At 41.7% G+C, this 64,847-nt stretch overlaps 1 protein-coding gene and 1 long non-coding RNA gene across 2 annotated transcripts; one reads left to right on the top strand and one right to left on the bottom strand.

The window, feature by feature from the left end:
• Nucleotides 1-11,697: 11,697 nt before the first annotated feature.
• LOC106605032 (NADP-dependent malic enzyme) lies at nt 11,698-59,387 on the top strand. Its single transcript, XM_045718316.1, has 10 exons — nt 11,698-11,878; nt 22,795-22,898; nt 52,484-52,593; nt 53,414-53,511; nt 54,200-54,313; nt 55,143-55,248; nt 55,932-56,074; nt 56,725-56,898; nt 58,578-58,676; nt 59,012-59,387. The coding sequence occupies exons 1-10, from the start codon at nt 11,777-11,779 to the stop codon at nt 59,177-59,179; spliced, it is 1,218 nt and encodes a 405-aa protein (XP_045574272.1). The 5' UTR covers nt 11,698-11,776; the 3' UTR covers nt 59,180-59,387.
• Nucleotides 43,566-46,741, bottom strand: LOC123743116 (uncharacterized). Its single transcript, XR_006769899.1, has 2 exons — nt 46,654-46,741; nt 43,566-43,825 (listed from the first exon to the last, which is right to left on the bottom strand). It is a non-coding gene; the product is annotated as an uncharacterized lncRNA (long non-coding RNA).
• Nucleotides 59,388-64,847: the final 5,460 nt, after the last annotated feature.

The raw sequence follows: 64,847 nt of genomic DNA, 5'->3' as shown, positions 1-64,847 counted from the left end.
TTTCTCCTTTCTCTCCGAGTCAGGCTAAAAACCCATGTTGCCAATCTGAGGAATTATCTATATATCAGGAGCATGAAATGTCATATGTAACACAATTTACTGGATATAAAGAGCTGTTACACCAAATGAGCCTGACGCCAGCTACAGTAGCAGGATTCAATGCATTTCAATCTCAATACAGCTGTAGTGTTGTATGTATATCCCTAGCTACAGTACATCGTTTTTGAGTTACTTTCCCAAACTATCCATTTCGTGATGATTAATAAAATCCATGCTGAGGGATTGGTTGTTTGGGCCGTGTTCTTTACTGAACCTGACGCTCCATGGCAGTCTGGCCACGTAGTCTACAGCCCCCATGGTTAACTTTAGACACTGTTTTTCCAGCTGTAGCACTTCAGGCTTCAGCTCTAGATGCACACTTTTTCCCCAAACAAAGAAGTCGAGTTTAGTAGGTCGAGTAGGCAAATAGTATTCAATTTAGAATTTGTCCGTGTTCTCTCTTCTGATGTTGCATTTCTGGCCAATACACAAAATAATAATCTCATACAGCTAATGTCCAAGGGTTTAATGGTTTCAAGGTTAAGCCAAGTCTGATTGTACCATGGTCAGACAAGGCAACAGTAAACATGTCGTCCCACACGAATGATGCAGCGCCCCCTTTGGGCCAATCAGTGTAAATGATGGATCTCTGTGGCAAGATGCATCATTCACCCAAGTTTAGTCAATCGGGCCAGTGGTGTCTGAGATAGCTAGACTCATATCCCTGAGCATGTGTACCAAATTTCATCACTCTGGGTCAAACAGATCAAGTGATATAAACGTGTGGCCATTACAGAACCATTGTGTTATCGATATTTTAGGCAGTCATTTAGCATATGAATGTTCTTGCATATGTTGAGTCTTGAGTGTTTGCAACATCTGTACCAAATGATGTTACAATACGAATATTCTTGACTGATTTTTATATGCATTTATGTGCTAGACCACGCTCACGTGAATGTTAATTGGTCAATTCCATACTTTGAATCAGGTAGCATTTGTGTTAAAAAAAGGTGACCCATTTTTCCCGTGTCCAAGGGCATTGAAATATTTGATATTGATTTATACACTTTGTTCTGTTGGAATTTAGAATTCCCAAATCAAAGCTTTTGAGATACTGGTCTGGAAAGTATTGCTTTGAGAGACCATTGACAAACAGGATTAGGGGCGTGATCTTTCAAAATTAGCATTTTCAATTGTTTGTTATAGCGCCACCATCTGGCCAACCTTAAGTGGAGGATCTCTATGGCAAGACGCATCATTCACCCAAGTTTCATCAAAATCGGGCCGGTGCTGTCTGAGATATCGCATGTGACAAACATCATGGGGGACAACTAATGAATGACAATCATAATGTGGTTGAGGCAAGTCAACAGATATGAGAGAAAATGACTGCTATGCTCCCAGAGGAGCACTTGTTCTCTGTGACAAGAATGGCAGGTGTTAGAGAGGCATAATTAACTTTTATTTAACTAGGAAGTTAACTTTATTTATGTTTTATTTAACCAAGAATGATCAGTTTAAGGGAAATCTGGTCAAGACAGCAGCTTACAGATGCACTTGACTGTGATGACATTGATGATTAGGATGAATCTCAGATCCACAAAACTTCCTATTTGATGGCTGAAGAGCTGCATACAGTAATTCATTCTAAACGTGTTTTGATATGACAAACCCCATCAGCTCACAGTTATGGTTTGCCTATAAACAGGTAGAAACCAGGGGTTGGAACCGGTTCAGGGAACAGAACCCAAAACCGTGTCCTCCTTTTTCAAGGAACAGAAACGGAACCTGGAACGAAAGTGATCCATACTGTTCCGTTATTTTAAAATCATGGGAACCGGTTAATAATGTTATTTTACATTCCAGGCATTTTTTTCTAGTTCCACAACGTGACAAAGTGCCTATGCAAAGCCCCCTCACTCTGTCACTCAGAAACGTATTCCAGTGTCTGCCTGTGTTTACGCTACTTGCCCCCACCCCCTTCCAAAGCATAGGCTACTGTACTGACATTACAGGTTTGATTCAGAAGATGGGGAGGGATACTTTTAATTTGCTGGAAAAGAATGGCTAAAGGTCTATAGGTCTAGTTATCACGTTTCACATTGGATTTATTAAATACAAAAGGGTAAAATGTGTTTTTAACTCTGGTGCTGCTCTGCACACCCAAGCTTGTTAGCTAGCTAGATGAAGCTTGCTAGTTAGCTAGCTAGCTCAAAGGATATTCAAAGTTCCTCCATAGAAGCCGCTCCTCCTATAATTCTGTGGACGTAATTCAGATAATGCATGTCATAACAAGATGCCCACGCGTCAAGCCTCCTCCTCAACCCTCTCTCCCCACCTGCAGATTTCAGTCACATCTTGCGCCATAGACTAAACGTATCTGTCCATCACGCATGTAAACAAATAGCTTGCCTGCTCTATCAAAACTGATTTGGTGATGTAATTTAATGAACTAAATGTTTAAAAAAAACTGTTGATTTCACAGATTAAAAAAGTAACTGAAAGGAATCATAAACTGTACTTTTTGGGGGGTTCAAACTGGTTCAGAACTTTATTTTGCTGGTTGGAACAGGGGAACGAAAATAGAAAAATAGTGGTTCTGTTCAGAACATAATGATTGGCAAATAATTTCTGTTCCATTCCCTGCTAGAAAACCTCTTGTATATTTGTCAGAACTGGAAATAAAACTCCCTGATGTGGTTTGTGAACGTATGGACATATGCCTTGAACCTTATTACATGCTCTATTTAAAGGGAGGAATCAACCATAAGATGTAAACGTTAGTAACACTGATAAGTCACATACTATATGGCTCCAATGCACACGCAGGCTCATTGTCTTGCTCATACACAGCTACACCAAAGGTCTATTGTACATCAAATGTATTTTTATGTTAAGTTATAAACCCTGCCAGTTCCTCTATTCCCAGTCTCTAAATATTTTTTATAATGAGAGAAGAGTAGGGGATCACATGCATTTACTGTAGGCTCTGTCACTTCCTGGCATGTCATCAAATTGTGCCTGGTTGCCACCGTACTTCTCCACCACCACAAATTTTGCTGGCAGTATATTTGTTTGGCAATATAGGCGAACATGCAGTGTTTGGACACTTATTAAAATCCAATTTATTTGTTTGGGAATAGATTAACGATGCCAGAGTTAGTTCACTAACCGCCTGTAAAATCCATACTTAAATGTTTTTAAATTTGGTTCTCAACGGCAGTCTATATATCTACTTTACCCTACTTCCCATGGTATCACAGTTAAATGTGTCCCCTCTTAGTGGTCAATGTATCTGAGTTTACTCTCCCTGATGACCTGTCCATTCATATTGGTTCTTTTGGACATTTTAGGCTGATGTTATACTATCATCAGCAATAATTCCTGTGTGTCTCTTATTTAGTAAAAAGTCCGTTTCAATAACTTGGTTTGTGGGCAGTTTGATCTCAGTTCCCACCATCTCTTAAGCTGTGGGAAAATATGATTAAAAGAGAAGTTAGGTTTATAGTGCCTCTAATTTTTATTTGCCAACCCTTTTTATTTGAACCCCCAAACACGAACACACACACAAAGTACACTACCGGTCAAAAGTTTTAGAACACCTACTCATTCAAGGGTTTTATGTAATTTTCACTATTTTCTACATTGTAGAATAATAGTGAAGACATCAAAACTATGAAATAACACATATGGAATCATGTAGTATCCAAAAAAGTGTTAAACAAATCCAAATATATTTGAGATTCTTCAAATAGCCACCCTTTGCCTTGATGACAGCTTTGCACACTCTTGGCAAAGCATGCCATTCCATGAGCGCAGCATTTATTTTTTAACTCAAATCAATGAGCCGAATCAGTCCTCCATGACAACAAAATCATAAACAACAAGGTAGGGCTGGCTAATAAGTCCTCAGTTTTGGGGTCATGCTCAGGTAAAACAATTTGGCTAATCTATACTTCCATATTTCCAAGTCCTATTCTTGAAAATCAAGGGCTATAGCATTTATTGGAATGACTGGAATTCTGAATGACTTTGGTTTTTAATAAATTAATAAATTAATTTAATAAAGATATAATTTTGTCGCATTATTATATGTAGTAGAAAGCGATGGGTTAGAAGAAGCCTACATAACCAACCCATAAAGTAAAACGTAACATCCATATATGGCCAGCTATGTAAACTTTAACATTGAATAATCGTGCAATAGATGTCGTCCAATTGGTAACATAGATTTTTGTCTTCTAATACCTCTTAAAAGTAATGAAATGTAATCAGAGTACGTTACTGAGTTTGGTAATCCAAAAGTTACATTACTGATGACATTTTTGGACAGGTAATTTGTAACTAACGGATTACATTTTGAAAGTAAGCTACCCAAGCCTGCTTAAAATAATGGACTGTCATTTCTCTTTGGTTATTTTAGCTGTTCTTGCCATAGTATGGGCTTGGTCTTTTACCAAATATGGCTATCTTGTCACACCACAACTGATTGGCTCAAACGCATCAAGAAGAAAATAATTTGTGGAATTTAACTTTTAAGACGACACACCTGTTAATTGAAAATCATTCCAGGAGACAACCTCATGAAGCTGGTTGAGAGAATGCCAAGAGTGTGCAAAGCTGTCATCAAGGCAAAGGGTGGCTATTTGAAAAATCTCAAATATAAAATATATTTAGATTTGCTTAACATTTTTTTTGTTTACAACATGATTCCATATGTGTTATTTCATAGTTTTGATGTCTTCACTATTATTCTACAATGTAGAAAATAGTCTATAGGATTGAGGTCAGGGCTTTGTGATGGCCACTCCAATATCTTGACTTTGTTGTCCTTAAGCCATTTTGCCACAACTTTGGAAGTATGCTTGGGGTCATTGTCCATTTGGAAGACCCATTTGTGACTAAGCTTTAACTTCCTGACTGGTGTCTTGAGATGTTGCTTCAAAATATCCACATAATCCCATCTATTTTGTGAAGTGCACCAGTCCGTCCTGCAGCAAAGCACCCCCACAACATGATGCTGCCACCCCCGTGCTTCACGGTTGGGATGGTGTTCTTCGGCTTGCAAGCCTCCCCCTTTTTCCTCCAAACATAACTATGGTCCATTCTATTTTTGTTTCATCAGACCAAAGGACATTTCTCCAAAAAGTACGATCTTTGTCCTCATGTGCAGTTGCAAACCGTAGTCTGGCTTTTTTTATGTCGGTTTTGGAGCAGGGCGTCTTCCTTGCTGAGCGGCCCTTCAGGTTATGTTGAAATAGGACTCGTTTTACTGGATATAGATACTTTTGTACCTGTTTCCTCCAGCATCTTCACAGGGTCCTTTGCTGTTGTTCTGGGATTGATTTGCACTATTCACACCAAGTACGTTCATCTCTAGGAGACAGAACACGTATCCTTCCTGAGTGGTATGACGGCTACTTGGTCCCATGGTGTTTATACTTGCATACTGTTGTTTGTACAGATGAACGTGGTACCTTCAGGCGTTTGGAAATTGCTCCCAAGGATGAACCAGACTTGTGGAGGTCTACAATTATTTTCCTGAGGTCTTGGCTGATTTATTTTGATTTTCCCATGATGTCAAGCAAAGAGGCACTGAGTTTGAAGGTAGGCCTTGAAATACATCCACAGGTACACCTCCAATTGACTCAAATGATGTCAATTAGCCTATCAGAAGCTTCTAAAGCCAGAACATCATTTTCTGGAATTTTCCAAGCGGTTTAAAGGCACAGTCAACTTAGTGTATGTAAACTTCTGACCCACTGGAATTGTGATACAGTGAATTATCAGTGAAATAATCTGTCTGTAAACAATTGTTGGAAAAATTACTTGTGTCATGCACAAAGTAGATGTCCTAACCGATTTGCCAAAACTATAGTTTGTTAACAATACATTTCTGGAGTGGTTGAAAAACGAGTTTTAATGATTCCAACCTAAGTGTATGTAAACTTTTGACTTCAACTGTAGAGTCAGTATGACAAGTCGTCCAGGTATTCCTGGCATGTAAAGATATGCCTGCTGCAGCCTCTAGCCGGTCTACCACCTGTTCACAGCTGTCAACACAATGGCATTTCCCTCTGAAACCCTGAGCTCACAGGACCTCATATAAAACTATTCATCACGATCCGATGCCCTACTTACATAGTTCCAATAATAAAAGCTACAAATCCAGAAATAAATCAGTAAGCCCCAAATGTATGGGACTATTAATGACATTTAATGACATTTAATAATAAGTGGTTTTGCTGTTAGAATGTCATAAACCCCTAATCATGTGTTCATTAGGCATTAAAAACGTGATTAGGTGGATGACATCATCCCTTGAGGTGGTGTCAGGGTGCTGTGGAACCAGTGTGGAACAAGGTTGTAAAAGTAATGTGCCAGAGTGGCCTGCGTCATAGACTAATCATGAAAAAACACACATGCATGTTGGGTTTTGGGTTCGAACATATTGTGAAGTTGACTGAATTGTTATTGATGATGAAGTGCTCCTGATGATGATTTTTTTATTTATTTACATTTTTTGCAAGATTTAATTTTTTCAAACAATATACAGACAAAATACAACAGACAGACGCACACAAACATTAATGTCATCACACCTGCCCAGACCCACATGTTCCCACCGCATCTCTTTCCAGTGCATGTAAGATTCTATACCCGTTGCAAGACCCACTGGTTGATGCTTATTTATAAAACCCTTTTAGGCATCACTCCCCCCTATCTGAGATATCTACTGCAGCACTCATTCTCCACATACAACACCCGTTCTGCCAGTCACATTCTGTTAAAGGTGCCTTTTGCCTTTTGGTAGGCCGTCATTGTTAAAGTGACTTGCCTAGTTAAATAAAGGTTCAATAAAATAAATAAATAAATAAATAAATATTTCCTCAAATTGCACTATTCTGTTTTTCTCTGTCACCACACCTTTTCAATATTTAAATATAAATGGTTTAGATTTTTCCATTGTCTTAAACCTCTACAGGATTGGTGTGTCCCCCGCGGGACGGTGAGCTAATGTGCGCTAATGTGATTAGCATGATGTTGTAAGTAACAAGAACATTTCTCAGGACATAGACATGTCTTATATGGGCAGAAAGCTTAAGTTCTTGTTAATCTAACTGCACTGTCCAATTTACAGTAGCTGTTACAGTGAACAAATACCATGATATTGTTTGAGGAGAGTGCACAACAACAAAACACTTATCACGGCAACTGGTTTGATACATTCACCTCTGAAGGTAAATAATGTACTTACATTCAGTAAGCTTGCTCTGATTTGTCATGCTGAGGGTAAAATGTAGCATAGTTTTGTTTGTTAAAATCTATTTTTATATTAAAATGTAGGAACTGGGTTCTACAGTTTGAACCCCTGCTGTGTCTGGCACCGCCCCCCTCGCCCCATCTAGATGTGTGAAGGTTAGTGTCTTTTCTGTAGGGAAGCTAATTGTCCATCATTTATGACATTCCCAGGAGTGTGTAAACTTACATTTTGTATTACCATATAATTTTTGTATGTTCTCTATAGTTATGTACTTGAAAATGTATTAATTGACCAATTCGGCACATTTGGGCAGACGCGATACAACATTTTGAACAGTAATGCAATGGTTCATTGAATCAGTCTAAAAATGTTGCACATACACTGCTGCCATCTAGTGGCCAAAATTGCGCCTGGACTCCTAAGTGATATAATGGCCTTTCTTTTGCATTTCAAAGATGATGGAGAGAAAAAAGAAAACACATATTTTTTTCTTTGTATTATCTTTTACCAGATCTAATGTGTTATATTCTCCTACATTAATTTTCCACAAACGTCAAAGTGTTTCCTTTCAAATGGTATCAATAATATGCATATTCTTGCTTCAGGTCCTGAGCTACAGGCAGTTAGATTTGGGTATGTCATTTGATTTCCAGATTTTAAGAAAAACATTTTTCAAAATGATTGATGAGAAAAGTATGGTGCAACCCATTGGGTATCTCATCGCACCCTCATATGCTAAGTTTTGAAATATGCAGATAGATGGATTAAAAGTACATTTGCATTGTAAAACAGCCAACTTTCTATCTCCGCGCATAACATTTGGACTTTATAACACTCACAGAAGGCATGAATTATTGAGTCATTGTTAATTTTACACTTAAGGCATGACTGCAATTGTGCTGTCGAATTTGTGAATTTTGCCTCTTATATAATAATTCTATACATTAGTTTATAACGGATTAAGCATTCATTAACTGTAATTTCGTTAGTTATGTTCGAACGCTCCCTCCATTTTTGTGCCAATATCAGTTATTTTCATGTCTTGCTTCCAATAGTTTATATTTATAAGAGATTGTTTGTTGGATAGACTCTCTGCAAGGTTTTGTATATCTTACCTATCATATGAATTTCCTTTTCTGACTCAAATAGGATTCCCTCAACATTATTCTGATGTCCAAAAGATTTCAGATCGTATTTGAAAATGTCTACATTGGTCAGTCCAAAATGGCTTTTTAATTCTGTCATGGAAATAATTGTATTTCCTATTACCAAGTCATTTACGATTTCTATGCCTTTAGTTTTCCATGTGGGACAATTTATCGGTGAATTCTGAAAAGCTATCCAAGGATTGTTCCATAAGGCTGTGTTTTGGGGAGTGATTTTAGTTCTTGTAGAATCCATTTCATTTTCTTCCATATAGATGAGGAAAATGTTTGTATTTAATTCATTTTAGAATAAGGCTGTAACATAACAAAAGGTGGAAAAAGTCAAGGGGTCTGAATACTTTCTGAATGCTCTGTATGTCGCAGGTGAAAGCCTTGGGTGGCGAGTTGATATAATTCCAGGTCTGGAAGGTTAAACCACCTTCAGACTTAGGGAGATGTAAAACTTTTGTTTTTATTCTGAGTTTTATTTGCCCATATAAAGCCGTATGACAGGGGATACTTTTTTTAAAGAGTGTCTTCGGTGGGGTAATTGGTATTACCGAAAATAAATATAGAAACTTTGGGAGTCATGCTATTCTAAAGAGGTTTATTCTACCTGTACGATTCATGGGAAGATTGTTCCTTTTAATTATATATGCTTTCATGTTGTTGAGAAATGCAATAAGCAATAAGGCCAGAGGAGGTGTGGTATATGGTAAATATACCACAGCCAAGTTCTTAAGCACGACGCAATGCTGAGTGCCTGCACACAGCCCTTAGATGCGGTATATTGACCATATACCTCAAACCCCAGAGGTGTCTTATTGCTATTTTATACAACGGATGGGTCTAATCCTGGATGCTGATTGGTTAAAACCGCATTCCAGCCTGTGTCTATTCCACAAGTTACCACTGGCTAAAGCTATGACATTGAAATGCCTATTTATTCTGTTCCATCTCGTTGCGCAATCCACTGTCTAAACAGCCCAGCCAGCCAATTTATAAACTTGATCTCCACTGTAAAAAGCATCTAGACATTATCTCCAATTTCTTTTAGACTAGCAATTGGTTTCAATAGTGGAGATGTGTATAAACCTGGTCTCTCTGACATTTGCAACATTGTTTCAATATTGAAGTTCGATCTCCAGCTATCCCATAATAATGAATGTGTAGGGGTCAGAAGTTGGGGTGAGAGAGACAGGCAGGCAGCTTTTCTCAGCCAGTCAAAATCATGAATCAGCATAATTTTTATGGGTATATACACTACCGTTCAAAAAGTTTGGGGTCACTTAGAAATGTCCTTCTTTTTGAAAGAAAATAACATTTTTTTTGTCCATTTAAAATAACATCAAATTGATCAGAAATACAGTGTAGACATTAATGTTGTAAATGACTATTGTAGCTGGAAACGGCTTATTTTATAAAAAAATGTTTAATGGAATATCTACATAGGCGAACAGAGGCCCATTATCAGCAACCATCACTTCTGTGTTCCAATGGCATATTGTGTTAGCTAATCCAAGTTTATCATTTTAAAAGGCTAATTGATCATTAGAAAACCCTTTTGCAATTATGTTAGCACAGCTGAAAACTGTTGTCCTGATTTAAAGAAGCAATAAAACTGGCCTTTAGACTAGTTAAGTATCTGGAGCATCAGCATTTGTGGGTTCGATTACAGTCTCAAAATGGCCAGAAACAAAGAACTTCCTTCTGAAACTCGTCAGCCTATTCTTGTTCTGAGGAATGAAGGCTATTTCATGCGAAAAATTGCAAAGAAACTGAAGATCTCGTACAACGCTGTGAACTACTCCCTTCACAGAACAGCGCAAACTGTCTCTAACCAGAATGCACAACTGAGCAAGAGGGCAAGTACATTAGAGTGTCTAGTTTGAGAAACAGACGCCTCACAAGTCCTCAACTGGCAGCTTCATTAAATAGTACCCGCAAAACACCAGTCTAAACATCAACAGTGAAGAGGCGACTCCGGGATGCTGGCCTTCTAGGCAGGGTTGCAAAGGAAAAGCCATATCTCAGACTGGCCAATAAAAAGAAAAGATTAAGATGGGCAAAATAACACAGACACTGGACAGAGGAACTCTGCATAGAAGGCCAACATCCCGGAGTCGCCTCTTCACTGTTCACATTGAGACTGGTGTTTTGGATATTTCTAAGTGACCACAAACTATTGAACAGTAGCGTATAGAAAGACATTTCAATAGAAAACAGGTCAAACGAAACGAAATGCAGCTAATTTGCAGTCTTTCCAACTTCAGTTTGAAGTGATTGTGTTATCTGTGTTGTTGCCTAGCTCCTCTGAACAACAGTTTCCTGACGAGAGAGCACATTTTCTATGCCAGGTGAAATTGCGCATCATTAGCTCATTGTTATGGATGTATCCAAATAAATGTCACTAAAAAACAGCTTAAACAAATGCAAACGCAGCTGTTTTCTGTTATTCTGGCTGCACTGTTTGACGTGACTGTAAGTTAGTCGTAGTTGGCTAGCTATCAAGCAAGGGATAAGAATGTTGCCATAGATATAAATCCATCAAAATAATGTTTTTAATGAAAATATGTCAATCATTATTTGAATATGTTGCTAACCCGTTGTATAAAAGTGATAATGCCCCCAAAGCAGGTGTTTGGAGGATATATTGGCATGGTTTGCCGCCACTCGTCTTAGTCTCAGGCCTAATAACAGCCATGCCATATCATCCAAACACCGGCTTCTCGGCCATTATCACTTAAATACCAATGTAATTAGAGCAGTAAAAAAAAGAAAATGTTACCCGTGGTATACGGTCTGATATAACACGTCTTTCAGACAATCAGCATTCAGAGCTCGAACCACCCAGTTTATAATTATCTTTATATATTTGTTGTTGGTCATTTATTCAGCATGATGATGTTTTAATGTCAATCAAGTTATTGTGAAGCCAAAGCCACATTTCCTGGACAATAGAGGGTTTTTTTCAAAACACCCCTGGTGATCAGGTTGTGTTACACAATCGTTCATTTGTAAATTCCACATTGAGAACGTCAGGCAATTCGTTTGTTGTTTTTTGTTTAATAAGAGTGCATGATTAGGTTGTGTGAAGCAAGACCGGGCCAGACCTAGAGGGGAGATGGAGTAGAGAAGCAGGATTGGTGAGGGGTTTGCTTGGAAGGGTAGTATGGGATGACTGTTATCTAGAGCCATAGACAGTGTGCTCTGACTGATAATGTATTTGATTGACATAGACTCACAGGTGTGATGTGATTGACAGGCGGTGTGTGTGACAGACGGAGAGAGGATCCTGGGCCTGGGGGACCTGGGCTGCTACGGCATGGGCATCCCTGTGGGCAAACTGGCACTCTACACGGCCTGTGGAGGCATGCCACCCCAGCAGTGTCTGCCAGTCATGCTGGATGTGGGCACAGACAATGAGGTAAGAAGAGACACGCCTAACAACCAAGTGAATACATGCATAGCTACATGCAAACAAGATGATACACTTCACTTTATCCTACACTTGACACCCGTCAACTACGTAACAAAGAAAACTGTCAACTTCGTAACATATTATATGCTAGACGTAATATGCCAACTAAGAAAACACCCTCCAGTCAATACGTTATATTCAGGTAAGCCCCTCAGTCTCCAAACTCCAAATTTCCAAACACTAACAGCCAAGAAACGAGAAATTCTCACACTTTACAACGAGGAAACACCCTGAACGCAACTGAGGAAAGCCGCACTGTTCACCCATGCGAGATAGAAAAGCACCTATCCATCCTGCCAGCCCGCCAGCACTGCCAGTCAACAGTATTCAAAGAGGCCCTCTGGTTTGGTTTTTCCTGCTGGTCCCACTGGTCCTATGTATGGCCTGGCCCTCCTCCTTATAGCTGAAAGAGGAGCCTCACTCTGGGCCGGGCGGCACGTGTGCTGTGGCAACACTGTTAAACAGGAGCAAACTAAGAATAGTCTGTGTTGTGTAGAGGGCTATATTTAAACTCTGTGTATTTTCTCCATGTCATCTAGAGCTGGGCCAAGGGTGTGGCACTGCCACCATATGCCTGCTACATGGCTGAGCCATCCTATGATTTCCTGGGCCTGGACCTGCTCTCCTAGCCTCTGAGTTTCAGTATAAGAGTTGGGGAGAGGATAAAGGGTGATTTGGGGTTAGTTGGGTAGGTCTGGTCAAGGCTAGACATGATCTAGACAGTTTTCAAGATGCTGAGAATGAGACATAAAAGAAGACATCACTGTGAAAGAAGGATAGATGGATAAAGGGTGGGAGGAAAGAAGAGGGAGATGGATTTGCGGTTAGCTGGGTATAGGACTGGTCAAAGATGTAAACGACTGACAATAATCATTGGAGATGGAGAGAAACAATGAGAGACACTCCATGGGCAACAAAATGAGGACACCAGTATAAAAGAGGGATAAATAAAGGAAGGGGGAGGGAAAGATAAGGAGACGGGAAGCAGAGTTGAACAGAGGGACTAGCCCAATCCCTGTCAGATGTAGCATTCGCTGTGTGGATGGTCTCCACAAACTCTCTCCATGTTCTCTTATGTCGGCTGGCCAATTCATACTTCATCAAACCACACTGAGACCCAGAAGAAATCCCTCTTATTCATAAAACACACACAAAAGGCCTATGAGGGAACCTATAAAAGATCATACACTACAGCAGGAATACTGTAGGTGGCATTGGATCTTGGTGTACAGGATTATGTTTTCTCGCTCTGCCAGTTTCTCCCACTCTGTTCTACCTCATAGCAGAGGTAAATACCACACTCTTCTGCCCCCATCCCTTTAATAGCATCTCCATACACTCTTCTATGCATGAACTCCATTGTTCTATTGAAATATTTTGAAAGAGACTATCACAGGTCCAGTTTAGGGATGCTTGGGTGATTGTCAACTATTCCCGGACATTTATAGGCATCAAAACACCACTTTAACTAGCTGCCTCAGAGACTATCTGTGTCCTCAATGCACTCTGTAGCTGCTGCCAGAGGATGGAAGCAAATGGGGGTTTATTTGTGTGTGTGTGTGTGTGTGTGTGTGTGTGTGTGTGTGTGTGTGTGTGTGTGTGTGTGTGTGTGTGTGTGTGTGTGTGTGTGTGTGTGTGTGTGTGTGTGTGTGTGTGTGTGTGTGTGTGTGTGTGTGTGTGTGTGTGTGTGTGTGCACGCACTCTTAGAAAAAAAGTGCTATCTAGAACCTAAAAGGGTTCTTCGGCTGTCCCCATAGCGAATCCCTTTGAAGAACCCTTTTCAGAACCAAAAAGGGTTCTCCTATGGGGACAGCTGAAGAACTCTTTTGGAACCCTTTTTTCTAAGAGTATGTGTCTGTAGTGTCAGTGTGCGTGCATGTTTGAGATGTGTTTCTCTGCTATGCCTGGATTTGGCTCGGTCTGGTCTACCTTCTATGTTCCTCTATTCATCTCTGTATGTATGGAAGTGTGTGTGTGGAGTATTTTTTATTATATGTGTGCATTTAGTGATGTGTGCTCATATTTCATGCTACTCTCCCTTTGTGTGATGTGTGTCTGTGGCGGGGACTGAATTGGAACGTTTATCAATAAAATAAAACAACTATTGAGAATAATGGGCAGACCTTCAAGTCACACACAGTGCTGGAATGGGCCGTAACCTTCATGTGTGAAAAGGTGTTCTTCCTCACACTCAGAGAAGTTACAGGTTTCTGCCTGTTGTTTTCCAAACCTGTAAAGTGTTTGCAGATGTAGCACTGCAAAATAATATCACACAGCAGCAACCCAGCAGCTCAGTATCTGTCAGAGTTTACATTTACCTTAAAAATCACCTCACCACCCGTGAAGCAGCATGTGCCAGCCATTACCACAGATCACTCATCACCAAGCACTCCATCAGGATCACTACAGGCACACAACCACTCATTCAGGCACGGGCGCACCCATGTATGCATAGACACAGATCTCTGTGTGTGAATGCGTGTGTACGTGCATGTGTTACACAACCTCACGAGAACTAAGACCTTGCACTGTAGTCTCTAGTTGGCCATCACAACCTTTTCCATTTTTCCATTATTCTAAAGAGATGACAGGCCAAATGAGTTGTAATAGGATAAATGGAGTGCCTGTGTGTCTTAAGCCATATGGAGTTCCTCTGGCCTGACTCATGATACATTATCTCAGACACGCTGGTCTGATGCCTGATGCCGTGCTCCAGCCCCTACAGGCAGAGGGTACTTACACAGTGGTAGGAGGTGGTGGAGGTAGGCAGTAAATAATTGAAAACATGAGGCTTATTTCTGACCTTGGGTAGGTATGAGGACACCTGCACTGAGGTCAGGCATGCGACGTCTGGACCTTGACTGGAAAGACTGGGGTTGTGTCCAAAATGGCACCCTATTCCCTATGGGACCTGGTCAAAAGTATATAGGAATTAGGAAATACTGTAGGGTGCTATGTGAGACTCAGCCTGGATCTCCCTGTGGTAGTGTTGCACTGTAATTCCAGAACGTGATGAAGCAAGGGGGAATGTTTTGGGAACATGTCCAGTAAACAGATAGGATATGGCAGAGCTCCTGTATAGGATGTGAGTGATGCATGGGATGGGCTGTGCTGTGCTGTGTAAGGTGTTTCGGATGTGTTCTCTTCTCTAGGTGCACTGGAATGCGGAAAGTGGATAATCTCTTGTGTAAACCATCGCTAATCCTACACAGCCCTGCTACCTGTGGACTTCTCGCTCTCTCCTCCCTCTCACACACAACGCACATGCAAACACACACACTGTTTCTGACGCATCATTCAGCTCTCTAACATCCCATCACATGCACAAGCATGTATGCACAAAAAGATGCACATCGCTCTCTCTCTTTCCTCTCCCCTTTTGTCTATTTTCCACACACAGACATATACACTCACACTCATCAGTAAGACATGTCTCTGTCTGCACGTTTTCCCTCCCAGTAAACAGGTCTGTAGAGTGAGTATACAACACATACATTTTTTTTTCTTCTCTCTAAATGGTAATTAATCTAAATGTGGCTTGTGAGAAATAAACTAAACAGTGAGTGTTATGGGAAAGTTGGCCCTCTCTAATCTCGCTCTTTCTCTCTCCCACTCACTCTCTTTCTCTCCCTTTCTCTTTCACTGATATTACCTGGTATAACCTCTGTCACAACACACACACTGAAATGAGACCCCGGTGATGTCATCCCACACAATGTGTTGTTTGTCTTGTGTTGGCTGCGCTCTTCAGACAGGCCCCTATCCCCCTCCCCCCACTCTGCTCCCTCATCCCTCACTCTTCCCTCCATCTCCTACCTCGCTGTCCTAAACAGACACTGACTGTTGCTTTTGAACAGGGTTAGTTCCACCTGAAAGCAGAAAGAACAGCTCAGACAATCAACAGAAGAGTATCTCAGGGAGAAAGTCGACATATCTCAATGCATCAGTGCTGTGTCAACTGAGCCAATACATGAGATTAACTCATTCATTATTGCTCTGTCAGAGCTGTTGATACAGTATCTTTTTCCTCGGATACAGTATGCACACGAGAAAGTAATCTAGCGTCTTGTAAAAGTCAATCATTGAGTTGTCATACATGGACTTTTATGAACATGGTTGAGGATGTTGTTTTAGTTAGTGGTGAGACCTGTGTCAATGCCTGGGGTGGAAGGTTTTGGAAATGTCAGGGGCTTTAAAGTTACTCTGGGAGTTGTTAATGGGTATACCTGTTTTGATTGACAGTGTCATGGTCCATTTGTGACACAGAGCCTGTCCCAGCTCTGCCCAAATAGACTACCCCCATTAAGCCCCCCCCACCCCCAGACTCCACGGAATCTAAACACTCCAGTCTTGATGAGGCATGACAGCGTTCCAGATCACCTCTTCCCAGAGGGATCAGAATTCCCTTGCGTCATGTCCTCAGTTGAACAGACCAGTGGCAGTCGGTACCGTTTTTAAGATGAGGGAGTCAGATTTTGTTTTTCATGAGAATGGCCTTATTTCTATTACAGCATATTGGATGACTGTCATTCATATTCCATTCACCTAGTTCAATGTAGCATCGATAGGTTTAGGCTACTACATGATACTCTAATTTTCCCTATACCCATCATGAGGTTGCTACAACCTAGCCAATGAATTAAAGTTTACAACGTAGGTGCACAGAGGTCGAGAGAAAAATTTGACAGACAGTGACACATGGACAGACAGTGACACATTCAATACTGCCTTTCACAATCTTGCCTGCATCTAGCTGATCTAGGGTGTAATCATTAGTCCAACAGTTGCAAACAAGAGTTTCTATTGGACAATTTCAGGTATGTTTATCCCCGTTTCGCTCTGTTTGCTTCCGTTTAAGAAATGTTTTTCAACAGAATCGGAAGAATGAATACACCCCTGATCACACACAAACACAGTTCACTTTTATAGCAGCCAAGTTGTATTCCCTCTCGCATCTATGTGCTCTCCTCCTCTAACCTTTTCCCTTCGCTTGTGGACTTCAATGCACAACACATCAGCTGTATTTGACCAGGTAAAAAAAACTTTCCAAGCCAAACCATATCATAACTACTACACACAGCCTAGATCATTGTCACCATATTAGCTAGTTAACATAGCTAATAGAACTAACACGTTAGTTAACCAGCTACAATAATGCGGTAACCTTACAGTGTACAGTCAGTAAGCAGTTTAGCAGTAACACCGGCAGGCCCCGGTGGCAATAAATTAGTAAAACCAGAAGCATAACTTGACTTGGAAGAGTTCCAGTGTTGTGTTGGATAGTTATAGCCAGCTAGCAAACAGCATCCCTCTGTTTCAGCAGGGTGTTTGAATAGGCTAAACTAGCTAGCTGCATTTCCTAGCTAAGTAAGTGGGAAAAAACAACAACCTCTATTGTTTCTCCTTCGTTTTTTAAGAAATGAATTTGTTCAAAACTATTGTCTTTATCTCCAATCAAATCAAAGTTTATTGGTCACATACACATGGTTAGCAGATGTTATTGAGAGTGTAGCAAATGTTTGTGAATCTAGTTCCAACAGTGCAGCAATATCAACAAGTAATCTAACAATTCCACAACAACTACCTAAGACAGGAAAATCTAAGTAAAGGGAGGGATAAGAATATGTACATATAAATCTATGGATGAGCAATGCCCGAGCAGCATAGGCAAGATGCAATAGATGGTATAACATACAGTATATACATATGGGATGAGTAATGCAAGATATGTAAACATCATTATTAAAGTGGCATTAATAAAGTGACTAGTGAGCCATTTGTTAGTGGCCAATGATTTCAAGTCTGTATGTAGGCATTTGTGAGTTTGTGATGTCTGTTTAGCAGTCTGATGGCCTTGAGATAGAAACTATTTTTCAGTGTCTCGGTCCCAGCTTGATGCACCTGTACTGACCTCGCCTTCTGGATGGTAGCAGGGTGAACAGGCAGTGGCTCGGGTGGTTGTTGTCCTTGATGATCTTTTTGGCCTTCCTGTGACATCGGGTGCTGTAGGTGTCCTAGAGGGCAGGTAGTTTGCCCCCGGTGATGCGTTGTGCCCGTCAGGGCCTCAAGCTTAATGATGAGCTTGGAGGGTACTATGGTGTTGAATGCTGATGGGAGGGAGGGAGTCAACTACTCACAACATTTTGTGCACTGCAGTGCTAGCTATTGTAGCTGTAGCTTATGCTTTCAGTACTAGATTCATTCTCTGATCCTTTGATTGGGTGGACAACATGTCAGTTCATGCTACAAGAGCTCTGATAGGCTGGAGGACATCCTACAGAAGTTGGCATAATTACTGTGTAAGTCTATGGAAGGGGGTGAGAACCATGAGCCTCCTACTGTAGGTTTTGTATTGAAGTAAATGTACCCAGAGGAGGATGTCCTCCGACTACCCCATCTACTGTAGACCGTTATTGCAATTATTTGGTAGACATATGGATATATTTTGTATAGTTGAATCTAAAATGATAACTTTTTTTAAATGTTTGACAATTACAACAAAAAAAATGAAATTCACTGAGGATGGTCCTCCTCTTTCTCCTCTGAGGAGCATCCCCTGAAGCAGACAGTGGAGCAGACAGGGGGGCCAGGATTGGGTAGAAGACACTCCCGGATTTAGAAACCTGGCTCCAAGTGGCTCTCTTTACAGACACATGCCAGAGATAGATAAGACAAATAGAAGAAGTACAGTATTAAAACACACAATAAAACACACTAGCTGACCACAGCGAAGAAGAGACACTTTGTAGAGTAGACCAAGCTTTGATGCAGAGTGTGCGTGTGTGTTAAGAGCAGATCAAAGTGTGTGTGTGTGATAAATCACATACAGGGGCCCTCTAAATCCAGGCCTTTCATCACCAAGCACTCCATCAGGATCACCACAGACATGCAGACAAGCTACACACACACACATGTGCGCGCACTCGACCTGAACTCAGGCCTCAGTCAAAGGGCTGAAGTGCTAGCATAGTTACTCAATCCCTCTTTCTCTCCGTCTCATTCTGGCCGTCACCGAAACAACTTTCATAACAAGCCAGCTTGGATGGCAATAAAATGGACTAACTACAGCGAAAGATTTCAAGGATGGAATGGCAGTAAATGAAGTCGTGTGTATTACGAGGCTGCTCCAAGCAACACAATGAGGAATGGGGAGGGATGTGAACTGGACTTGGGGATGGTAACCAAACCGTATTTCACCTTTCCCATCATCTTGGTTCTTCCTTTCCGTTGATCCAACCTTTGGTGAAAGGGTGTGGTGTTTTTTAGCCAAAAATGAGGCCTGATAAAAATCCAGCTAGCAGCAGTGGCATTTGAAACTCTAGTAAAGGAGTATGATATGCCGATAAGGTTTGACCTGTGGTATTTGCACACACAAAAAGAAAACCGGTGCACTTTTCTGACCAAAGGAACAATTTTCTATGAAGAGTTTTGGGGGAGTGGATTACTTCTACCCAGGGGCGAAAATCTGATATCAACTTTGGAGGGGACAATTACATTAATTTTTCTCAAGAGCAATTCCTGAGGGGGACACCAAAAGTAGTGCTGTAACACATAGCCTACATTGTAATATGGTAAATGTATATTGAGGAACCAAAGAAATAAGGTGTTTGCCGTACTCCTAACTACCGGTACCCAAAACTACACAACTAATCACAACAGCAATACCATTGCCTTTAACAAATCTTAGTTCAGTCACCAGTTTAAGTTGAGATTGGGGGTATCCATGGCATTTTCCAATTATGTTCCTATTTTACAAGTCAAAAAAATTGAGAACCTTTCATAATGTTGCCAAACAAAGACTCAACAAACTTACCTGAGACTCTGGGGACATATCTGTCCCCAACTCTGCTGTCTGTGTGCCATCTGTTGCCTGCTCTGCCTAATGACATCATTGTGAAACATTTCCATTAGAATTTCATTTCTTTCTTATGAACATTTTATCAACTGGTCTTTGAGATATTAGGCTACTAGGGTTCTTACTATGCGTTTTGGTGTATTGAAAAATACTCTGATGTCCGTCTTTTATTTTTCTGCCGTTTTTCTACATGGCTGGCTGGCTGGCTGGCTACACACACACACAGTGTGTGGGTTATTTACAGTAGGAGATGGGCTTCTATCATCTTCTATCATTCTATTTGGGCTTCGATCTAAAAGGTAGCTAGCAAATGTGAAATGGATTAAAATGACAAGAGTTGACAGCTGTATGAGTTCACCATTTACACAACATATACTGCAACCTTTTGTAATTTTAATAGTTTGTTTCATATTGGCTGGCTTCCAACAATAGCTGAATTTGCAAAGCTAGCGAGCACCAATTCCGTTTCAGTGGTGTTTGCTATAATCTTTGCTACCCGGGTTAAATAAAGGTGAAATAAAATAAATAAATAAAAGTTCCCTTGCGACAATTTAGCTTTTGCAACGAGACCATTAAATATATTTAAGACAATGGTAGAAGAGAGTGTAGTTCTGTTAAGTTTGGACTTCAGTTTATCGCTAACCTTATCACAGGGACTTTGAAGCACTAACTTACATCATCTGCATGCTGATCTTGGAATAAATTGACGATAGCAAAGATTCCATCTTTAACGACGCCACATAAATGGAATAGGTACTAGCTAGCTTAATAGTTAATATTTGCGCGCTAGCTCTGCATATTCAGCTAGTGTGTGTGCGCGATTGACTAGAATAACCTCACGTCAGTTACGTTCATTGAGTGCCTTTCAGACAGTAGTTACGACCCCTCTGTTACCTTGCCAACTAAGGAACTGGCAGTGGATCAAACATTGTGAGGCAAAGGGTGGGGGGGTTGCAATCTTTTGAAACTTAAACGCGCTATTAAGTGTCTATAATCGGCACAATTCCTTTCATTGCATATTATTTAAATTACATAGTTATGTTTCAGTGATATATTGGGGGGGACAAATCATATTTTTCCCAGGATGGGGGGGCCGTGTCCCCCCCATCCCCCCCGGGATTTCCGCCCCTGCTTCTACCAATAACTTTCAGCAAACTACTTCCACATATTTTTGTCCAGAAGTTTAATTTGAGCTTTTACCTACAGCACTGAGGTATTTTAGGGATTTAAGTATTACCAGCTAGTCTGACTTTGTTTCTCCCATAATAGCCCTTGTGAAAAGTGCCAACAGAAATGTAATTCAAACCATCAAGGGTGATAAGGCCAACACTTTTGATTTGGTGAGGGTCAGTGGTATCTCCCCCCCGCGTTTTGCCCTCAGAACAGCTTCAATTCGTTAGAGCATGGACTATACAATTGTCGAAAGCGTTCCACTGGTATGCTGGCTGATGTTGACTCCAATGCGTCACACAGTTGTCAAGTTGGCTGGATGTCCTTTGGGTGGTGGACCGTTCTTGATATACACAGGACATTTTTGAGCTTGTAAAACCCAGCAGCGTTGTAGTTCTTGACACAAACCGGTGCACCTGGCACCTACTACCATACTCCGTTTGAAGGCACTTACATCTTATGCCTTGCTTATTCACCCTCTGAATGGCACACGTACACAATCCGTATCTCAATTGTCTCAAGGTTTAAAAATCCTTCTTTAACCTGTCTCCTCCACTTCATCTACACTGATTTTAAGTGGATTTAACAAGTGACATCAATAAGGGATCATAGCTTTCACCTGGTCAGTCTATGCCTTGGAAAGAGCAGTTCTTAATGTTATGTACATTCAGTGTATATTTGCTGATGCTATCTGAACTGACAGAGGCTGCACTCCTCATTGCTCTTTTGGAATCAACGACACATGGTTCACATTATAGGGGGCTGAGGCTTACAGTGATAAGCGTGTGTGTGTATGCCAATATCACTTCATTCTTCCTTACTACTTTAGTTTTTCCACTGTTTCTCACACAGGAGTACACAAGCTGCCTCCTGTGTGAGAATGTGTGTGTGTGTGCTGTCTGTCCATTTTACTGTGGATTTGACTTTTAAGGGGACAACGTTGCCCAGAAATTGCATTTGAGAGTGCCTATTAAAAACCATAAATTGCTTAAGGTGGAACCAGTACTGTAGGGGTTGTTGACTGCTTAAGGGCACAAAGGAAAGGCCTCATAGGAGCAGGAGTCTCCCACATTTAGACCACACACACACACACACACACATCTATCTTCCTGTCTTTCGCACTATTTGTCAAACACACATGTGCATACACACACACACACACACACACACACACACACACACACACACACACACACACACACACACAATCTTTCTCTCTCTCACACGCACACAAACACACTCTCTCATACACACACACACACACACACACAATGTACAGTTAACACAAATACTTCCCTTTTCCTCTATCCCAATTCGTTTGAATGTGAATCCAAACACCAAATCATGTCTCACTTTCTCCCCCATGTTATTTTTTTTAGTCCCACACCAAAGAGATCATAATCATAGTTGTAAATCTTACTTATGTCACACAGTTCTATCCAATATCATCCAGTGGCTAGAACAGTCAGTGTGTGATGGATTTGCAGTGTGGTATGGATTTGCAGTGTGGTTGTGGGGGAATGGGCTTTGCTGAATCTGAGGGATAGTGGCCTTGTGAACTGTAACCCAGTCTTTTTTGGATAAGTAGTGGTCTAAAATGCAGGAGTAAATGGAATTCAACCAGTCCAAACACTCTCTCTCTGTCTCTGTTTCTCTCTGTCTCTGCATAGCGTGCCTCACAGTATGATGTCTGCTCCTACAGTATGTGTGACATACCCAGCTGCCGCAGATGGAAAAAGCAGTTATTCTCCACCCCTGGGTCTGTGTGAAATCTTTACCACTATATACTGTATGAACTGATTCTAACCTTCCCTCCCTCTCCCCCCCTCTTTTCTAGGAGCTGCTGAAGGACCCTCTGTACATTGGGCTGAGACACAAGAGGATTCGAGGCCAGGCCTATGATGACCTGCTGGAGGAGTTTATGAAGGCAGTGTCGGACAGGTACAGTAGAACTATTTTCACACTACTTAGCCGAGCTAAGCCCGAGATGTACTGGGCTAGTCTGGTTACACATCCACCGTAGGCACTGGAACCAAGCTGGAAAGGACCGCGTGCAAAACATTATATCTGAGCCAGCAGAGTATGGTTCAGGTTCAGACTATGGTGAAAATTAGGTATATGACTACTGCCCAAGAATCACACATCAACACTTCTGCCTTGTACTATGTTTTTTCTAAGGTTCAGGACAGTGACTCTGAAAGAGTATATGCACTAATGCCCTTATCAACCTAGGAACTGCATATGAAGAGTTTTTTTTCCAAAATGCTTTATCCACCAATTTTTCATATTTGTGTTTTTTCATTAAACATTTTTTTGACATATATCCATTATTTAGCTGGAATGGAACGTTTGTATCCTGTATATTTGACTGTGATATGTGGTTGTCTACGCTAGCTATCTTAAGATAAGTGTACTTACTGTGAATCACTCTGGATAAGAGCATCTGCTAAATGACTAAAATGTCAAATGCACATGTTCTGCATACATATCTCCTATTACTGTTTTTAATAATTTTTTATAAAAATGTTTAAATATTGATGTCACATGTCCAGTTGAAGTCGGAGGTTTACATACACCTTAGCCAAATATTTTTAAACTCAGTTTTTCACAATTCCTGACATTTAATCCTAGTAAAGATTCCCTGTTTTAGGTCAGTTAAGATTTATTTGAAGAAAGTGAAATGTCAGAATAATAGTAGAGAATGATTTATTTCAGCTTTTATTTCTTTCATCACATTCCCAGTGGGTCAGAAGTTTACCTACACTCAATTAGTATTTGGTAGCATTGCCTTTAAATTGTTTAACTTGGGTCAAACGTTTCAGGTAGCCTTCCACAAGCTTCCCACAATAAATTGGGTGAATTTTGGCCCATTCCTCTTGACAGAGCTGGTGTAATGGAGCTGGTGAAACGGTTTGTAGGCCTCCTTGCTCGCACATGCTTTTTCAGTTCTGCCCACAAATTTTCTATAGGATTGAGGTCAGTGCTTTGTGATGGCCACTCCAATACCTTGACTTATTTGTCCTTAAGCCATTTTGCCACAAATTTGGAAGTATGCTTGGGGTCATTGTCCATTTGTATGGCCCATTTGTGACCAAGCTTTAACTTCCTGACTGATGTCTTGAGATGTTGCTTCAATATATCCACATAATTTTCCTTCCTCATGATGTCATATATTTTGTGAAGTGCACCAGTCCCTCCTGCAGCAAAGCACCCCCACAACATGATGTTGCCACCCCCGTGCTTCACGGTTGGGATGGTGTTCTTTGGCTTGCAAGCATCCCCCTTTTTCCTCCAAACATAACGATGGTCATTATGGCCAAACAGTTATATTTTTGTTTCATCAGACCAGAGGACATTTCTCCAAAAAGTACGATCTTTGTCCCCATGTACAAGTTGCAAACCGTAGTCTGGCTTTTTTATGGCGGTTTTGGAGCAGTGGCTTCTTCTTTGCTGAGCGGCCTTTCAGGTTATGTTGATATATAACTTGTTTTACTGTGGATATAGATACTTTTGTTCCTGTTTCCTCCAGCATCTTCACAAGGTCCTTTGCTGTTGTTCTGGGATTGATTTGCACTTTTCGCACTAAAATACGTTAATCTCTAGGAGACAGAACGTGTCTCCTTCCTGAGCGGTATGACAGCTGCGTGGTCCCATGATGTTTATACTTGCGTACTATTGTTTGTACAGATGAATGTGGTACCTTTAGGAGTTTGGAAATTGCTCCCAAGGATGAACCAGACTTGTGGACGTCTACAATTTTTTTCTGAGGTCTTGGCTGATTTCTTTTGATTTTTCCATGATGTCAAGCAAAGAGGCACTGAGTTTGAAGGTAGGCCTTGAAATACATCCACAGGTACACCTCCAATTGACTCAAATGATGTCAATTAGCCTATCAGAAGCTTCTAAAGCCATGACATACTTTTCTGGAATTTTCCAAGCTGTTTAAAGGCACAGTCAACTGTATGTAAACTTCTGACCCACTGGAATTGTGGTGAAATAATCTGTCTATAAACAATTATTGGAACAATTACTTGTTTCATGCACAAAGTAGTCCTAACCTTGTGGAGTGGTTGAAAAATGAGTTTTAATGACTCCAACCTAAGTGTATGTAAACTTCAGACTTCAACTGTATATGATACGGATAGTCATGAATGAATTGTGAATAATGATGAGTGAGAAAGTTGGAGTCATAAATATCATACCCCCAAGACATGCTGACCTCTCACCGTTAGCATTTTTGGGAGGTATGATATATATGCCTCCAACTTTCTCTCTCATAATTATTCACAATTCATTCATGATTATCCGTAATCATGGTAACATCCACATTAATGTAGAGTGTTTAGAAACATATTATATTCTTATTTCCTATAAAAGTTATTCCAAAATTACACAATACATTATTTACCATTGATGTCTATTGGGCACTTATTGAAGGCACTTTGCTGATATTGTTTACGATAAGTAGCCTGTAATAGAAAAATGTAAAGTTTGAAATGAAATAAGTTTGCTAATATGGGTGATTTTGTTATTGGGACAGTTGATGGTTCAACCATCAAACTAGTAGGATAATAAAAATGGTGCACATTAATGTTAGAAACGCATCTTTCTATTCATCTTTATCGCATCAATTCAGGCAATTTATCGCGATATGGATATTTGTCCATACCGCCCAGCTTTAGTCAACATACTGTTCTAAGCCTATGTGTCGATATGTTGTCATACTGTAGTGTATATTACACATCAGACGAAAGAGCACAGACTCATTCTCAAGCTGACCTCATGCTGATGCTGTTACATGGTGGTGTGGGTCTACTGAGCTTATACATAATATCTGAGCCTTCAGTTTACACTGGTTGGAATGTGAGGGTGTATGTGCCTCTGGTTTGTGGGTAGAGGCCGTTTCTGAGTGCTGACTAAAGTGGTCAGATATCCGACCACACTATACCCCCTTCACTAAATTTCTAAACACTCTCTCTTTCTCTTTTTCTCTCTTTCTTGCACACACACAGACCCATCATATCCTGCAGCCTAGTGATGTAACCAATCTAGCCCTTTCAAGCCCCAGTCCCCAGTGCTTTCAGTACTGTGCTTGACATGGCAGGAAAGGATTGGTTATAGATGGACTCGCTGGACTTTACATTTACGTCATTTAGCAGACGCTCTTATCCAGAGCGACTTACAAATTGGTGCATTCACCTATGATATCCAGCGGAACAACCACTTTACAATGGTACACCTATATATTTTTTTTTTGGGGGGGGGTTAGAAGGATTACTTAATCCTATCCCAGGTATTCCTTAACCTCTATGGGCTAGGTGGGACGCTTGCGTCCCACCTACTCAACAGCCAGTGTAATCCCGTGGCGCGATATTCATTATATGCTAGCTTGAAAAATGGGTGTCTGATTATTTCTGGCTGGGTACTCTGCTGACATAATCTAATGTTTTGCTTTCGTTGTAAAGCCTTTTTGAAATCGGACAGTGTGGTTAGATAAAGGAGAGTCTTGTCTTTAAAATGGTGTAAAATAGTTATATGTTTGAGAAATTGAAGTAATAGCATTTTTAAGGTATTTGAATATCGCGCCACGGGATTAGACTGACGATTTGGTGCCACCTACCCTAGAGAGGTTAAAGACGAGACTCTCGTTAATCTAACCACACTGTCCGATTTCAAAAAGGCTTTACAACGAAAGCAAAACATTAGATTATGTCAGCAGAGTACCCAGCCAGAAATAATCAGACACCCATTTTTCAAGCTAGCATATAATGTCACATAAACCCAAACCACAGCTAAATGCAGCACTAACCTTTGATGATCTTCATCAGATGACAACCCTAGGACATTATGTTTTGTTCAATCAAGTTCATATTTATATCAAAAACCAGCTTTTTACATTAACATGTGACTAGCATGTGACTAGCATTCCGACCGAACACTGCCGGTGAATTTACTAAATTACTCACGATAAACGTTCACAAAAAACGTAACAATTATTTTAAGAATTATAGATACAGAACTCCTCTATGCACTCGATATGTCCAATTTTAAAATAGCTTTTTGGTGAAAGCACATTTTGCAATATTCTAAGTAGATAGCCCGGCATCACAGGGCTAGCTATTTAGACACCCAGCAAGATTAGCACTCCCTAAAGTCAGATTTACCTTAAGAAAAATGTTATTACCTTTGCTGTTCTTCGTCAGAATGCACTCCCAGGACTTCTACTTCAATAACAAATGTTCGTTTGGTCCCAAATAATCCATTGTTATATCCAAATAGCGGCGTTTTGTTCGTGCGTTCAAGACACTATCCGAAAGGGTAAATAAGGGTGACGAGCATGGCGCATTTCGTGACAAAAAATGTCTAAATATTCCATTACCGTACTTCGAAGCATGTCAACCGCTGTTTAAAATCAATTTTATGCCATTTTTCTCGTAAAAAAGCGATAATATTCCGACCGGGAAATCGTTTTTTATTACAAAGAGAGTGAAAGTAAAAGCATGCTATCCCCTCATGCACGAGCCTCAGTCTAATGGCCCTCTGATAGAGCACTTGCCAAACGCGCTAATGTGTTTCAGCCTGGGGATGGAATTACATCGTTCAGATTTTTCCCACCTTCTGAGAGCCCATGGGAGCCGTAGGAAGTGTCACGTCATGCCAGAGATCCCCTGTATTTGTTAGAGATGATCAAGGAGGGCAAGAAATGGTCAGACAGGCCACTTCCTGTAAGGAATCTTCTCAGGTTTTGGCCTGCCAAATGAGTTCTGTTATACTCACAGACACCATTCAAACAGTTTTAGAAACTTTAGGGTGTTTTCTATCCAAAGCCAATAATTATATGCATATTCTAGTTACTGGGCAGGAGTAGTAACCAGATTAAATCGGGTACATTTTTTATCCGGCCGTGCAAATACTGCCCCCTAGCCCCAACAGGTTAAAGAGGTGGGGTTTCAGGTGTCTCCGGAAGGTGGTGATTGACTCCGCTGTCCTGGCATCGTGAGGGAGCTGGCATCGTGAGGGAGCTTGTTCCACCATTGGGGTGCCAGAGCAGCGAACAGTTTTGACTGGGCTGAGCGGGAACTGTGCTTCCACAGAGGTAGGGGGGCCAGCAGGCCAGAGGTGGATGAACGCAGTGCCCTTCTTTGGGTGTAGGGACTGATCAGAGCCTGAAGGTACGGAGGTGCCGTTCCCCTCACAGCTCCGTAGGCAAGCACCATGGTCTTGTAGCAGACTTAGATGCGTAACTCGATATAGGGCTGTTCGGTATTTCATATTTTTCTACATTAGGTTTGTACAGTCATATTGGCTATTTTGTCACTTTGTGAGGATGGATCAATGACTGTATAAATAAGGGGATGAATATGGAGAGGCCTATACTTTCCCCTAGGGCTTGGAGTGTGTCCAGTCCAGTCCTGTCTCTATAGTGGCTGATGTTTTGGCTTCGGTGACACAGAGCTGTCCCTGACCACCCCTAGTCACATGTGGCCTTGCTTAATGTCAGACCAGTTCAGCTCCACATAGACAAGAGGAGAGCAGAGACCAGGGTCTGGGGCCCCTCCAACTGGCAGGGGAAAGCCATGACTCCTTAATAACCGGGTGGCTTAACAATTCCAGGGAATGGCAGAGCTTTTCCCCCGAAAGATTGGCAGAAAACAAATGATTATTGGGTTGGAGATTGAGTGACTGAATGAATGATTATAGTCTGGGAGAGAAACAGAGAGACCTCTTAGGCGGGCCGGGCACTCATTTGGTGCCACCTTTATATTCTGAAGCTGCTTTTTATACTCACACTGCCTCATGTAATTTGATATCTTTGCTCATCAAAGGCCATGCAAGCATTTGTCATTCTTTTTATTTTTTATTTATTTCACCTTTGGTTAACCAGGTAGGCCAGTTGAGAACAAGTTCTCATTTACAACTGCAACCTGGCCAAGATAAAGGAAAGCAGTGCGACACAAACAACAACACAGAGTTACACATGGAATAAACAAATGTACAGTCAATAACATAATAGAAAAAATCTATATACAGTGTGTGCAAATAAGGTAAGGTTAGGGAGGTAGGGCAATAAATAGGCCGTAGTGGCAAAATATTTACAATTTAGCAATTAAAACCTCTTGCGACAACAATCCCGTAACCGGGACCGAGTTTAGTGAAAAATCAGAGCGCCATATTCAAAACCACAAATCTAATCATTTCTATTTCTCAAACATAGGACTATTTTACACCATTTTATAGATACACTTCTCCTGAATCGAACCACGTTGTCCGATTTCAAAAAGGCTTTATAGCGAAAGCAAAACATTAGATTGTTGGGAGAGTAGATCGATACAAATAACCACACAGCCATTTTCAAAGCAACTACATGCATCAGAAATACCTAAAACACAGCTAAATGCAGCACTAACCTTTGACGATCTGATCTTCATCAGATGACACTCCTAGGACATCATGTTACACAATACATGCATTTTTTTGTTCGATAAAGTTCATATTTATATATAAAAACAGCATTTTACATTGGCGCGTGACATTCAGAAAATATTTTCCCTCAAATACTGCCTGTGAATCAGCGCCACAATTTACAAAAATACTTGTCATAAACGTTGATAAAATATTAAACTGTCATTCAAAGAATTATAGATGAACAGCTCCTTTATGCTAACGCTGATTTCGAAAGATTTCAAAAAAGCTTCACGAGGAAAGCACTCTTTGCAATAATCTGAGTACTGAGCTCAGAAAAATACACTAGGCAATTCAGATAGCTGCCATTTTGGAGTCATCTAAAATCATAAATTGCATTAGAAATGTTCCCTTACCATTTGATCTTCATCAGAAGGCACTTCCAGGAATCCCAGGTCCACAATAAATGTTGTTTTGTTCGATAAACTCCATAATTTATGTCCAAATAACTCCTTGTTGTTCGCGCGTTCAGTTCAGCTACTCCAAATGTAGGAAGCGCGCGGACAATGTCACGACGAAAAGTTAAAAAAAAGTTGTATTTACGTTCGTTCAAACATGTCAAACGTTGTAAAACATCAATCTTTAGGGCCTTTAGGACGTGAAGATTCAGTAATATTTCAACAGGACGGTTCCTGTGTCTTGAAAACGATTTGGAACAGAGCTACCTCTCTCGTGAATGCGCGCCAATGAAGTGATGTCCTTCCCTGGGTGACCAACTTCCCAGCCTTCTCATTCGGTCTCTGTTCATCGTAGACGCCTCAAACAACTTTCTAAAGACTGTTGACATCTAGTGGAAGCCTTAAGAAGTGCACAATTATTACTACGTCACTGTGTGTTCAATAGGAAATGACTTGAAGAGAGCCCATGCATCCAGATTTCCACTTCCTGGTAGGATTTCTCTCAGGTTTTTGCTTGCTATATGAGTTCTGTTATACTCACAGACATCATTCAAACAGTTTTAGAAACTTCAGAGTGTTTTCTATCCAAATCTACTAATAATATGCATATCCTAGCTTCTGAGTTTGAGTAGGAGGCAGTTTAATATGGGCACATATTTTTTTCTGAAATTGTCAGTACTGCCCCCTATCCCTAAAGGGCTGTAAGAGGTTACACTGGAGTGATAGATATGCAGAAGTGAGTGAGATACTAGGGTGCAAAGGAGCAAAAAAATATATCATATTGAGGTAGTTGGATGGGCTATTTACAAATGGGCTATATACAGGTGCAATGATCTGGGAGCTGCTCAGACAGCTGATGTTTAAAGTTAGTGAGTTAGATATGAGTCTCCAGCTTCAGTGATTTTTGCAATTTGTTCCAGTCATTGGCAGCAGAGAACTGGAAGGAGAGGCGGCCAAAGGAGGAATAGGCTTTGGGGGTGACCAGTGAAATATACCTGCTGGAGCGTGTGCTATGGGTGGGTGCTGCTATGGTGACCAGTGAGCTGAGATAATGCGGGGCTTTACATAGCAGAGACTTATAGATGACCTGGAGCCAGTGGGTTTGGCGACGAATATAAAGCGAGGGCCAGCCAACGAGAGCATACAGGTCGCAGTGGCGGATAGTATATGGGGCTTTGATGACAAAACAGATGGCACTGTGATAGACTGCATCCAATTTGCTGAGTAGAGTGTTGGAGGCTATTTTGTAAATGACATTGCCGAAGTCGAAGATCGGTAGGATGGTCAGTTTTACGAGGCTATGTTTGGCAGCATGAGTGAAGGATGCTTTGTTGCGATTTCTAGGTTTCATTTTGGATTGGAGATGTTTAATGTGAGTCTGGAAGGAGAGTTTACAGTCTAACCAGACACGTAGTTATTTGTAATTGTCCACATATTCTAAGTCAAAACCGTCCAGAGTAGTGATGCTGGACAGGCGGGCAGGTGAGGGCAGTGATCGGTTGAAGAGCATGCATTTAGTTTTACTTGCATTTAAGAGCAGTTGGAGGCCACGGAAGGAGAGAGGCATTGAAGCTCGTCTGGAGGTTAGTTAACACAGTGTCCAAGGAAGGGCCATAAGTATACAGAATGGTTTCATCTGCGTAGAGGTGGATCAGAGAATCACCAGCAGCAAGAGCGACATCACTGATGTATACAGAGAAAAGAGTCAGCCCGAGAATTGAACCCTGTGACGCCCCCATAGACTGCCAGAGGTCCAGACAACAGTCCCTCAGATTTGACACACTGAACTCTGTCTGAGAAGTAGTTGGTGAACCAGGTGAGGCAGTCATTTGAGAAACCAAGGCTGTTGAGTCTGCCGATAAGATTGATTTCAGGCCAAGTTCTTGTCCAAGTTGGCTCCTGTGAAACAGTCTACATGTGTCCCCTCTCCTTTAGTCGCTGGCCAGACTATTGGAAAAGGATACAGATAGAAACACTCCGATCAGTCAACACGCTCCCCCACAATATTTTAAACCAGAGGAACCAAGGCCCACCAAGAGTCTAGACACTGTTCAAGTCTTTAGTCTTTTGGGTGAAGAGCCCTCTCAAACTAGCAAGACCATTTTCAAATGCTAAACAGGAGAAGTTTCCTTTGCAATCCAATTGGTTCTATGAGAGTTGGCCTCTCCTCAGGTTTGCATGAATTGAGGGTCGGTGCAGGGGGCAGCAAGGCATTTCAATGCCTGAAACATTTTTGACTTCTGTGCCTCTCAACCATTTCCTCCATGTTTTTGTCCCCATGTTAAATCATTTAATGAGCAAAGATTTCCTCTTTTGAACCCAACAACTCTGTCGTCCGTCTTTGTCTGTCCATCGTCATGGTTATGGGGCCAGCTTTGAGTTAGACCTCTTTGGTAGATGGGGTTAGGGGATATCGGACAAACAGTCGGATGTAGGGGGAAAAGGAATGCAGACTGTGTTTCCGTCTTTAATGATGGAAAGGGGATTTTGGGAAATAATGTGTGTTGCTGAGAGATGTTTGCTCTCTGGAGGAGAGAAGGAAAGAGGGAGGCGAGACGCTGGGGCTTTATTAACAAGGCTTAGTTCTCAGCCTTTCTGGCCTTTCAGCCCCCCAGGCCCCTCAGGGACACAGAAAGAACAGGCAGCCAATGTGGATGCACACACAGGGAGATGGAACAAATACCGAGCTAACAGAGCCTGACCCTGACATGTGTGCGTGCGTGTGTACTGTACAGGTATATGTAAAGTTTAGGACAGTGTGTGTGTGAGTTATCCTGCTTGAAACAGCTGTGTTTGGACAGAGTGCTCTTATCCATGACATTCTTTATGGAGGCCAGCGGCTCCTTGGTATGCACATGGAGGAACAAGACTCACTTCATGCCTCCTCGTCTGTCGCCCCCTCAAACCTGGAAGTAGAGGACACTTCCGGAAAGATTCCAGGTACAAGTTTAGGTTTCATCGGGCCTGGGACGAGAGAGGATTAAGTTGCCTCAAGGAGCAGGGGTCTTTAATTTGTCCTCTTTATCCCACGCGCCAGTCCAGACGTAACACCGCTGCGTCTGAGCGATCCGCCACATGGGAAATCTGCTGTCATCTCTCATAGCCATCTTGGATTTTTTTGAGACCAGTATCGAACATTTTAGTGTGTCAAAGGCTTTACACTCACTGTAGGGGAAGTTTGGCAGTTAGTGAGAAACCTCAGCGCCCCATCAAAAGGTGAGCGATCCGCCACATGGGAAATCTGCTGTCATCTCTCATAGCCATCTTGGATTTTTTTGAGACCAGTATCGAACATTTTAGTGTGTCAAAGGCTTTACACTCACTGTAGGGGAAGTTTGGCAGTTAGTGAGAAACCTCAGTGCCCCATCAAAAGGTGATAGTCTTAACTTGCCGACACGGGAAAACACTTATTTCCTCCAGTAAGAATGTGTATTATCCACGTGAGCCGTAAATCCCAGAAGAATGAAAGTGTCAAAAAGAGGTCTGTATTGTGCTGGTGACGTCCCCCAGATGGCTTTAGCAGTGCTAGGAAAGTATCACATTGATTGAGGCCTCAACTGTGCACTCCACCCCTAGTCCATCCGCCAATGAGTAGCCGATATCAGTGAAAAGTGTGTGTGTAATAAACATCATGAAGCAACACTTGCTGTCTACAAAAAATTATATTACTCAACACAATTGTCTGTAACACACATCATACCCCTATCCATGTTTGACTCAAAACAGCATTAGTTTTGGTCTGACACACAAACAACACGCACACACAAACCTTTGACTGCAAGAAATGCATTTTGATTTATAAGTGGAATAAAGAAACAAGTATAGAAAAGAGTAAACAAACTAAATGTAACATAATCGTAGAGGTCACTGGTCACCATTGGCCTCTGTATTAACAAGCATATACAACATATACAGTACCAGTCAAAGTTTGGACACACCTACTCATTCAAAGGTTTTTCTTTATTTTTACTATTTTCTACATTGTAAAATAATAGTGAAGACATCAAAACTATGAAATAACACATATGGAATCATGTAGTAACCAAACAGAAAGTTAAACAAATCTAAATATATTTGAGATTTAAAGTAGCCACCCTTTACCTTGATGACAGCTTTGCACACTCTTGGCATTCTCTCAACCAGCTTCACCTGGAATGTTTTTCCAGCAGTCTTGAAGGAGTTCCCACATAGTAGTGGTTTCTTTGCAGCAATTTGGCCATGAAGGCCTGATTCACGCAGTTTCCTCTGAACAGTTGAGATATGCCTGTTACCTGAACTCTGAAGCATTTATTTGGGCTGCAATTTCTGAGGCTGGTAACTCTAATGAACGTATTCTCTGCAGCAGAGGTAACTGGATCTTCCTTTCCTATGGTGGTCCTTATGAGAGCCAGTTTCATCATAGCTCTTGATATTTTTTGCGAATGCACTTGAAGAAGCTTTCAAAGTTCTTGAAATGTTCTGCATTGACTGACCTTCATGTCTTAAAGTATTGATGGACTGTCGTTTGTCTTTGCTTATTTGAGCTGTTCTTGCCATAATATGGACTTGGTCTTTCACCAAATAGTGATATCTTCTGTATACCACCCCCTACCTTGTCACAACACAACTGATTGGCTCAAACGCATTAAGAAGGAAAGAAATTCCACAAATAAACATTTAACAAGGCACACCTGTTAATTGAAATGCATTCCAGGTGACTACCTCATGAAGCTGGTTGAGAGAATGCCAAGAGTGTGCAAAGCTGTCATCAAGGCAAAGCGTGGCTACTTTGAAGAATCTAAATATATTTTGATTTGTTCAACACTTTTTTGGTTACAACATGATTCCATATGTGTTATTTCATAGTGTTGATGTATTCACTATTATTCTATAATGTAGAAAATAGTAAAAAATAAGGAGAACCTTGAATGAGTAGGTGTTTCCAAACTTTTGGCTGGTACTGTATGTACAGTGCACTTGGAAAGTATTTAGATTCCTTCACTTTTTCCACATTTTGTTACGTTACAGCCTTATTCTGAAATGGATTAAATAAAAACATTTCCTCGTTTATCTACACACAATACCCCATAATGAGAGAGAAAACAGGTTTTTAGAAATGTTTGCAAATGTATTACAAATTAAAAAACGATACCTTATTTACATAAGTATTCAGACCCTTTACTATGAGATTATAAATTGAGCTCCGGTGCATCCTGTTTCCATTGATCATCCTTGATGTTTCTACAACTTTATTGGAGTCCACCTGTGGTAAATTCATTTGATTGAACATGATTTAGAAAGGCATACACCTGTGTGTGTATATAAGGTCCCACAGGTGACAGTGCATGTCAGAGCAAAAACAAAGCCATGAGGTCGAAGGAATTGTCCATAGAGCTCCGAGAGAGGATTGTGTCGAGGCACAGATCTGGGGAAGGGTACCAAAACATTTCTGCAGCATTGAAGATCCCCAAGAACACAGTGACCTCCATCATTCTTAAATGGAAGAAGGCACCTAATGGACTCTCAGACCATGATAAACAAGATTCTTTGGTCTGATGAAACCAAAATGTAACTATTTGGCCTGAATGCCTAGTGTCACGTCTGTAGGAAACCTGGCACCATCCCTATGGTGAAGCATGGTGGTGGCAGCATCATGCTGTGGGGATGTTTTTCAGCGGCAGGGACTGGAAGACTAGTCCGAATCCAGGGAAAGATGAATGGAGCAAAGTACAACGAAATCCTTGATGAAAACCTGCTCCAGAGTGCTCACCTCAGACTGGGGTGAAGGTTAACCTTCCAACAGGACAATAAACCTAAGTACACATGGATATGTAAATATTTGTATTTCCGCTGTACCGTTGTTTCTCTAGCACAGATTTGTTAGAAGCATGCTTGCACCATTACTACAGTAAAAACTGATCTTACCCATATTACCACCGCAATTTATTTTTCTTTGGGGGCCCGCATTTTACATTAATTAACCATGTCGCGGACAATTCGAAAACTATTCACAGGCCGCTAACCATTTGTTTTACACCTTGTTCAGTCACGTTTGATATCTATATAGCTAGCTAGCTAACTTTACCAGTATATCCAAACATTTGGGGGCACAGAAAGAAAAAAAAAAGGGATAGCTTCTTCAGGAGATGATCATTACAATGAATGAATGACAGGTATTTGTATCAACATTTTAGCTATTTATAATAAACAAATGTATTTACTGGGTTACATATTAGTTTCTAGGGCACAACATGTGCTTCAGAAATAGCTAGAATTCATATAGACTACATCTCAATCGATTTTAATACAAAGCTTTTTTTTCTGGTGCTCCTAGATTTTATGTTCTGCTCCTAACTTTTTAAAGTTGTGAGCACCAGTGCTACCAATTATTTTTTTATTTAGTTAGAGCCCTGGATGAGACACCATTCTTCCATGAGAAATTCCTTAATTTTGTGTTTTTTAATGGTGGTGGAAAACGCTGTCTCAGGCGGCGCTATAGAATCTCCAATAAGTGTTCAATTGGGTTGAGATCTGGTGACTGAGAGACACACACACACTTTAAACCCCTATGCTCCTTTGAGACCCTTCTTTCAAAGTCAATGAGATCTCTTCTTCTAGACGTGGTAGCCAAAATAATGGACAACTGGGCATTTTTAATACATTACCCTAAATATGATGGGTTGTTAATTGCTTAATTAACTCAGGAGCCACGCTTGTGTGGAAGCACCTGCTTTCAATATACTTTGTATCCCTCATTTAGTCAAGTGTTTCCTTTATTTTAGCAGTTACCTGTAGGTCTATGGCAGAGGTGTGCAGTCATGTGTTACCTTGTTCTTACCTTTGTGGTGTGATGTCCTATAGACCTACTGGGCTGGAGAGGCCTTGGCCACTGTCTGTGTTTCCCTACAGAGAAGATGGAGAAATCTGAGAGGATGATAATGAGACATAGACATCAGAATTGATACTTTAGACTATGAGCTTAACACTATACAATTGCAGGTATCCAAACAAAAACAAAAAGTGCAAGTATTGCAAATCTCAATGAGCAAAGCCAGTAATACAACCAAGGAGTGAATTTGGCACTGATGGAGATGGCCGCCGTTTTACGATCCGTAACCTATTGTGCATGTTTTTTCACGTTATTTGTAACTTATTTTGTATATAATATTTCTGCCTTTGTGTCTAAAACCGAAAATAGCTTTTTGATATCAGGGCAGCGATTACTCACCCCATACTGGAGGAATTCTTCTTCTTCAACGAGTCGGACGGGAAGGATTTACTCCAGACACCCGACAAGGCCCTCATCCCCATCATTTCCAAGAGGAAAAGACGGCGGTATCGTGGACGACGGTCAGGGTGCCTTGTAAGGATCCGTCGCTGAGAGGGTAATCTTCCTTTACCATCGGTTCTATTAGCCAACTTACAATCAATCGATAATAAAATAGACAAACTATGGGCACGTATATCCTACCAACGGGACATTAAAAACGGTAATATTTCATGTTTCACCGAGTCGTGGCTGAACGACGACATGACTAACATACAGCTGGCGGGGTTTAAGCTTTTTCAGCAGGATAGAATAGCGGCCTCTGGTAAGACATGGGGCGGCGGCCTATGCATATTTGTAAACAACAGCTGGTGCATGAAATCGAAGGAAGTCTCGAGGTTTTGCTCGCCTGAGGTAGAGTATCTCATGATAAGCTATAGACCACACTATTTACCAAGTGAGTTTACATCTATATTTTTCGTAGCTGTCTATATACCACCGCAGACCGATGCTGGCACTAAGACCGCACTTAATGAGCTGTATACGGCCATAAGCAAACAAGAATACGCTCATCCAGAGGTGGCGCTTCTAGTGGCTGGGGTCTTTAATGCAGGGAAACTTAAATCAGTTTTACATAATTTCTATCAGCATGTTAAATGTGCAACCAGAGGGGGAAAAAAAACTCTAGACCACCTTTACTCCACACACAAAGCTCTCCCTCGCCCTCCATTTGGCAAATCTGACCATAATTCTATCCTCCTGATTCCTGCTTACAAGCCATAACAAAAGCAGGAAGCACCAGTGACTCGGTCAATAAGAAAGTGGTCAGATGAAGCAGATGCTAATCTACAGGACTGTTTTGCTAGCACAGACTGGAATATGTTCCGGGATTCTTCCGTTGGCATTGAGGAGTACACCACATCAGTCACTGGCTTCATCAATAAGTGCACACAGGTCGTCGTCTCCATTTACATTTTAGTCATTTAGCAGACGCTCTTATCCAGAGCGACTTACAGTAGTGAATGCATACATTTCATACATTTTTTTTTCCTGTGCTGGCCCCCCGTCTCCAGAAGAAAGAGAAGAAGAAGAATATCAGTCCATTCACCATTCTCATGGTTGATCTCCCAATCATACAAGAGGGCATCTTTTTTTTAACTTAATCTTTTTGGTTTATTTCCACACTCATGCAATCCGGAATATCTTCACTATCACTATAGTCGGTGTCGTCACTTGCTTTCCATGTCTTCTTCGGCTATATTTTTCTCCTCTTTCTCTTCCTTCTGTTTTACATACATTTCATTTTTCTGTCATTTATCACCATCTCTTTTATCACCTCTTCCACACATTTTTATTTAATTTTTAAATTTTTTACCTTTATTTAACCAGGTAGGCTAGTTGAGAACAAGTTCTCATTTGCAACTGCGACCTGGCCAAGATAAAGCATAGCAATTCCACACATACAACAAAACAGAGTTACACATGGAATAAACAAAACATAGTCAATGATACAGTAGAACAAAAGAAAACAAAAAGTCTATATACAGTGAGTGCAAATGAGGTAAGTTAAGGCAATAAATAGGCCATGGTGGCGAAGTAATTACAATATAGCAATTAAACACTGGAATGGTAGATGTGCAGAAGATGAATGTGCAAGTAGAGATACTGGGGTACAAAGGAGCAAAATAAATAAATACAGTATGGGGATGAGGTAGGTAGATAGATGGACTGTTTACAGATGGGCTATGTACAGGTGCAGTGATCTGTGAGCTGCTCTGACAGCTGGTGCTTAAAGCTAGTGAGGGAGATATGAGTCTCCAGCTTCAGAGATTATTGCAGTTTGTTCCAGTCATTGGCAGCAGAGAACTGGAAGAAAAGATGACCAAAGGAGGAATTGGCTTTGGGGGTGACCAGTGAGATATACCTGCTGGAGTGCGTGCTGCTATGGTGACCAGTGAGCTGAGATAAGGCGGGGCTTTACCTAGCAGAGACTTGTAGATGACCTGTAGCCAGTGGGTTTTATAGATGACATCACCGAAGTCGAGGATCGGTAGGATGGTCAGTTTTACAAGGATATGTTTGGCAGCATGAGTGAAGGATGCTTTGTTGCGATAGAGGAAGCCGATTCTAGATTTAATTTTGGATTGGAGATGCTTAATGTGAGTCTGGAAGGAGAGTTCACAGTCTAACCAGACACCTAGGTATTTTTCAGAGCCGTCCAGAGTAGTGATGCTGGACGGGCGGGCAGTGATCGATTGAATAGCATGCATTTAGTTTTACTTGCATTTAAGAGCAGTTGGAGGCCACGGAAGGAGAGTTGTAAGGCATTGAAGCTCGTCTGGAGGTTAGTTAACCTCTCTGGGCGAGACCCTAGTCAACAGCCAGTGGAATCGTGTGGCGCGAAATACAAATACCTAAAAAATGCTATAACTTCAATTTCTCAAACATTTCACTATTTTACACCATTTTAAAGACAAGACTCTCGTTAATCTAACCACATTGTCCGATTTCAAAAAGGCTTTACAGCGAAAGCAAAACATTAGATTATGTCAGGAGAGTACCCAGCCAAAAATAATCACACAGCCATTTTCAAAGCAAGTATATATGTCACAAAAACCAAAACCACAGCTAAATGCAGCACTAACCTTTGATGATCTTCATCAGATGACACTCCTAGGACATTATGTTATACAATACATGCATGTTTTGTTCAATCAAGTTCATATTTATATCAAAAAACAGCTTTTTACATTAGCATGTGATGTTCAGAACTAGCATACCCACCGAAAACTTCCGGTGAATTTACTAAATTACGTTGACAAAATACATAACAATTATTTTAAGAATTATAGATACAGACCTCCTTTATGCAAACGCTATGTCAGATTTGAAAATAGCTTTTCTGCGAAAGCACATTTTGCAATATTCTGAGTACATAGCTCGGCCATCACAGGCTAGCTAATTTGACACCCAACATGTTTGGGGCTCACTAAACTCAGAATTACTGTTAGAAAAATTGGATTACCTTTGCTGTTCTTCGTTAGAATGCACTCCCAGGACTTCTACTTCAACAACAAATGTTGTTTTGGTTCCAAATAATCCATAGTTATATCCAAATACCTCCGTTTTGTTCCTGCGTTCAGGTCACTATCCGAAGGGTAACGCGCGAGCGCATTTCGTGACCAAAAAATTCAAAATATTCCATTACTGTACTTAGAAGCATGTCAAACGCTGTTTAAAATCAATTTTCATGCTATTTTTCTCATAAAATAGTGATAATATTCCAGATATAGGTCTGTAGCAGTTTGGGTCTAGAGTGTCACCCCCTTTGAAGAGGGGGATGACCGCGGCAGCTTTCCAATCTTTGGGAATCGCAGACGATATGAAAGAGAGGTTGAACAGGCAGATCATTTTAGAAAGAGAGGGCCCAGATTGTCTAGCCCAGCTGATTTGTATGGGTCCAGATTTTGCAGCTCTTTCAGAACATCAGCTATCTGGATTTGGGTGAAGGAGAAATGGTGGGGGCATTGGCGGGTTGCTGTGGAGGGTGCCGGGCAGTTGACCGGGTTTGGGGTGGCCAGGTGGAATGCATGGCCAGCCATAGAGAAATGCTTGTTCAAATTCTCAATTATAGTGGATTTATCGGTGGTAAGTGTTTCCTAGCCTCAGAGCAGTGGGCAGCTGGGAGGAGGTGCTCTTATTCTCCATGGACTTTACAGTGTCCCAGAACTTTTTAGAGTTTGTACTTCAGGATGCAAATTTCTGTTTGAAAAAGCTAGCCTTAGATTTTCTAACTGCCTGTGTATATTGGTTCCTAACTTCCCTGAAAAGTTGCATATCACGGGGGCTATTTGATGCTAATGCAGAACGCCACAGGATGTTTTTGTGCTGGTCAAGGGCAGACAGGTCTGGAGTGAACCAAGGACTATATCTATTCCTAGTTCAACATATTTTGAGTGGGGCATGCTTATTTAAGATGGTGAAGAAGGCACTTTTAAAGAATAGCCAAGCATCATCTACTGACGGGATGAGGTCAATGTCATTCCAGGATATCGATTAGAAAGGCCTGCTCGCAGAAGTGTTTTATGGAGCGTTTGACTGTGATGAGGGGTGGTCGTTTGGTCGCAGACCCATTACGGATGCAGGCAATGCTGAGATCTTGATTGAAAACAGCAGAGGTGTATTTGGAGGGCGAGTAAATTAGGATGACATCTATGAGGGTGCCCGTGTTTACGGATTTGGGGTTGTACCTGGTAGGTTCATTGATCATTTGTGTGAGATTGAGGGCCTCAAACTTAGATTGTAGGATTGCCAGGGTGTTAAGCATGTTAGGTAAGCTTGTAGCATGAACTCAGAAGATAGATGGGGGGCAATCAATTCACATATGGTATTGAGGGCACAGCTGGGGGCGGAGGGAGGTCTATAGCAAGCGAAAACGGTGAGAGACTTGTTTCTGGAAAGGTGAATTTTTAGAAGTAGAAGCTCGAATTGTTTTGGTACAGACTTGGATAGTAATACAGAACTCTGCAGGCTATCTTTGCAGTAAATTGCAACACCGCCCCCTTTGGCAGTTCTATCTTGGCGGAAAATGTTATAGTTAGGGATGGAGATTTCAGGGTTTTTGGTGGTTTTCCTAAGCCAGTATTCAGACACGGCTAAGACATCTGGGTTGGCAGAGTGTGCTAAAGCAGTGAGTAAATCATACTTAAGGAGTAGGCTTCTAATGTTAACATGCATGAAACCAAGGCTTTTATGGTTACAGAAGTCAACAAATGAGAGCACCTGGGGAGTGGGATTAGAGCTTGGCACTGCAGGACCTGGATTAACCTCCACATCACCAGAGGAACAGATGAGAAGTAGGATAAGCGTACTGCTAAAGACTATATGAACTGGCCGTCTAGCACGTTCGGACAGAGAGTAAAAGGAGCAGGTTTCTGGGCACGATAGCATAGATTCAAGGCATAGTGTACAGACAAAGGTAAGGTAGTATGTGAGTACATTGGAGGTAAACCTAGGCATTGAGTAATGATGAGAGAGATATAGTCTCTAGAGATGTTTAAACCAGGTGATGTCATCGCATATGTAGGAGGTGGAACAACATGGTTGGTTAAGGCATATTGAGCAGGGCTAGAGGCTCTACAGTGAAATAAGACAGTAATCACTAACCAGGACAGTAATGGACGAGGCATATTGATATTAGAGAGAGGCATGCGTAGCCAAGTGAACATATGGGTCCAGTGAGTGGTTAGGCTGACTGGGGACATGGCGATTCAGACAGGCCGATGCTAACAGTTAGCAGACCGGGGCTGGCAAGCTAGCAGTTAGCAGACCGGGTTAGCAAGCAAGCAGTTGGTAGACCGGGGCTAGCAGTTAGCAGACCGGGGCTAGCAGTTAGCAGACCGGGGCTAGCAGTTAGCAGACCGGGGCTAGCAGTTAGCAGACCGGGGCGGGCAAGCTAGCAGTTAGCAGACCGGGGCGGGCAAGCTAGCAGTTAGCAGACCGGGGCGGGCAAGCTAGCAGTTAGCAGACCGGGGCGGGCAAGCTTGCAGTTAGCAGACCGGGGCGGGCAAGCTTGCAGTTAGCAGACCAGGGCGGGCAAGCTAGCAGTTAACTGGCCGGTGCTAGCAAGTTAGCCTTTGGGGGATGTCGCGATGGGGGTAAGTCTGTTTTTGCCTCTTCGTGCGGTGACGTCGATAGACCTGTCGTGGAATTAGTAGGGTTCCAAGTAGCTCTAGGTAGCCGCGGTTAGCAGAATGGGCCTTCAGCGGACGTCTCGCCTGAGGGGCCTGTTGGAATCCTTGGGCAGATTATGTCGGTATTCCAGTCGTAGAAGATCGGCGGGGTTCCGTGCCTCGTACCGGCAGTAGAAGGGGTCCGTATATTGTAGCCCGGGAGTGGGCTTTGGTGGTAGCACAGGAGCCCTGGCCGGGCTAGCTTCAGGCTAATTGATGCCTGCTCCGTGATGGAAACGCTAGCCAGGAGTAGTCACCCGGGATTGCGGTTAGCTAGTTGCGAAGATCCAGATGAAAATGTTCAGAGTTTGCGGTAAGAATCCGGGGATATGGAAAAATAATAAAAAAATAGGTCTGTTATGCTCTGGTTTGAGTCACGTTGTTCGAACTGGCGAGAGCTTTCCGAGCTAAAGGTTAGCTGATGACCGCTAGCAATGGTTTGCTGACTGATAGCTGGTAGGTAGTTAGCTGGCTAGCTTCAGTTGAGGGATTCCAGATCCGAAGTAAATAGAAATACTTTAGACAAAAAAACAGATCCACGCCACATTGGGTGAGGCGGGTTGCAGGAGAGTATTTAGAAGTTGAAGTTTAGGAAAATACTTTAAAAAGATATGCGAAGAGAAAATTTAAAAATGTAAAAATGTAAAAAGATACAAAAAAATTTAAAAAGATACAAGGGACACGACAGGACAAAGACGTCTGAGTGCAACGCCATCTTGGATTCAATTCTCTCCTCCTCTATAATTTCTCTTTCACTCCCTTTGTACTCCTCTGCTCTCTTTCTCTTTTCATCCATTCCCTTTCTCTCCTGATGAACCAGTCTTATTGTTGTTTTCTGTGTCTCTTCTTGCTCTCTTTTCGGCCGCTTCCCAGTTCTTTGTACCATTATCCTCTCGAGGTACATGTCTTCCTTCCTCTTTTCAACTTTTCAAGTTTCTCTCCTGCTTCTCTAGCAGGCACATCTCCTCACTGAAACACCAGTCGTCGTCCTCCATAGCAAATGTCCTCTTTTTCATTCTTGTATGTTCTCTAAAGGAGAGACGGAGAGGTTTTGAGTGTAAGCAAACTTCTGTGTTGCTACCAAAGGAGTGCAAATTCTATAACAATGTGACAAAACACACATAGGCATACAGCATAGGCCTAAACATAAGACAAAGGAAAAATCACAAAATTCTAACAATTGCATTTGATTCTAACCCATATAATGAATAGGAAGATGAAAAAAAGAGTAGTAGACATAATCAAATATCCAGCTACATGAAGCATATTATAGGAAACATCCAAAGATGTCTCTCACCTAGCCTCTTTAATGTCCTTTCACTAACGCTTCACTTAAAGCTGAGATATGTAACTTTTTGGGTGACCCAACCAAATTCACATAGTAGTGTTAGATCTGTCATTCTCATTGAAAACAAGTCTGAGAAGAGGTAGTAGATCTGTTCTTGTGTTATTTCTATGCTTCCCATTCATAAGTTTTGTTTTTGCTCTTTTACTTTAGATTTTGTACACCATCTTCAAAGAGCTGAAAATACAACATTTTGGTTATGGAAAATAGATTTCACAGCGGTTTAGATGGTACAATGATTCTCTACACTAAACTTGTTTGTTTTGTCACAAACTGAAACTATTCGAATTTTAGCAACTAGGAAATGGCAGAGTGATTTCTGCATAGAGCATCTTTAACACACTCCAACCTTCTAGAATAACACCTTCTAGAATATCACCTATTACAGTTTTTTTATCGCTTTGGTACTATTTTCACAAGTATGTGGTACATTTTCACAACTCTTAGTACACAACTACAAACTGGTCACACTTGTAATGAAATATTATATTTTCATTGTAGTTGTTTTAACCACCATTTAATCCAAGAGCAAACAATGCAAGTTTCAAATCGCCCTTAGAAGTGCTGAAAGTAATTTACTACAGTACTGTAAATTACACTAGATTACACTGTTTTCACATTAGGCAATACATTTACATTACCCAACAACATTTTTCCATAATATCTATCCAATGTGTGATCAAAGAAGACATCTTCTACAATCATTCATGCAACTACAAAAAAATCCGATATAATTGCAACATAGGTGTACTGTCTGTAATAAAATGTAATGAAACAAATGATATGAATGAAAATATAACATAACATTTAGCACGCATTCATTTGCATCAAGCCTGTCTTGAGCATTTGGCCCTAACTTCTCATCCACATCAGTGAATATCCTCATTGTTCATGGACCGCGGGAAAAACCTTTTGGCCTGGCGAATCCAAGCTTGACATTGGTCTACATTGACGTTGTTTCATGCCTCATCCATGGCCAGAAGGTGGGTAGCACAATCATGGGGATGGCGATCGTACACCTTCCACCTCCATGTTAAAAATAATTCCTCAATATGTTTGAGGAAAAGAGAGTATGGGGGCAGGTATAGGGTCACGAATCTGGGATGGGCCCAAAACCTTGCCTGAACCACCTCTGCATGGTGGAACATGACATTGTCCCACACAATGCCATAGGTGACCCCTTCACCTTGACAGGCCTGCTCAATTTCATTGAGAAACACAATGAAGTGTGCAGCGTTGTTGGATCCAAGTAATGACCTATATCCTACAACACTATCTTCAGAGATGGCTGCGCACATGGAGATGTTTCCCCCATGTTGTCCAAGCACTTGGACGGTCGCCAGTTGGCCAATGAGGCCAAGTCGAAGACCGCTTCATCAACAAAGAAATATACTTGTGATGGTTCACAGCAGCATCAAGCACCATCCCACTCTAAAAATATGATATTGTGAAGTAGCATGTGCATCATAGTAACAGTAATTCAGTATATAGTGCTGTACCTGAACATACTCGGCCTGCAGTTGTTTCACCAGGCCAGGTTTCTCTCAAAAGACTCCAGGTAAATGTGTTTCATAGATACATAGATTCATAGATGTGGGGCGGCAGGTAACCTAGTGGTTAAAGCGTTGGGCCAGTAACCGAAAGGTTGCTAGATCGAATCCCCGAGTTGATAAGGTAAGAATCTGTCGTTCTGCCCCTGAACAGGGCAGTTAACCCACTGTTCCTAGGCTGTCATTGTAAATAAGAATTTGTTCTTAACTGACTTGCCTAGTTAAATAAATAAAAATACCCGACAGGTGATTGTTGGTAGGCTGATGGATGCCACATTGGCAAAGGTGTCACTGTTCTCCTCAATGGCCTCCTTTATTTCCCATCAAACAGGTGGACATGGGCCAAATCAAAAAGGTCAAATAGTTGGGCATGGGCCTCATCAAAATCCATATATAATAGACAAACCAGTTTAAAATATATAGGTTTAAGCAATGGTTAAGTGATTAACCATTTAAGCGCAGTTGGTCAAAAATTATTTAAACCAATGAGAAGAGAATCATATGAAAAGTATTTTGAACATTGCAATGTGAAAGGCAAAATTACTTTATATGAAAGGTATTTCTACATGAAACACTTATTAGGTTTGGTGAAAAAGTTACTGTGTGATTTTGTGTGTTGTACTTAGTCAGTTGAAAATGTGCTTAGTTTTTGATCTTTTTGAGTTTTGCACTAAGAGTTGTGAAATTTTACCAGGTACTTGTGAAAATAGTACCAAAGCAATTAAAAAAAACTGTATACCATCACGTCTCATGACATCAGGCTTTGTAGCTCTAAAGATCAATTTCTATGGTAGCGTTAACCAACCATTAGTCACTATCACAATTGAGATAAACAATGTCAGAAATACAGTATCAAGCACAGATAATGTGGCAACAGCACGTCTTTCCTTCTTTCTCCACATGTAACTTTATGCAAGTACTCTATCTGAATCCCAAATTAAAATGCATCACCCAATACGTACCTCGGTTAGTTACATTCTTGTCATGATCTCTTCTAATAGGGACATCAATGTAATCTCATATGATTCAGAGTTACGTCAACCTTCCATGTCAGCACTGTTGTGATATCACCATTTTATGCTAGTAACGCCACACTGTGTTTTACTTAACCTCGCATCGCTTAGCGATAATAACCATGCCAACCCTTGATGATGTCACCGAGTCAAGGAAGTTATACACTTGAATTGATTATAGCCAATCTACAGAAATACCACTGTACCCTTTAATCAATAATTAAATTCAACCCTTACATTTGTGTGGCTCACATTTTTTAAGATCGCTCTTGCTATAGGCTACAGATGCAAATCAGATTAAACAATCTGTGATCAACAACTTAAGAAATGTTCTCTTGATCTTACATATGTCATCTAAAGTTGATAATGCTTGACAGTTCACTAGATGTGTTGGAGTTCTTTGCACAACGTAAGCTTAAATCAATAATATTAGAACATTTTCACATAGAAAATATATATATATAAAAAAAAAGGACTTCAATATAGGCCTACATTTATAGAAAATGATATAATATTTGGCTAAAAACATGTTAGTATTCTCTGTCATTTGTGGGCAATTTGAGAAAGAGTTGACTACTTGTCTAAGCTGCTTACCAATGCACTTTGTTTGTCCAACTAGGCTACCTTTAGGAACATACAGATGTCTCCCTGAATGTTCTCTCACCTAAGATTTTATCCCCATAGTGTAGTGTGCAGTGTTCAAGAGACTGGCAGTTTGTAGTAAAGTTTAGGTCTACCTTTAGACTTAGACCAACCTAGTTGTGTTGAGATCTATGGTGTCTTCTCCCTAGTACAGTAGCACATATCCGGGAATGTTTTGATTGTGTGTGCGTGCGTGTGTGTATTTGTTTATCTGCTTTACGTTACTGGGTGTGTTTCTTCAACTTTTCCTCGGAACACTGCATTTTTTTGTGTAAGGCTTGATGTGGTACAGTTTAACCAATGCGTAAGCAACCCAGGTTATCCTGGTTGTTGTACGACCATATGAGTTGGCTATTCATCACATGCAGATCTGGGACCAGGCTAGATGAACTGTCTTGTGAACACTTCCATAAGCAGGTGCAAGGAGGAAGAATTTTTCCACTATGTCCCTCTCATCCACAGTGATGGAGTTTTTTCCAGTTTTCTCTGCAGCCACTCTGTCTCCTAGGAGTCTGAGTGGACAGTTTAGTTGACAGAGGAGCTGAGGAGTGGAGCTGGAGGGACCGGTAGAGAAAACGGATTCTCCCTGCCAAATCACAGTCAGAGCACATGGATTTGGATACATGGATACTGTATTTTATACCATCTATTGCATCTTGCCGATGCCGCTCTGTCATTGCTCGTCCATATATTTATATGTACACTACCGGTAAAAAGCTTTAGAACACCTACTCATTCAAGGGTTTTTCTTAATTTTTCCTATTTTCTACATTGTAGAATAATAGTGAAGACATCAAACTATGAAATAACACATATGGAATCATGTAGCAAACCAAAAAAAATTGTTAAACAAATCAAAATATATTTTATATTTCAGATTCTTCAAATAGCCACCATTTGCATTGATGACAGCTTTGCACACTCTTGGCATTCTCTCAACTAGCTTCATGAGGTAGTCACCTGGAATGCATTTCAATTAACAGGTGTGCCTTAAGTTTATTTGTGGAATTTCTTTCCTTAATGCGTTTGAGAGAATCAGTTGTGTTTTGACAAGGTTGGGGGGTATACAGAAGATAGCTCTATTTGGTAAAAGACCAAGTCCATATTATGGCAAGAACAGCTCAAAAAAGCAAAGAGAAATGACAGTCCATCAATACTTTAAAACATGAAGGTTAGTCAATATGGAAAATTTGAAGAACTTTGAAAGTTTCTTCAAGTGCAGTCGCAAAAATCATCAAGCGCAATGATGAAACTGGCTCTCATGAGGGCCGCCACAGGAATAGAAGACCTAGAGTTACCTCTGCTGCAGAGGATAAGTTCATTAGAGTTATCAGCCTCAGAAATTGCAGCCCAAATAAATGCTTCACAGAGTTCAAGTAACAGACACATCTCAAAATCAACTGTTCAGAGGAGACTGTGAATCAGGCTTTCATGATCGAATTGCTGCAAAGAAACCCTACTAGGACACCAATTAGAAGAAGAGACTTGCTTGGGCCAAGAAGCCTGAGCAATGGACATTAGACCGGTGGAAATTTGTCCTTTGGTCTGGAGTCCAAATTGGATTTTTGGTTCCAACCACCGTGTCTTTGTGAGACGCGGTGTTGGTGAATGGATGATCTCCGTGTATTTCCCACCGTAAAGCATCGAGGAGGAGGTGTTATGGTGTGGGGGTGCTTTTCTGGTGACACTGTGATTTATTTAGAATTCAAGGCACACTTAACCAGCATGGCTACCACAGCTATCGCATCAAATCTGGTTTGGACTTAGTGGGACTATCATTTGTTTTTCAACAGGACAATGGCCCAACACACCTCCAGGCTGTGGAAGGGCTATTTTACTAAGAAGGAGAGTGATGCAGTGCTGCATCTGATGACCTGGCCTCCACAATCCGCCGACCTCAACCAAATTGAGATGGTTTGGGATGAGTCGGACCGCAGAGTGAAAGAAAAGCAGTGTGCTCAGCATATGTGGGAACTCCTTCAAGACTGTTGGAAAAGCATTCCAGGTGAAGCAGGTTGAGGCAAAGAGTGGCTATTTGAAGAATCTCAAATAAAAAATAGATTTTGATTTGTTTACACTTTTTTTGGTTACTACAAGATTCCACATGTGTTCATATGTTTCATAGTTTTGATGTCTTCACTATTATTCTACAATGTAGAAAATAGTACAAATAAAGAAAAACCCTTGAATAAGTAGGTGTTCTAAAAGTTTTGACCGGTAGTGTATACTGTATATTCTTATTCCATTCCTTTACTTAGATTTGTGTGTATTAGGTAGTTGTGGAGTTGTTAGATATTGCTGCACTGTTGGAACTAGAAGCACAAGCATTTCGATACACTCGCAATAACTGCTAACCATGTGTATGTGACCAATACAATTTCATTTGGATTGTTCCATTTTTCCATAAGAGCCAGCTTCCCCAATATCTCATGGCTATCATCGAGTTATAGGCTGATTTTAGCACTGGGCAGAGGAGGTCTTCTCATCTCTCTCTGTTTCTCTCTCTCTCTTTTGCTCTCTCTCTGTTCCCTCCTCACTGAGAGACTGTGTTCTCTCCACTTCAACCCCACTTAGGAATTTCTACAAGGCATGTTACTCATCTCTGGGTGTGGCGTATTGGTAGTTTCTAGAGGCTTCTCACCTAAAGCAGATCCAGCCTCTTTGTCTTGGGTGTGTTACGGTAGGCTGGGAGGTGCATTGTGGGAGTGAGGGGCCCATTCAGGCGTCAGAGAAAGACAACAGGCTTTAGGGAAGAATGGAAATCATTAGTACAATGGGGGTCAATACATACCAGGGGGTTTTGTTCTGGTCGGAGGTACACCCATCTAGCCCTCACTCCCTCTCCCCCATCTCCCTTTTCTCCCCCTCTCTGTTGGTATGGCCTGAGGACCAGGGGTTTGACCCTAGCCAAGTCTCTCCCTCCATCGCAAATATTCTCATTTTGGTTTTGATTGATTGATTGTGGACATTGTCCTCCTCATTAGAACTCCTATACAGAGCTGTGTAGATCATGTACTATCTATCAGCAGGATAAATCAGTCTGTGCTTCAACTCGAAGCTATCCACTCCCTACTATATGATTTTGTCACATGCAACACGAGAGCTGCATGACTGTCGTCTGTCTCAGAGCTACAGAGCCACAACACTCTGCCTCCAAAACCACCTCTTTGAATAGCTGCGAGGGTGCCTGTTTTTCTGGATGAACTGAGGTGACCTCGTGGCGATACACAATAAAGCACGGTAGGAGGCAGTAGTGCTGCTGTAGTGGTGACAGCATCCTCGCCTCTCTCGCTGTGCGCCGCTCCCGCAGCCCTGAGACAATGAAAAGTTTATGGTGCCTTTTTGGCTGCTTCTCACATCCTCCCCGTAGCCATAGCTGCACTGCTTTAGTACTTTGCTTTCCTCTGTGCCTGATAGAAAACACATTTTCTCTCCACGGTCCTGCTGTTCTCATTTTGAGCACTCGTTCAGTCATTCCCTGCGTCAATCGTCACTTACAGAATGCGCTGTATCACAGATGCCTGAGTCTGATGAAATACAGGGTCTGACAGACACAGTGATGGAACTCACCTCTCTGATCTGGTGCTAAAGTTTTATTAGCACTGAAGCCCAACTCTCATCCTTATCCTTCCTCTCCAATTCTCATCCCCCTCTCACTTCTTCCTCCTCCTGCCCTGGAGGCTTAAGCATTTTAGCAGCAGAAGGCCAACTGAGAAACGGCTTTCGTGATTTGTACAATAAGCTGCAAAAATGCTGGGGTGAATCTTTTCCATATGCCGGGTATGAGGGGCTCACCAGAAAGATGGAGAGAGGGAGCGAAAGAGAGAGGTAGAGAGAGAAATAATGGAGAGGGACAGAAAGAGAGAGAGGGGAGAGACAACCAAGTTATATTGTAGCTAGAAAGATCCATAAAGAACAAGGGGTTGAAACTCACATCATCTCTCCCTCTCCTTGCCCTCATGATTGACAGGTCCATACTCTGGGCTGCCGTCGCTCTCTGTTTGCTCGACCTGTCCCCATTTTCATTCCCGCGCCATGCGGCCGAAATGTGAGCCCTGGAGTTTTCATTATAAGTGCATGTCCCACCCTCTCCCTCCCTCTACCCCTATCGTATCTTTGTGACACTGGGCTTGGCTAATAGAGAGAGCTTATGTTACTCTGTTTTCACAGATTTACAGCACTGCGGAAGAAAGCATTGGAACCAGGAGTCACTTTCTGCTAAGGCTATTTTAGCAACTCATAATACATTTCTTATTTTCTGTTTATTGTGTTTTTGTAGGGTTTTGTATTAGTGGATGATGAGGTCATATATGTTGGTGAACAGGGTGTCAGGTGGACTGGGGATTAGCTTGTAAAGTAATTCGGTGATGATTTACTTGGTGGTCCTGCTATTCTTGCCCTTACACAGGGTTTTATAGTGTTTCCGTTCCTTTGTGGTAGCTAGTAGATCTCCCTTCTTGACAGACATTTAACCTGTCTAGTAACCTGGAGGACAGCTGTTTGAGGATTGGTAACTAAGCAGAGGCAAATAGCCTGTCATAGAATCAGTCCAGAACACCAAGTTTCCCACTGTAAGTCACTGACAAAGTGGATCGCTGGATTGAAACATGCTTATTTACATTCATAATTAGTTATATGCATTGTATGCATAAACACACCAAGCTCGTACAGCATCCCACTCCACATGTTTCAAATGTAACTCGAGCTCCTCAAAAGTGAATGAGTGCCCTCTCCAGGATAGAACTGTGAAGGTTCTTATTCCTATGGTGTAGAAGAGGGACTTGGTACTGGCAGAGGCAATGCACTATATGCTACACAGAAGTGTGTGTGTGTGTGTGTGTGTGTGTGTGTGTGTGTGTGTGTGTGTGTGTGTGTGTGTGTGTGTGTGTGTGTGTGTGTGTGTGTGTGTGTGTGTGTGTGTGTGTGTGTGTGTGTGTGTGTGTGTGTGTGTGTGTGTGTGTGTGTGTGTGTAACATTCCTCTACTGTAGATGCACAACATTAGCACAGTCCTGGACGTGATTACTCTGATTTTCAGCTCTCTCCTGTGTTTGAACTCTCTTGGCCCTGTGGCGAATGACTAGAAAAGTAGTAGGAATGTGAATGTCGTCTTATCTGACTTGGCTGTCTTATCCACAGGTATGGAATGGATTGTCTTATCCAGTTTGAGGACTTTGCCAATACCAATGCCTTCCGTCTGCTGAGCAAGTACCGTGACCAGTACTGCACGTTCAACGATGACATCCAAGGTACACGTATACTTCGATTGCAAAATGCCAATATCAATTGCACAGAGACTCGATAACGTGCTCACAAGAACCCACACACATGCACCACACGCACACCACTCCACACTTCACATGCACTCAAACTCCCTCTCGATCAATCATCCTCCTTTCCTTTATCTCTCCCTCTCTTTTTCTATTTCCACTTTCTCTTCCTCCCTCTCTCTCACACACACACACACACAAACACACACCCAACCACCAATTCTGTTTAAATCAGATAGCTTGTTCATAGAGCACTAATTCAAATTTCAAACAAACACACCGAGCCCCTGATCCCTCTCTCTCCAGTGGGTTGGGTTTGATAGAGTCCTGTGGAAAACAACAGTAATGTAACAGTAAGTCCAGAGACTCCAGACTAGGGCTGTGTCCCAAATGGCACCGCTATTCCCTCTATAGTGGACTACTTTTGACCAGAGCCTTATGGGCCCTGTGTGCACTATATAGGGAATAGGGTGCCATTTGGGACACAGACACACTTTTTGTATCCTTAATGAGACCACAGTATCAGTCACACCATGTCTGAGGAGCCATTAGTTTGTCTGTCAAATAAAACTACATTCCCCAGAAATTAGCCCTGGTAGCCATTGGGATTTCTGCAGGCTAATCTAAACCATATTTTCTCTCTAATTCTCTGTCCCGGTAAATCTGCTTGCTATTACTGCAGACAACATAAAGGACAAATTGACTCTCTCTCTCACTGCAATAGTAACTCACTTGAGGAAAGCTCATACTTGCAGGTCTAAATCATATATGTCACTCTGTCCCCCCAAACCCCCCTCAGGTACTGCTGCAGTGGCTGTGGCCGGCCTACTCGCTGCCCTTCGTGTCACCAAGAGCAAGATGTCAGACCATACCATTGTATTCCAGGGTGCAGGGGAGGTGGGTGCAGAGCTCTTGTCAATGTGCAAATTCACTCCTGTTTTTTCTGCTCAGAAGCATGGCAGACTGATTGCCCCTAATGACATAATCAGAAATAACCACAGACCAACGCTTGAAATTCCCATTCCCAATCACTGAGCTTTTTATTGAGGTCTAGTAGACCACTAGTCTGTGCTCAACAGACCCTGTCTCTAATAAATAGGAGAACATGGAAATAAAACTGTGATTAGCACAACATCATTTGTAATGGGGAGACATTTAGAATGTATTTTAGCCTCTGGGGTTCTTGGCCTAACTGTGAACCATAATAATTAAAATGCCTTGTTTCATGTGTTTTCCATGTTGGTGGATGACCACTTTGTATTGAAATGGAAGTAGATGATAATGTGTAGAATTTGAGTGCATTTACAGGAAAGGGTTATTGTGCTGAGAACAGAAAAACAAGCCTTTCAAGCATTTCATAGACCTACATTGAATTAAATCACAAAATTAAAGGTGTGCATTAATGTAACCAGAGTCAAGATTACAATAAGTCTGAATAATAACTGGGTAAATTGTTTGCAGGTTTAGTGGTGAAAGCTAGGGACTTATTCCTTGTTTGATCAGGGAAGTGAATGGTGGGGCACAGAGGCATTCCTATCACATCTGCTTTCTCTCTCCCTCCCTTTTCTCTCCCTCTTGTCCCCAGGCCGCGATGGGGATAGCTGACCTCATCACGATGGCGATGGAGAAGGAGGGACTCCCCAAAGACAAGGCTCTGAGGAAGATCTGGATGGTTGACTCCAAGGGTCTCATCGTCAAGGTGATACAAGTACCTCCGCTCTGGCCACTCGTCCAGGGTCACTCATCCCCTGTAGAGTAGACACAGCTCTGTCTGGAGTCCCCACTGTCCTGACCTATAGACATGCATATATTCATGATGTATGACATGACTGACAGAATCTCAGTTTACTTTGTAAATTGACTGAATTTAAATGGAATTGATCCCAACCCTTGTTTATACATGAACTGAAAGACAGACATGAGTCTGAATGGGAGTCGTAGCTCTCATAGTTCAACAAGACAGGCAGAGTCTATCATGGGATGAAAAACTGTAGATGTTATGCGTTTAATTAAGGGTTTCACCAGATGCTGCCAGGACGTGGACCACAGGGTTGACGCAATAAAAGATGAAGAGGGAATTGTTTATGGAAGTAATCCTTATTTGATCAACTAAATTATGAGGCTTTCAGGCAGGCAGAAAGACAGACATGCAGGCAGAGTGGTGGTGCCTGTTGATACTTTATAGGATTCTGGTAAAGTCACTAACTCCATGGAGCCTTTGGCAAGCTAGATGTACATTTGTCACCAACTCTGTAGACCAGCATTGAGTCAACACTGCCCTCTAGTGACCAGAATACATAGCACTTGACTCCACTGAAACTCCATCAAGCTTATTTCCTTTAAGTGGGTTAGGGTGGAGAAGTCCAGAATCCTTGGCTCTTGCAGATAGTCTTTGTGTCTTTGTGTCTGTGTTTGAATTCCTCTATGTATTTATTTCAGAGATGATCAAAGAGAACATCAGTTGTTGGCATGTGTAGAAACAAGCTCCATCATAATCTGTCTTCCAACTATCTCTCTTCCACCCTCAGGGAAGAGACCACCTGACCCATGAGAAGGAGAGGTTTGCCCACGAACACGAGCAGATGAGAAACCTGGTAGATGTGGTGCATGAGCTCAAACCCACAGCCATCATAGGTAATACACCAATCAGCTCACTGGGGAGGCAGGGAGGGGGTCAATTGGATTTTAATTGAACCTTTATTTATAAATCAAATCTAATTTTATTGGTCACATACACGTGATTAGCAGATGTTATTGCGGGTGTAGCGAAATGCTTGTGCTTCTAGCTCCGACAGTGCAGTAATATCTAACAAGAAATATCTAACAAATTACACAACATATACCCAATACACACAAATCTTAAGTAGGAATGAATTAAGACTATATACTTATGGATGAGCAATGTCGGAACGGACTAAGATACACTAGAATAGAATAGAAAACAGTATATACATATGAGATGAGTAATGATATGTAAACATTATTAAGTGAATGAGATACCATAGAATAGTATAGAAAACAGTAAGTATACAGGTTACAATCCAGTAAATCACTGAGATTAATTGAAATTCCAATTACCCAATATCTCTCCAGGTGGATAGAGATGGTTTACCACCCCTGGGTTAGAGTTTGTAGTGGTCTGCATGGTTAATGTGTGATCTCGTGGGTCTTATTCATTAGGATACACCGTAGCAAAACATTTTGCAATGGAAAACGAAAGTGAGCATTTCGTATTGGATTTAAGTTCAGGTAGTCCCTCCCTATTTCAGTCTGTTTTCTTCCTTTTGGTGCCTAATGAATACGATCCTGCTCTCTAGGTGTGGCAGCCATCTCTGGAGCTTTCACGGAGGAAATCATCAGGGACATGGCCTCGTTTAACAAGAGGCCGATCATCTTCGCTCTTAGCAACCCCACCAGCAAGGCAGAGTGCACTGCCGAGCAGTGCTACACCATCACAGAGGTACTGGAGTGGGTCTGAAGTATCTGTGTACTTCAACACTTGTCCCGCCCACCTGGACGCCTCTTCCCCAGAGCTAAACAAAGGAATCACGTTCTGCTCAAGTGTTACTTGGGTTACTTCAGCCTCATATTTCTGAACAGCTGAAATAAAAACCCTGTGGCGATTTAAACTAACGTTCCAAAAATATATGTATTTTGTAGGTTAATTTAGGATGTAGGCTACAACCCTCTTTGTCTGTTGTAACTTAAGATATTGCAGTAGCATAAACATAAGCAGGACACAGTCTAAACAGTCTGCATTTTAACCACAAAACTGTTATTTCGCTTTTCATTGATCAACACCACAGAAATTGATCGACAGCACGATTTAAATTTGCCAGTATTCCACCTCCTGGGCAGCCGAACGTCCTGCGTTTTCGCCAGAGTACTGTAGTTTCCAATCCTGTACATGCTACAGAAGGAAGAGGCGTCCAGAGAATTCGGCCTTGCAGCCACTCCATAAATTGATTAAGAGCACATATTGTACTTACTACTAAGACCCAGGGGGAAAGTTAATTTAGAGAGGAGAGAGGTTGAGTCAGTGTGTATGTACATTATATGCACAGTAATATATTTTCCTGTGTTGACACCCTCGACACTTGTTTGGTCCAGGGGCGGGGCATCTTTGCCAGTGGCAGTCCATTTGAACCCGTGACCCTCCCTGATGGGCGGACGTTCTTCCCTGGCCAGGGCAACAATGCATACGTGTTCCCTGGAGTCGGCCTGGGCGTCACCGCCTGTGCAATCCGACACATCACCGATGAGATCTTCCTCACCACCGCAGAGGTAACACGCATCCATCCAATTATCAGTTCATTTACTTTCAAATAGCTTGGTGACAGAGCACTCATTAAAATATCATCTTAATACACACACACACACACACACACACACACACACACACACACACACACACACACACACACACACACACACACACACACACCAACTTTCTCTTCTTCAACTGACTCTCTCTGTATCTTCCTCCCTATATCTGGCCTCTTTTTTAACACACTCTCTTCCATTCTCTCTATCACTTCCTATTCAACTCCCTCTCTATCGCTCTCCTTTTGTATATTTCTTCTTCTCCTTCTCTATTCATGTATTTTCTCCAACTCAATATCTCTCTCTTTCACTTTCCGTATCGCCTTCTCTATTTTTTTTAACTCAATCTCGCTATAATTCTTCCCCCATATGTCTCCCTCTTTCTTCTTCCCTCTTCATCTTCACTCCTTCCTGGAGACCCTACATGAAAACTACTACAGTTTACTATAGAATACTACAGTACTTACTTATAGTAAACTGTAGAATACTATAGTAAACACTACAGTATTATCCGCAAAAAAAGCACTGTAGTAAATGCTACAGAAATGTCTGCAAAAACACTACTCTTTTAACTATAGTAAATACTACAGTATCGGATGTGCATATACCTTTCCCATTCCCCTCCCCCATATCGCAATTTGTGCCACCCAGGAGTGAGAAACCTACATGCCAGGTATAGACCTCAGTTATATAGAAAGAGCAGAATCTCAGAACTATCTGTTTAGACCCAAGTCCTACCTCCTTACAGGTTATGTACAACCTACTGGAGAAACCTACATTTCTCCAGTAGGTTTCCTGGAGGAGAAAAACTCCACTTCTATGTCAAATATAATAAAACACTATAGTAAATACTACAGTAATGTCCACAAAAACACTACATTAATTACTACAGTATATACTAGTTATTTTACAACAGTATTCATACTATAGTTAACTGTAAATACTACAGTATACTACTGTAAATACTACAGTATTCACTAAAGTCTACACTTAAGTCTGCAAAAACACCACAGTGAAACCCAGTCTGTGCTTACAGATCATTAAGGAAATCACTTAAAAATGTCCTCATGTCTGTCCCCAGCTCAGTGGCATGGCAAATATAATAATATCCCTGTGAGCCCAGTCAATAAACCATCAGAAAAAATGCCCAAATTGATAACCTCTCATAGGCTGTTCTTGTGCGAATGCCAATCAGCTCGCTTTGCTCTGTGCTGCCTGGCTCTGCAGACATGGGAGACGATTAAAGCTTCACGGTGATGCATAAGTGTGGGTGCGTTACTGAATGACAATTTCATATTTTATTTGATACTGTCATCATGGGCCTCAGGCATATGAGAGCCACACTCAGCCTACCAATGAGGTAGACTGAGGATGGAGGACGGTTGCGCAACAGCAGGAGGGGGAAGGTGGGATGAATGTTAAGTCTTAGCTACGTTATCTACACTGATTGCCACCCATTATACCCTCATGCCCCACCCAGCCGGTATATCATATAGAAATCTAATCAAATGTAACTTTTTTTATAATGCATTCCAACGTCTCAATACTCTTTACAGTAAAATGTGTGTGTGTTAAGGTATGCCGAATATCTGTTTGTGACTGTGTGTGCATAACTCATCCATTTGGTTGCTCTCTGACAGACCATTGCTGACCTGGTGACAGAGAAGGATCTGTCAGAGGGAAGACTGTACCCTCCCCTGAACACCATCAGAGATGTCTCTCTCAAGCTGGCCGTGAAGGTGAGAGCACACACACATCTGTGTGCGCGCACACACACACACAAACAAACATGTCCTTAGGACTTCATACTTCTATACCCTCAATCGGTCTTCACACTTACTCTGAGTATACCAAACATTAGGAACACCTTCCTAATATTGAGTTGTCTTGCCCATTCACCCTCATCTACACTGATTTGAAGTGGAGTTAACAAGTGCGGGGATCATAGCATTCCCCAGGATTCACCTGGTCAGTCTGTCATGGAAAGAGCAGGTTTTCTTAATGTTTTGTATACTACTCAGTTCATCGGTGTACACTGTATAGACTATCGTGTGTGTGTTTGCGTGTCTTACAGATCGTGGAGTTTGCCTATGAGCACAAGTTGGCGACGCTGTACCCGGAGCCTGAGGATAAGGAGGCTTTTGTGCGCTCCCTGATCTACAGCCCTGACTATGACGAGTTTGCTGTGGACTCTTACCGCTGGCCAGAGGACGCCATGACCATCCAGTCATGCAAACTGTGATGTGGTGGAGAGACTGAGGGCGAGGGACATGGGGCACAAAGGAGAAGTGATCCAGGAAGGGAGTGAAGGAGACTACAGAAATGCAATATCATCAAGACAATGGTGATTGTGGTTTTAATGTAAAAGAGAAAATAACTTCATGAATGTGATAGATATGAGCCAAAATAGACATGATCAAATAAAATGGTTTAAATTATTGTTAACTTCATATCTGCTGTCACTGTGTTTGTTTGTGTGTGTACAGTACTTTTAAGGGTTTCTTGGGTAAGGTTTGGGCATTACCATTGTTTGCTCCCATGACCCTGTCATACTAAGAGGGAAAAACGAATCTTCAAAGCTAACAGAAAATGTGTGTATAAAACATATAACTAGGAGAAAGACTGTTGGCTGTGATGCACAGGGTGAGAGGAGAGTGGGTCTTTGATGTCACATGTTAGATGTCACCACTCAGCCGTTCCAAAGTAGCATGACTAACTCTTTTCCCATGGATATACCGGTAAGAGTCGGTCATCCATACACAAAGGCCGGGGTTATAGAGAAGCGTGTTGCTCTGTCAACAATGTGCCTATTAAAGGCAGTATTCACAATGTTCGTGGGCACCACATTCACTGTAAACTCGGCGGATGTTGGCTCAAGAGTAAATTAGAGTAAAACTGTGAAATGCTTACTTACAATTCCTTCCCAACAATAGTTTAAAAATAATACAAATAAAATAGTAACATAAGACAAATAAAATAAAATACCCAAGAATGGAGCTATGTACAGGGAGTAGCAGTACAAGATCAATGTGGAGCTATATACAGGGAGTAGCAGTACCAGATAAATGTGGAGCTATATACAGGGAGTAGCAGTACCAGATCAATGTGGAGCTATATACAGGGAGTAGCAGTACCAGATCAATGTGGAGCTATATACAGGAAGTACCAGTACCAGATCAATGTGGAGCTATATACAGGGAGTACCAGTACCAGATCAATGTGGAGCTATATACAGGGAGTAGCAGTACCAGATCAATGTGCAGAGGTATTTGAGGGCGATACTTTTGTATATGTAGTGTATGTAAACACCCCTTCAAATTGATTGATTCAGCTATTTCATCCACACCTGTTGCTGACAGGTGTATAAAATTGAGCACACAGCCATGCAACCTCCATAGACAAACATTGGCAGTAGAATGGCCTTACTGAAGAACTCCGTGACTTTCAACACCAGACAATCATAGGATGCCTCCATTCCAACAAGTCAGTTCGTCAAATTTCTGCCCTGCTAGAGCTGTCCCGGTGAACTGTAAGTTCTGTTATTGTGAAATGGAAACGTCTAGGAGCAACAACGGCTCAGGCACGAAGTGGTAGGCCACACAAGCTCACTTAGCGTGTAAAAATCCTCTGTCCTCGGTTGCAACACTCACTACCTAGTTCCAAATTGCCTGTGGAAGCAATGTCAGCACAATAACAGTTCGTCGGGAGCTTCATGAATTGTGTTTCCAAGACTGAGCAGTCACACACAAGATCACCATGAGTAATGCCAAATGTCGGCTGGAGGGGCGTAAAGCTCGTCGCCATTGGACTCTGGAACAGTGAACACGCGTTCTCTGGAGTGATGAATCTGGAATTGGCGGATGCCAGGAGAACGCTACCTGCCCCAATGCATAGTGCAAAGTTTGGTGGATGAGTAATAATGGTCTGGGACTGTTTTTTATGGTTTAGGCTAAGGCCCTTAGTTCCAGTGAAGGGAAATCTTAACTCTACAGCATACAGTGACATTCTACACGATTTTGTGCTTCCAACTTTGTGGCAACAGTTTGGGGAAGGCCCTTTCCTGTTTTCACATGACAATGCCCACGTGCACAAAGCGACGTCCATACAGAGTTAGTTTGTCGATCTGTGGAAGAACTTGACTGGTCTGCACATGGCCTTGATCTCAACCCGTCGAACACCTTTGGGATGAATTGGAACGCCAACTGCGAAAACAGGCCTAATCGCCCAAAGTCCTCACTAATGCTCTTGTGGCTGAATGAAAGCAAGTCCCCGCAGTAATGTTCCAACATCTAGTGGAAAGCCTTCCCAGAAGAGTGGAAGCTATTATAGCAGCAAATAGGGGAACAACTCTATATTAATGCACATCATTTTGGAATGAGATGTTCGAAGAGCAGGTGTCCACATACTTTTGGTCATGTAGTGTATGTACATGAAGGAAAGGTAAAGTGACTAGGCATCATAATAGATCATAATAAGAATAAAAGAAAGACCAGAGTTTCAGCAGCAAATGATGTGTAAAAGTGTGTTTGTTCTGTCGGTACGCATGTGTGTGTTATGTGGTTGTGTGTGCGTATGTGAATGTCTGGGGGGTTTGTGTGGGGGTGTCAATGGAGTGTGTGTTAGTGTGTGTATACATAGTCTAGTGAGTGTGCACAAGGTCAGTGCAAGAAAGGGTCAGTGCAGATAGTCAATTAATGGCTATCTGAACTATTTAGCAGTATTATGGCTATTTAGCAGTCTTATGGCTTCGGGGTAGAAGCTGTCTCGGAGCCTGTTGATACGAGAGCTGACACCGCCTGATATAGAGGTCCTGGATGGCAGGGAGCTCAACCTCAGTGATGTACTGGGCTGTCTGCACCACCCTCTGTAGCTCTTTGCGGTCGAAGGCGGTGCATTTGCCATAACAAGTGGTGATGCAGTCAGTCAAGATTCCTTCAATGGTGCAGCTATATAACATTTTGAGGATCCGAGGGCCCATGCCAAATCTTTTTCGCCTCCTGAGAGGGATGAGGTGTTGCCGTGCCCTCTTCATGACAGTGGGGGTGTGTGTGGACCACAGCTCTGTGGATGGAGTCTCTCCCCTCTTTCTCCAATAGTCCACGATCAGGTCCTTAGTTTTACTGACGTTGAGGGACAGGTTGGTGTCCTGGCACCACACTGCTAAGCTTCTGACTTCCTCCCTGTAGGCTGTCTCATTGCTGTTGGTGATCAGGCCTACCACCGTCATATCGTAAGAAAACTTGATGGTGTTGGAGTTGTGCATTGCCAGGCAGTCGTGGGTGAACAGCGAGTACAGGAGGGGACTAAGTACACACCCCTGAGGGACCCCCATGTTAAGGGTCAGCGTGGCGGAGGTGTTGTTTCCTACCCTCACCAACTGGGGCCGACCCATCAGAAAGTCCAGGATCCAGTTGCAGAGGGAGGTGTTCAATCTCAGGCTCTCTAGCTTTGTGATGAGATCGGAGGGGACTATGGTGTTGAACACTGAGCTGTACAGTAGTCTATAAACAACATTCTTACATAGTGATTTATGACAATACATTGCATATATAAGGTCTTTCTTTGAGGGCCTAGTTATACCCTAACACAGGGGTGTTAGGAATCTCCTTGTTTACAGGCCACATCAGGCCTGCAAGTCACATTATGCTGGCTTGCAAAGTGATGTGTAATTCCTATTGGAATCCAGCTAGAGTTAGGATATCCAACAAGAAGAATTGTTAATCACCTGCAACCTGCATTCAGAATGACTGCCAGGGTAGTGAAGATTGAAAACTGGAACAACCAATTACTAACAGATTAGTTTAGAAAATTATGTTATTTATCTTTGTGTAGCATAGAATGTATCAACCAATCAATGCAAAAACAACTGATAACAGTAAAACAAACAATGTTGAAAATCTCCCTGCAATGGAGCATGCTGGGAAATATTATATGGTTCTTTGGAGAACCATTTCTGCCTTCCAAAGAATCCTTGCCTTCCAAAGAATCATCAAAGAACCCTTTCTTCAAAAAACGGTTCTAAGGATGTTAATGGTTCTAGAACCCTGTGCCTTACAAAGAACCCTTGTCTTCCAAAAAGGGTTCTTCTGATCAAAACAGTTCTTGGTAGAACCTTATCCCTTTGCAAAGAACCCCTTTGGAACCCTTTTTTCTGAGTGTATTGTTCTTTTGCATGTTTGATGTCTCATTGGAGGTCGTAGCAGGCTTTCTTGTATGCATTTATGTCCCGTTTAAAAAAAAATATATATATTTTACCTTTATTTAACTAGGCAAGTCAGTTAAGAACAAAATCTTATTTTCAATGACAGCCTAGGAACAAATGCCTTGTTCAGGGTCAGAACGACAGATTTTGTATCTTGTTAGCTTGGGGATTCGATCTTGCAACCTTTCGGTTACTAGTCCAACGCTCTAACCACTAGGCTATGCTGCCGCCCCGTTCCTTGTCAGTGGTATCTCTAGCCTTTATCCTAGGTGGATATTGCCTGTAATCCCTAGTTTTTGGTTTGGATATGTTTGTATAGTCACTGTGGGGACGACATCGTCTATGCACTTATTGATGAAGCCTGTGACTGTTGTGGTAAACTCCTCAATGGTATCGGCTGTATCTCGGAACATAGCAAAACAGTCTTGTAGCCTCACATCTGCTTCATCCGACCACTTCCGTATTGAGCGTATCACTGGTTCTTCCTGTTTGGGCCTTTGTTTGTAAATAGGAAGCACGAGAATGGAGTCGTGATCAGATTTGCAGAAGGGAGGGCATTGTATGTGTTTCTGTGGGTAGAATAAAAGTGGCCTAGAGTTTTAACGCCCCTAGTATTGGTAAAAGTGAGGTAGGAGGGTTTTATGCCTCCCCGCATTAGTCTCCACCCACCAGAAACACTGCCTCTGGGTGAGCTGTTTCTTGTTTGTTTATGGCCCCATACAGTTTGTTGAATGTCAGAATTGATGTAGACAGGCATGATAATTATGGTTGAGAACTCTCTTGGCATATAAAATGGTCAGAAGCTTACCATAATGTATTCTATATAAGGTGTGCAAACAATAAGGTTTGAGTCCTGACCATACTCACTGTATTAGTGTCTGTCAGTGTATGTGAGTGGAGTTGAGTGGTCAGAAATCCCGCTCATTGCTCATGGAGCGGTGCTCAAGCTCCGGTGCTCCATGTCCTTTTCAACCACTCCGCTAAAATCCGCTCCTTGCTCACAAGAAAAAAAACTGCCTCTCCAAATTCGCTCCATTCATTAAAACCACAATTTAACCAATACCCATCAATTTGTGTGACTACCTGGACCTACCATTTGGTTTTGAAGTATTGACACCAAACCATATGTTTTGAATGAAAAGTATTATAATAAACATGAAAAGCGCTCATCATTTCAAATAGGCTACATGTCATATTAAACAGCATATAAATACTCTAAATAGGTCACGAGCCAGACACGGAGCCTGAGAAGGAACATAAATGAATTATTTAGGCTATATTATTTAAATTATTTCAAGGCTATAGCCTATAAAGAAATGTATTGTGAAACATTTGCAATTGCGACACACCAGGCTGGTAGGAAGTCAGGGATATTAAGCACTCAGCATTTAAACAACATGTTTTTGTATTAAATCATCTTAGTCTATAAATTGTACATATAAGCTGTGACTTATTTAGAATTAAATACAAATTAAACGAACAATGCCTCATTGCCTATGAATTCATTTTTCGAAACACCAGTTTGGCCAGAGTCTTTGGCTTCAGGCTCATGTGATAGTGCCTGGAGAGCAAGCAGGCCAGCAGCGGAGAATATCCTCTAGGTGCTTGCAGAGCCACTGGAGATGTTAAACACCCTTTTGGGCACTCTTGTCAGGCTGGGCAGGGATGCAAAGTTTTTTTTATTTTAGGTAGGCCTAAAGGTTTTTAG

This window comes from Salmo salar, chromosome ssa05, assembly GCF_905237065.1.
Source record: "Salmo salar chromosome ssa05, Ssal_v3.1, whole genome shotgun sequence".
Lineage (NCBI taxonomy): Eukaryota > Metazoa > Chordata > Actinopteri > Salmoniformes > Salmonidae > Salmo > Salmo salar.
The sequence above is the reverse complement of the archived record's forward strand: the minus strand, read 5'-3'. Positions and strand labels throughout refer to the sequence as shown.

Coding starts and splice junctions, on each gene's coding strand:
- LOC106605032 (XM_045718316.1), top strand. CDS start 11,777: ATGGGCATCCCTGTGGGCAAACTGGCACTCTACACGGCCTGTGGAGGC. Junction 53,512..54,199: donor TATTCCAGGGTGCAGGGGAG/GTGGGTGCAGAG, acceptor TCTTGTCCCCAG/GCCGCGATGGGGATAGCTGA. Junction 55,249..55,931: donor CAAACCCACAGCCATCATAG/GTAATACACCAA, acceptor CCTGCTCTCTAG/GTGTGGCAGCCATCTCTGGA.